The sequence below is a fragment of the Macrotis lagotis genome, chromosome X (genome assembly GCF_037893015.1).
Source record: "Macrotis lagotis isolate mMagLag1 chromosome X, bilby.v1.9.chrom.fasta, whole genome shotgun sequence".
Lineage (NCBI taxonomy): Eukaryota > Metazoa > Chordata > Mammalia > Peramelemorphia > Peramelidae > Macrotis > Macrotis lagotis.
The window spans coordinates 394977918-395049281 of NC_133666.1; the positions used below are offsets into that span (position 1 = coordinate 394977918).

The 71364-nt window shown below is 34.3% G+C and overlaps 1 protein-coding gene across 1 annotated transcript; it reads right to left on the reverse strand.

The window, feature by feature from the left end:
* Positions 1–4704: 4704 nt before the first annotated feature.
* STMN2 (stathmin 2) lies at positions 4705–46738 on the reverse strand. The gene is made up of 4 exons (XM_074200833.1): positions 46648–46738; positions 40432–40604; positions 19330–19521; positions 4705–6063 (listed from the first exon to the last, which is right to left on the reverse strand). The coding sequence occupies exons 1-4, from the start codon at positions 46727–46729 to the stop codon at positions 6004–6006; spliced, it is 507 nt and encodes a 168-aa protein (XP_074056934.1). The 5' UTR covers positions 46730–46738; the 3' UTR covers positions 4705–6003.
* Between the last annotated feature and the right edge of the window lie 24626 nt (positions 46739–71364).

Below are 71364 nucleotides of genomic sequence, written 5' to 3' on the forward strand. Positions count from 1 at the left end.
CCCAGTACATTTCTTTCTCCCCCATTAACTCCATCCTTTTAATATTTTATTACCGTAAAATTCCCTCCTGTGCTTTATCTACATATGCCCTTTCTAATTGCCCTAATAAATGAGAAGTTTCATACGAGTTATCAGTATCATCTTTCCATGCAGAAATTCAGGAAGTTCAGCATCATTAAATTCCTCATAATTTTCCCTTCCCATTCACCCTCTCTATGCTTTACCTTAGTCCTATATTTGAAGATCAAACTTTCTGTTAAACTCTGGTTGTTTTATCAGGAAAGTATAAAAGTCCCCTTTTTCATTTAATGTACATATTTTCCCCCTGAAAGAGTATGTTCAGTTTTGCTAGGTAGTTGATTCTTGTTTGTAATTCAAGCTCTTTGGTCTTCCAGAATATCATATTCCAAGCCCTATGAGCCCTTAATGTAGAAGAGCTTGCTAAATCTTATCTCCATGATATTTGAATTGTTTCTTGACTTGCAAGTTCGGAAATTTGGTTATAATATTCCTGGAAGTTTTCATTTTGAGATATCTTTCAGGAGGTGATTGGTGGATTCTTTTAAGTTCTATTTTACTCTCTGCTTCTAGGATATAAGGCCAGTTTTCCTGGATAATTTCTTGGAAAATGAGGTCTAAGTTCTTTTTTTTTGGTTATGACTTTCAAGTAGTACAATAATTTTAAAATGATCTCGTCAGGATCTATTGTCCAGGTCAGTTGTTTTCCCCAATGAGATAGTTCACCTTTTCTTCTAGTTTTTATTGTTTTGGTTTTGTTTCATTGTTTCTTAATTTCTCACAAATCATCAGGTTCTCTTAGCTCCATTCTACATTTGAAGTTATTTTCTTCAGAAAACTTTTTTATCTCCTTTTCCATCTGTTCAGTTCTACTTTTTAAGGCATTCTTCTCATTTGGACTGCTTGTTTAATTTGAACCAAACTGTTTTTTTTTTTTTTTAATTTGTACAAGGTGATTGTCCAAGGTCACATAGCTAAGTAATTATTAAGTGTCTGGGGTCACATCTGAACTCAATTCCTCCTGACTTCAGGGCCGTCACTCTATTCATTGTACCACCTAGGTGTCCCCCCAAACTGTTTTTTTTTTTAGGTTTTTGCTAGGCAATGGGGTTAAGTGGCTTGCCCAAGGCCACACAGCTAGGTAATTATTAAGTGTGTGAGGCTGGATTTGAACTCAGGTATTCCTGACTCCAGGTCCGGTGCTCTACCACTGTGCCACCTAGCTGCCCCCAAGTTGGTTTTTAAGATATTATTTTCTTATTATTTTTTTTGGTATCTCCTTCACCAAACTACTGACTCAGTTTTCATGATTTTTCTGCATTGCTCTCATTTTCTCTTCCCAATTTTTCCTCTACTTCCATTACTTGATTTTCAAAATATTTTTTGAGCTCTTTCATAGCCTGAGACAAATTCATATTTTTCATGGAGGCTTTGAATACAGGAACTTTGACTATGTTATCTTTTTTTTATTAAGTTATTTTTTGCAAGGCAAATGGAGTTAAGTGGCTTGCCCAAGGCCACACAGCTAGTTAATTATTAAGTGTTTGAGGTCAGATTTGAACTCGGGTACTCTTGACTCCAGGGCTGGTGCTTTATCCACTGTGCCACCTAGCCTCCCCTTTGACTATGTTATCGTCTAAGTGTATTTTGATCCTTTGTGGGACCAAAGTAATTGTCTATGGTCAGATTTTTTCCCCCCCTTCTGTTTGATGATTTCTCCAGATTCTGACTTGACTTTTAAATCTTTGTAAGGTGGGGCTTTGCTTCTAGGGTAGAAGGATACATCTCAAATTTTGAGGAGTTTTGCAGTTATTTTCAGGAATACTCCCCAGGGATTTGCAAATTCTCAAATCCTCCAAGGTCTTCTAAGAGGCTATGACTGTTCTCCTGGTCTGTGCTCTGGTCCGTGGAAGAGTTCTGTAGCCTATGCCCTGGAACCGTGAGGAAGGTCCATGCTCTGCTATGCTTCTTCTCCTTTTCATTAAAAGTCCCAGACTGAGGCCTGGATCTGAGTATAGGCCAAACAACGGAGTTGTGCCTCAGGGAGAGCAAAGACACCTCTGCAGTCTCCCCTAACTCCCCCCTACTATCTGAGGGCTGAGCACACTGGAAGCAGCTGCCAGGTGGTTCTCCAGACCTGCTCCTAGTCCCCTGGGGTCAGGTCTGCACTGAGCCCTCTGCTGGACTGTGTTCATTTCTCAATCTGGTGAGGCTGAGTTTTCCTGCTGACCTTTCCAATTGCCCTTGGCAATCCCAAGCTGTCCTATGGGCCCTTTCCAACTTGCTGTAACAGACCCTTCCTATGCATCTTCCAAGTTGTCTTGGACTGGAAAATTGTTTCACTCAGTCTTTTTTGTGGGTTCTGCCACTCTAGAATTTGGTTATAATTATTATTATTTAAAGATGTTTGGAGTGGCTTGAGGGAGAGCTCATGGGAGTCCCTGCTGTTATTCCACTGCCACTCTGTCCATGAATTTAGGTAGAAAAATTACACCTTTAGTTTTCCAGGGTCTAACTGAATTTAGCATTTCAATCAACCAGGAATGTAGGCAACAGATATTATTCTGAGTGGGTTTTAGAGATTTTACCAGAGTGGGATCCAGGGTACAAAAAAGTTTAATAGTCCTTGGACTAGATTATCTCTAGTGTCTCTTATAGATCTACAAATCTGTGATGATTGAAAGTTTTGTAAAACTAGTATTGTGAAGTCTAAGGAGAATCATCTCTCTGCTTATTTAGGTCATTAAACAAATTAATAATATTTAGTGGATATCCTTTTCTCCACTGAGTTCCTTCATCCTCTTCCCAACTTAGTGTAGAAATAACTGAGTGCATAAAGGTCATGCTAGTTATTAAGAGAATGACTTGCAATTGTTCCAATCTTCTTGCATATTTGGACTCTCCTCCTGAGCTATGGTTTTCTTCATCTGTTCCTTTTCTTTTCTGATTCTCCCCCACCCCCAATCCTTTTATAGTTTTGGGAATGAACACACTTTTTCATGTGCTATCTATATTATTCAAAATGGGAAAAACTTTCAGTGTAGTCCCAAAAGATTGGTCATTAAGGGATGATTCTTTTCTATTTAACTTATAGAGAATGGAAATAGGAAGTAATGATGAAATTTCAGGTCTTTTGAAGTTGAAGAATTTCATCCTTTTAAATTGTTACTGAAGCATTCAAAGGACATCCCAGTATAACTTCTGAAAATCTATATTTGATCTTTTTTCCTAAAACCTTTAATTCTTCATAAACTAATTAATGTTGATGATGATGGTTGTACTGGGATTCATGTAATTGTGAAAGTTGAAAAAGGGGAAGGGTTTGGGGGAAGAGGAGAGTTTCTGGAGTTTGAGGTTAAGTTATAGATTCATTGTTCTTTAGGATTCTGATTTACTTTCATGGCTTCCAGAAGCCATACTGAATAAGGGTTAAACTTCAGTGGCTTATATTATTCTCATATCACAAAGTGGAGAACACAGTAGGAGCTCAGAAAAGCCTTATGGGTTAATTGATGGATCATGTGTCTCTTAAATTCACAAGTATGGTGTTTTTTTCCCTTTTTCTCTGAGAAGCTCTATAGATGAAGTAGGGGCTGGTATTTACTGGCAGTGTGATCATGGACAAAAAAGAGCCTCTAATCTTAGCTGTAAAATGGATATGACAATGGATGAACTTAATTATTCATATTTTTATGATGTTTAGTTATTTATACTTTTCTATATATTTCTTTAGCTCTCAAGATCTATGATTAGCCAGAATTCTGCTAGGTTGTCTATATGCCTGTTACAAGGATGTAGGTAAGGCAATACTCTACTGTGGTGCTGATATGCAAAAATAAGAAGTTTTGGGAAGACTTGAAAAATCTGGCCTTGGTTTAGATGAATTTTCGTTCTCTGGATATTTGAACCTACAGCATCTAGAACAGTTTCTGGCACAAAGAGAAATTCAAATAGCAGTGAAAGGAGTGCTGGGTTTTGAGAAGGAAGGTCTAATTTCAGATCCTGTCATGTGACTTTGGGTAACTCACTTGACCCCTCAGTTATTGTTTCATAATCTATAAGATGGAGATAAATAATAGCACCTATCCCACATGGTTGTTGTGAGGGTTAAATGAGATAATAGGTAATATTATCTATAATATAACTCCTATTAATATAACTAATAATTACCTATTAATAGAAATATTGACTATTACTATAACTAATATTACCTGTTAATAAAACATTAATATATCAGTTATATTAATTATGACATATGTAATTAGTATATAATTGATATAAGCAATATTAATATGTTAATAAGATAAATAGATAAAATACTTTCCAAACTTTAAATTGCTATATAAATATTAGTTATCATTAGAAAGTGCTTGATCAATTCTTGTTTATTGATTGATGTAATGAGATTCTCATGTGAGATCTGAAAAGGGCTGACCCTCTTCAGAGTCATGGGTCTGAATTCTGGTGGATCTCATTCAGTTCTTTACTATTTTTAGACTGAGGACCAAACATCAAGGTTTCCTTTAAGGGGGCTTCTAGGAGAGACCTTAAATACAAATATGCTTCTGGCTGGGTTGGAATGGGACTCAGTCAATGGGGCTTCCATTTCCTCATTGGCTATCCTTTGGAAATGTAATATTTGATTATCATAACTGAAGCAGCGAGAGAACAGACCAGACCTTTTTCAGTTCACAGAACCCCAATTCTTTATTAATCACAGCTTGCTCACAATGACATACAGGAAAATAGCACTAATGAAGAGGAGAATATGCAGGCAGCAACCTTGAGAGGAGGGGTTTAGGGGAAACAACTTCAAAACTGCGAATGTTTTTGAGTGGGTGTGTTTGGTGAGTCCCGTAGTTGGCAACGAGTGCCTGTCTAGCCCTATAACTGTTACAGCCCTCATGATTAGAGATATCTTTTTAATGAGGCAGGGTCCCCTAACACTGATGGAAAGGCCAGCTTTGAATGGAAGTCAGCAGTGTGTAGGAGTGTATATGTAAGTGTGAATATGACTTAAATGCAACAACCAGCTCACAGGTTCCAAGTTGAAAAATATTCAGTAGCATCATATACTTGTACTATATGTAATAGCATAAAAATGAACATCATCAATCATGGCATCCACAAATAAGCCACCTGACACATTAATTAATTCATTCCATCAAAAGAACTTAAACTAGAGAATTAAACCCACTTTTATGAAGAGTGTTTTATGGCTGTATTTGTACCATTTAGACTTTGCCATGTTCAGCACTTTATAGCATTCAGCTTTTTGCTTCTACTCAGATCAATCTCAACTATCTTTCCAACCATCCTTTATCTAAATTTGAAGTCACATTTGTTGCCCATAACCCAATGAAAGCAGCAATGAATGCAAAGATTATCAATTTGTCTGTCTTAGAATTTTTCTGTTGTCTCTAGGCTGTTAAATAGATTATGAGCATACAAATGTCAAAGAGCTATTTATTTGGATGGTTTTCAGGTGGAATCACAACTCCTGTGATCTAGTTATTGTCTTAACCAAGCTCAGAGATTATGAAGCATTCTATAGGCATGATTGGTCTCTAGCACCATAACCTACTACTGACCTCATTGTTCTGTTGGAATGAAAAGTGCTGGGAATGGAGTTGGACGTGGGGAGCTTCCAAAAGAACAGACCTAGCAAATTCAATTGAGTGGAAAGAGACAACATCAAAAGCCTGTTACAGGACATGTAAGATTATGAAATAACTTGCATAATGCAATACTTGTATTTTTTAACAAAAATGTAAGTATTTACAAAATAAGATCCAAGGTTTTTTAAACATCAAGCAAATCATTCTGCAAAGAGACTGCATTGTTTTTATTTTTGTTTGTTTTTATAATGAGTTCTTTTTTTTTAAACCATGTCATACATTTTCCCATACTGATATCGCGTGATCCATTATAATATAGGCAGGGGAGTTTACTAGAGATGGGGATATGTTATGTCCACCATTATCTTCAGCCAGACAGTTCCACCTGGAGCTCCTTGTTCCTACGGACCTCTGCAGCATGCCTCTCCTGGAAAAAAGAAAAGAGAGAAATGCCATAAGGGGATAGCATGGTGTAGCAGAAATAATATTGACCTGAGATTCAAGAGATCTGGCTTCTATGCCCATTTCTAACAACTGACCAGCCTAGGACCCTATGGTCAAGTTGCTTTATCTTTTGAGCCTTAATTTCATCAAATGTAAAATGAAAGGTAGTTGTATCTCTGAGGTTCCTTTCTACACTAACATTCTATGCTTAGAAATTCTCTAAGAACATGATTACGTGGATAGAGCAAGGGTTTTTAACCTTGCTTTAAGTAACTTATTTGTAATTCTACATATTTTATTTTTATTTTTATGAATGTAAAAATATTATTCTGGGGGTTGGGTGGGTGATGGCATAGTCTTTACCAGTATGCTGCAGGGTCTATGACAATCAAAAACTAAGAACCCCTGGTCTAGATTTCCCTATACATTCTTCCAGTTCTATGATTCTATGAATTGATATTCTTTGAGATTCTCTCCAGTTTTTTATCCTACAATGTTACAAGGCATAGTGTTTGACCCCAGGAGGATTCACTATCTACTTTTTTGGTACATTTTAAACTTCAATTATTTGAAAATATGGAAATAACATACTACTTTTAATCCAAGTATCTGTCCCATTTATCTAGCCAGTTTCAGAAGAAATGAAAATTTGGGTCTAATGAAATCTCATAGCAAGCAAGCTCTCTTAGGAGGAAGAGCACTGGATTTGTAGTTAAAGGAACTGAATTCAAATTCTAATTCCAACTTAAAACTTATGAGTCCTTGGGTAAGTCCCTTTACCTCTCTAGGTCTCAGATTTCTTATCTATTAAGTGGCAGACATGGCCTAGAAAATCTCCAAGGTCCCTTTCAGTCTAAATTTATAAAAGATACTATATTCCTGCATTCTCATAACACTTAGGAACTGTATATTGAATATATTTCATGGATTAAGTAAGGAAGAAGCTGAGAAATAACCCAATTAATGCAACCTTTAGGGAAAACTTTTAGATGTTGTGTCTTATACCATTTGCATGTGCCATAACTATTATTGAGTGAACTGTTATTTCTCCTTATGTGTCCCTTGCACAAGTTATTTATCTAATATCATTGAACTTCAGTTTCCATTTTTAAAAATGAGAGAATGGCACAGCATGATCTCTAAGGTCATTCTAGTTCTAAATCCTTTGATCCTGTTATCAATATAAATGACAAGGGATTTTATAGATTCATTCTTTTGTGACTGAACACTCATGAACACATCTGAGCCCATCTGTTATATCAGATTTTTTCATTTAATTACATTTTTGTAGCTGTAAAACGAAAGGACTATTACTTTAATGAGCTATTTCCTAGGCTATAGAAACAACCTCCATATTAGAGCCAGCTGTCATAATGATATCTATTATAGACAATATTCCTGTATCATGTTCTACTTCTCCAATCTCTGTGTCTTCTGGACACCTGGAATGGCTTCAATCACAGCTTTCCATTGAGGTCTTTCTCTTTCTTTAGAATTCATCATGCTTCCCTTTATTTTTACCTCCTCTCTAATACTGCTTAAGTTGAAAGTAAATACTCCTTTTCATAAAACTCTCATTTTTCTCTAGGGAACTTCTCTTAGGCACTTATTATATCTCTGAAAGTTATTTGCATGCAAATCTTATCTTATTGAAGCCTAAGGTCAAGAACTGTGTTCACTGCTTGTAAGAAGGGCTTTAATGAATGGAAGCTGAATGAAAATGTTGAATCATAGTTTGCAAGAAAGTGAAACTGAAGTAGATAACGTTTTATTAATAGAAGTCAGGGATGATTTCTACAATGACCTAGGCAGGATGGTACAAGTTTTTACTGCCTGTTACCAATGAGGCTAAGGCTGGGGGGATTACTTGAGCTCAGTTGTTCTGAGCTATCAAGGAATGTCTGCACCAATTCTAGTCATATCAAGATTCTTCCTAAGGAGAAGTAACAGAGTTCAGGTTGGAAATGGAATAGGTCTTATGTTGATCAGGCCTGGAAGAGACCACTGTATTTTCAGCTTGGTGAAATAAGGAAATCAAAAAGAAAGCAAGAAAGCAAGAGAGAAAGCAAGCAAGCAAGCAAGCAAGCAAGCAAGAAAGAAAGAAAGAAAAAGAAACAAAGAAGCAAAGAAACAAAGAGAAAGAAACAAAGAAAGCAAGAAAGCAAGAGAGCAAGCAAGAAAGAAAAAGAAACAAAGAAAGAAACAAAGAAAGGAGACAGAAACAGAAATCAAGAGAGCAAGCAAGCAAGAAAGAAAAACACAGAAAGAGAAACAAAGAAAGAAATAAACACAGAAAGAGAAAGAAACAAAGAAAAAACAAAGAAAGAAAAAAGAAATGAAAAATAAGGGAAGAGAGAGGTAGAGAGGAAGGAAGGAAGGGGAAAAAGAAAGGAAAGAAGAAATCAAGAAAATTACTATGAATCAGGGTAACTCCCAAGAGAAGGTATGATCTACAGAAAGGAATCCTGGCGAAGGTCACAGAGAATTTGAGTTCAAATTTGCTTCTGAGAGTTTTTTAGTAATGTGATTTGGGACAAATAATTGAATTTTTAAGATTGGAAAAGATCTTAGAGATCATGCATTTCAACCCCTCCTTTTGATGATGAGGTTAAGTGATTTGCTTAGGTAGTAGAGCTATAATTAGAACTTTGAGTCTCATTTTCCTCTGAGTCTCATTCCTCAATATCTTCTTTCTTTATAGTGCAGGATTCTTGTGAGCTCAAATGACATAAAATATGCCAGGAAGATTTTAAAACTGCATAATGTAGGATGATGGTAATGCATACGCATATATATATATATATATATATATATATATATATGTATACACACATACATATAACCATCATTTTAAAGATTTTTCTTTTTCTTTTTGCAAGACAATGGGGTTAAGTGAATTGCCCAAGGTCACATAGGTAATTATTAAGTGACTGAAGTTAGATTTGAGCTCAGGTCCTCCTGACTCCAGATCTGGTGCTCTATCCACTGTACCATCTAGTTGCTTCTTATCACTATCATTTTAAAGAAATAAAAATCCACGTGAAACAGTGTGACAGAGGAGCAATTTATATATATACATCACTGTGGGGAAAGGACTATGGTAGAAAGATATCAAAGCTGAGATCTTTTATTTTACAATTAATAAAAGAACCCCTTTATTAATTTTTTGAGTACTCCAACTTTAAGATGACAACAATGGTACTGATTTTAGTTCAGAATCATATTGCCTTCAATTTTTAAAGAAAGCCTACATTTAGCTTATTTTCAGCTTCATAGATTTTAATAGTGCTTTGACTGAAGGGGTAAGGCACAAAATTGCATCTAGGCATCTGGATCTTTAACAATATTGCTCTAAATTGTCATATTTAAATATTGACAAAAATGTTAGTGATTAATAGTTATGCTTTGTTGTATTTTTGTAAGAAGACACAGTTGACATGATTTGACTACAATCATCTATTTTTGTGACTCTCTCTAATTTATTCTATTTATCACTTGTTTGTTCATAGTTGTTTGTATATTGTCTCCTACATTAGACAATGGACTTGAGAGCAACGACTGGTTTTTCTCAGATGTTGTTTTCTGGGCTTTTTTTCTTTGCCTTTTTTTTGTATCCTTAACACTTAGCACAGTGCCTGGAACATCACAGGTGATGTTGATTTTACTTGTTCTTCAAGTCTGGAGAAAGTCTGGCTAGTAGATCCATATTACCACAGTAAGGTACCATTGTTTTCTTGTAGGCAGCTATGCCAACTGTGGACATAGCTTTCAGAAAGAAATAGTATTTGAAAGACATCAAAAGGCACAATATTCATAATTATTCTACTAAGAAAACAGCTTGCATGATTCAGATAATTTTTGAAAAGTTCCCCCCTACAAAGTTGTAAATTAACTGAAGGAGGAAAACTCTTATTTGCCACAGGAATGAACACATATGGTCTGTGAGCTAGAAACTCAGCAGGAAAAAGGTAAATACCTCTCTCTATGTAAGTACATCTGAGGTTCTGGCAGTTTTTACTTTTTTCTTCAGATACTTCATGGCTCCTTTGGTGGTAAATTCTTGACCAGACCTCTCTTTAGAGCTGAATCCTGAACTATCTTTTATTTCTATACTCATGAAATCATGAATTCAAATAGAGCAGAGTTTCCTCTTCTCCCCCATTCTATGAAACCAGTAGGGAATTATAAAGCAGCATTATCTTCTCTATTAATCTTTGATTCTACTAAAATATTTGATATGATGAGTAGATCCCATAAGATGTTAGCTTCATGATAATAGGGATAGTTTCATTCTTTGTCTGTATATCCTGCACCTCCCTCCCTCTTTCACCTTCCATCCCTTTCCCTCTAATACACACACACACACATACATACACACATATGTGTGTGTGTGTATATATATATATATATATATATATGGCATTTAATAAATGTTTGTTGATCAGTTAGTAAGGAAATTTGACTACTAGAAGAAAGCTCATCAAAGCTCATAGTTAATGTTATCTTTTTTACATTCATTTCCCATCGTCACTGGAATGAAAGAGGGTGGTACAATGCAGCTAGTTTTGCTTATACTTTGCTCAGTCTGAACCCAGGGATATAAGAAAGGAAATGAATTACATTGAACTTCTGTGCTGATGAGAATGCTTAATATAAGGGGAAAAACATTGTTTTTAAGAATCAGAAAAACAGTATTCTAGTTTTTGGGTCAAACATCAATGAATTGTGTGACCTTGAATATGTCACAGACCATTTCCTGGTCTCAGTTAATTCATTTGTAAGATAATGAGGCTGAAATTAATGACCTTTAAAGTGATTTTCAGCTCATAACATTACATGATTCTATTTCAACTCAATATTTCAACTCTATCAACAGAAGTCTTGTAACATCCACTTACAAGGTTCTTCATGCTATTGATTGTATGATTGAATTACAAACTCAAGATGATACATAAGTCATTATGGATTGCTCAGCCAAGATCACATATCCTGAAGAGGACACTAGTTGGTATCATGGATGATTATAAACTGAACTGTATCAGGAATAATGAGTATAAGACACTTTGCAAACTGAAAACACTGTATAACTGTGAACCATTATTATACATTTTATTACCTATATACAGCTACAAAAATGAAAATTATCAGGCTAGTTTACTTTTTTTCAGGCTTCTTACTTTAGAATGATGAATACGAAAAAACTCAACTCTGAAAGGGTTGAACTTGAATCACTCATAAAAACAATATATGAAATATTGGATAGAGACAAAAAGACATAGTGAGTTGGCATCAAGCTGCCTCTGACACAAACTAGTTGTGTGACCTTGAGCCAATTACTTAAGCTATCAGTGTCCTTGGCAACTCTTTGGAGAAGGTGCAGCTCTGCATGGGTATGCATTTTATCACCCAGGAATCCTTTACATCATGAAGTTACAGTTCTAATTCCTATCTCTGTCTCTATTTGGATATTGGCTACCACTGTTATTTGTTTTTGAGAAGTTTCATCAGTCACTCATGACTTATTCAATGACACTGATGGGGTAGTTCTACTTTCTAATTAAGATTTTGAAATAAAAATAACAAGGGAAAGAAAAGACCAATATGTACACAGCAAATGTAAGTAGGTTACAGCTAATGGAACTTGATGGTGGCAGGTTATTTTATTTTATTTTTTTTTGCCTTTCTTTGTATCTTTAAACACTTAGCACAGTACTAGCCATATACCAGATATCAATAAATCCTTGCTGATTTGACTTTTGTTTTTTTCAAGCTTGGAAAATGTCTAGCTGTTACTACAGTAAATTACCACCATTTACCTGCCTTGTATAGAGCACAACCCTTGGAATCAGGATGCCTAGACTTGAGGTCCAGCTTTTGCTCTCGATTAATTGCTATATGACACTAAATAAGCTACTTTACTTCTATCTGCTTTTGTTTTCTTATCACTGCAATGATCACACTGACATTTTTTTTATTTTACAGGATTATTGTGAGACTCAGAGGAGATAATATATGTAAAGTACTATTCAAATTAAGCTATTATTGTTGTTTTTGTTATTAACGTGGATATGTGATTATGAGTAGAAAATAGAGGTAACTGGATGGTGCTCGAAGTTGTCTCTTGGGGGAAAATATGGCTGAATTTTATTCTCTCTCAGAAAATATTTAGTTTTATTATTGCTACTATATTATAATATACGATGCTATTAACACTATAACAGCAGCTATAATGTTCTCTATTTAGAAGTGCTACATTATTAGAGGTGTAATGAACAATCACAAGTAAATAGTTTGTTTTATTTTGCATTTAATTTATGCAAACATTTAATTTTTAACATTTTCATGGGACACCTAAATGTGATTACTTAGATTGAGAGTCCTTTGGCTATGAATGGAAAGAAGTAGTCTTGATGAACCTGCTCAGTGCTTATATTAAAGCTGCCAGGATACCTTGTTCTCACTACTGTAGATAAGATTGTTTTTTGTCTCATAAATCAGAGATGGTTCATCCTGAAAGTCCTTAGACTTGATGAATTCAGGAAGAACAACATGTCCCTCAACTTTGCCTGGACTCTAAATAGTATGTTCAACAAGACCTCAATTCTTAATAATAAGATTAATAATGGGGGCAGCTAGGTGGTGCAGTGGATTGTGCATCAACCCTGGAGTCAGGAGGACCTGAATTCAAATCTAACCTCAGACACTTAATAATTATCTAGCTGTGTAACCTTGAGCAAGTCACTTAACCCCATTACCTTGCAAAAAACAAAAATATATAATAATAATAATAATAATAATAATAATGCTAGCAGTTATTTACATAGTTTTCAAAGATTTGCAAAATGCTTTGCAAATATCTCATTTTATCTTCACAACAATCTGGAAGGTTGGTGCTATTATTTTCCTCATTTTTATAGATGAAGAGACTGAGGCAGTCAAAGTGACTTTCCCAGGGTCCCACAGCTAAATGTCTCAGGTTGAATTTGAACTCAGGTGTTCCTGAATCCACTGTGTTATCTAGCCCCACCACCTCCTCCTCTCCTCCTTTCCTGGGGCTGCTATTGTCTTTTTTAATTCTACTCCTTACTATAATGCTGAGGAAATGGTGAGAAATTTAATCTAGGTCCACTGAAGCAAGTAACTTTAGTACATGACCAACATGTATTATTCCCATTACTAAAAGGGTTTTGAGTTAAAATTGGTGCAATGTACTAAATACCTTTTAAAAGAACTGAAATATTATCTCATTTGATCCTCACAGTTTGATGCCATTATTATTCTCATATTGTAGTTGAGGAAAGTGAGGAAAATAGAGGTGAAGTGATTTGCCCAGGGTTGTCATATACTAGCCACCAACTTTGAAGAGGAAATTTAGGTGTAGTCTGCAAAGTGATTCAAACTCCCTTCTCTCCCTCACCTTCACTAAGATATCACTATAAATTCATTTACATTGCTAAGAGTAGAAATTGTGACAGGTGACTTCATTTATCTGAACATCTCTTTGGAGTTCTTTCTTTGTGCTAAAACTGGAGCAGTCAACAAATTCTTTCTTTACCTTGCTGATAATTCCATCTTTCAGAAAACAAGTTAAGTGATGAGAAGAACTTCTATTTTGGTTCTTATTCTTACTAATAAGGAAGAACTGATCGGTAAAACAAATGATGGAAATCAAGGAGGATTGATTACTATCTTAGAATTTATTACTTAACTACCTTAGAATTTATGATTCACAAGCTGGGAATTTCTGGGCCTAATGTGATATGTATTTTAAATTTTTGGATTTGAATATTAAAGATTTCAGAAAACCAGTGATTGCGATCCTAAAGCCTGAAAATATAAAATGAAAATTAGCACAAGAGGGATGAAAGTTTCTTGAGAGTGGAATTTTGATGTCATGGCAACAATGAATTAAAATGAATAGAATAAGTTAAAGATTTCTGAAGAGACCTGTATGGTGATTTTGGGAAATCAGTGACCATTCACTATTTAAAAGGCCATGTACAGAATTCTGAAGCAAGGATAGGTTCTGAGGACTTTTTTTTCTTTTTTAGGTTTTTGCAAGGCAAATGGGGTTAAGTGGCTTGCCCAAGGCCACACAGCTAGGTAATTATTGTCTGAGGTCACATTTAAACTCAGGTCCTCCTGACTCCAGGGTTGGTGCTCTATCCACTACACCACCTAGCTGCTCTAGTTCTGAGGACTTCTACAGAAGATCTGCAAACCACAATATGAGATAACAGGTAGAAGTTAGTATAAATTGAAGCTTTTAATAAATGCCTAAAAAAACAAAAAGTTTATTTTAAAAAATTCTATGTTGGGGATTAATGAAGGGTCAGGGAGGTATAAGTCCCTTTCTTGGTGTAGACTGATCATTTTTCTCTACAAGAGAAATCTTCAAACTGTCAAGAAAAATGGCCAGAAAAGAATGGAGACCCAGGATAAGTCAGATCGATAGGAAGACATTTCATTGCATGTGATGAACTCAAGTCATGTTAGCCTGTGTGAATGAAAACTAAGAGGACAGAAAGAACTTGAATATATGATTGATGAATTACTGCTCATGATTGTGAAGGAACTATGACATGTGGAAGAAATGCCATAGAACTGGAGAAGAAAAGAAAGGGAATTCAAGGCTTCTAGAATTCAACATACCTCAAATTTTCTCTAAAATACTTCCCTCTAACTTTCTTAAGATAACACCATTCTTCGAGTTATTCAGAGTGATTCTCTTCTCTCTTTTATACGTTTTACAATTATTTGCTAAATCTTCTAAATTTTATCTCCACATTTGCTTCATTTGTTTTCTTTTGATACTTTTATCATAATTTAGCTCCTTCTCACCTCTTTGCAACAGCCTCTTAATTGATCTTCCAGCCTCAAGGTATTTCCCCTATGCAATTCAACCATAATATAACTGCTAAATTGATATTTCTGAAGCAAAGTTTGATCATGTCATTCCCCCGATTCATGAAGTTCCAAATGGCCTGACAACTTGCTAATTGCTAGTCATCTATGTGGAAATCATTTTGTATTTTCTTCCCTGCATACATATTATAACTTCAATAAATGTAAGCTATTTGAGGGTTTTGTTTTTTGTCTTTATTTCCACAGTGACTGTTGCAAAGGTGGGTATGTAGTAGGTGGTTAATAAATGCTGAATGAACAAATCCTTTAAGGTATAGGCTTGAGGGTTTGACTTGATAACCTGTAAAATTTTTAGAATGAATTATTTTTAAAAATTTTACTTTTTTAAGACAATAGGATTAAGTGACTTGCCCAAGGTCACACAGCGGGGCAATTATTAAGTGTCTGTGACTGGATTTGAACTCAGGTCCTCCTGACTCCAGGGCTGGTGCTCTATCCACTGGTCCACCTAGGTGCCCCTTAGAATGAATTATTTAAAGGACAACCTATAAACATTTAGAAAAGGGGTAAGTGATTGCTACGAATCAAGAGGGATTTATGAAAAACAAATCATGCAAGTCTGATTTCATTTTCTTTTTTGAGATAGTTACAAGTGGTCCAAGTAGATAAAGAATATCTCATAATTATAATTTGTTAGTGTGGATCAAAAAAGAGAAGACTTTTGGTGGTGATAGGATGACTGTCAAATATTTAAAGAGTTATCTTGGGAAGTGGTATTAAATTTGTTGATAGATAGCAAGGAGAGAAATAGGACCAATGGATGAAAATTATAGGGGAAGAGATTTTAACTTATCATAAGAAAAAAAACTTAAAAATTTTTGTTTTATAAAAGTAGAATTGGATTCCTTGATATACTATCAGCTATTCATCAAAGAAAATCTTCAAGCAGAGAGACTCAGGATGTAGATAAGATTTGGGTAGGGATGGACTATGGTTTCCTCTAACAATTTATGAAATTAATTTTTCAAGATTCCAAGAACAGTAATATATTTTAATTTAGCCAAGTAGAATATCCATGAACTAATTTTGACTTTATTAATTACAGTTTTGAACTCTGAGTACAACAATTTAGCTCCTTCTATTTACGTGATTGAAGTAGATCAGCCTAATGAAGAAATATTTGTGCTATAGTTTTTATAAATAAGTTCTTTTCATCTACTTTCTTCCAGGAATTGAACTTTGAAATGAATGGCGATATGACTTAGAGAGATGAAGTAAAAGGGCATATCACATTTTCCTTCTGAGGTAGAAAGAGAAATGACTACAAAACTAATGGATATTACAACATAATTTGTGACCACTAAAAAGAGAGAATGCTTAATCTGCTGAGAAGGCCTTTTTGATAGTTACATGTTCCTTTAGTTGATATTCTGAAAGTTCCTTTAGTGGATATTCTGAAAGATTTCTGGGTTTTTGTCAATCAATAATATGAATTGTATATCCAGTCACAGTTAGAGCACTATTATCAGACATCAGCCTGGGACTTGTAATTCAATTCATAGAATCATTGATTTAAGGTTTAAAGTGACCTCAAATGTTATCCAGTTCAGTGATGTCAAACTCAAAAAGAAACAGATCATTGAAGGTTGCATATTGGTTTAGAAAACCAGAAATTAACATTATTTGTTTTATCTTGTATTTTTATTTATTTTGTAAAAAGATTACACAATTACATTTTAATCTGATGCTAGCTGGGTACTCTCCTGCTTGGGAAACAGGGGCTGATGCTTTTTGACATATATATAGTTATATAGAATAGTTAAAATTGTTAAATGCCATGAAAAATATTGTAAATCAGGTACTCCAAACTCTCTGAAAGTGTCTCCTTTTTTCATGCATTAATTTTGTGTTCAAGGAGGAAAGAGGTACAAAGTGCTAATTAGATAAAAATTCAATTGAGTTCTTATTCTAAGGTTTTTTTGGTCATATTTAGTTCTTTATGACCCCATTTGAGGTTTTCTTGGTAGAGATAATAGACCAGTTTTCCATTTCCTTCTCCAGCTCATTTTCTAGGTGAGGAAACTGAAGCAAACAGGGTTAAGAGAATTGACCAAGGTCACAAAGCTATTTGGGATCTGAAGTGAGATTTGAACTCAGGCAGATGAGTCTTCCTGACTCTTGACCTGGCACTCTATCTACTGTGCCACTTAGCATTGACAGGGCATCTAGAAATTCATTAAAGAGAAATTTATGAGATAGTTGATGAAAACTGAGAAAGGGAAAATTTTATCATTCCCATCTGGGCATGTCGTTGCCCTTGACAATGATTAAATATACTATTAGATGCGGCTGATGCATGTTGGGCTACGGAATACTAGCATGACTGTAACTATAGCTCATGTGGGCAAAACCATTAATCCTAGCACAAAAATCTTGCTTTTTAAGATTTATAACAGGAATGGCCATAAGCATTAACTTGGCTAAGTGATGATAATAACTCCACTGTCACATCTTCCTTGTTGGAAGATGTCAAATCTTCCAGTTCCTCTTTATGACATATAATTAAAGGTTGGTGTGGGTGAAAATTCACAATGAACTCACAATAAACTATTTTTCAAGGAGATAGGACTGAGAATGAGATTTAAACAATAATCATGGAAATAACTAACATGTGAAATTTTTTATTTTAATCTTGAAAAGGCATATTTCCCCTCCCCCACCCTCAATAGAATCTCTGCTTTTGGCCTCTGGTATAAAAATCATGATGTATGATCCATGTATTTCTAGGAGTGCTGTTTTATTCACCCAAGTGCATCATCATTTGTTCAAGCCTCAAATTTGTCCTTTGTTCAGAGGAGACCTGCTACTTGATGCTAGACAGTTATGGTAAAGTTGCTTCAGGAAGATCATTGGTGCATGAATATTCCTGCCTGGAGAAAATCACATTAGCTGAGATTATCTGAGGGTCTGTGTTGTGAGATGAAGTCCAAAAACTAGCATATAGTCCACAATCAGGAGTCTACTCCAGAAGGCAGAGTGATGTAGTAATTGGGGGGCTATTAAAGGGAGGTTATAATGGAAAAAAATCTGGTAAGGGAGTGGAGGGGTATTGAGGTGGGAAAGGAATTACATATAGGGATTGGGAAAAGATTTGTATTTTGCCAAGACAATTTGCCTCACCACTCTTTGGAAATATGGATCAAAAATACAGGCAGAAGAGGATAAATTATTTTGCAAATGGAACAAGAACTCTCTCTCTCTCTCTCTCTCTCTCTGTGATTTTACAACTATTACCATTCCCAAGGTGTCACTAATATAGAGTCTTCATTATGGCAGGATAGTTTGAGGACTCTTGGATTAAAGAAAAGCTCATTCAATTACCATTCCGGTTGCAAACTTTTACCTTTGGGCAGAGAACTAGTACATATAAGGAAATCCTAGTTGCCTTTTGTTGTTGTTGTTTCGATTCAGAAAGGGAAATGGAGGGGCAGAAGGAATGGCATGTTCTTTCTAAAGAAAGTCTACAATGACTACTCTGTTTCTCTCTTTCTTGCAGTTCTACCAGAATGAGCCTTGAGGTTTCCTGACCTCTCATCCAGTGTTATCAGCCACTGAACTAAACAAAATAGAAGGAAAGTGGCCAGCTCAAGGTTGCCCAGCAACCTACTTGGTGAAGGAGAGAGAGATTTTTCTCCTGTCTTATTGCTTGATGGTTCCAGAGCTGTCAAAAAGTGCATTCCACTGAATAATAAATTTTATTTTTTATTTTTAAATAACTAGGCATAAGATGGAGATAGGAACTGAACTTGTATTTTTCATGGTATAATTAATTTCAAGGGAAGACACTCTCTTTCAATGCAGATTAGCACCTCATTTCTGCATCTCATTATCTTAGAGAATTACAGAGATCACTGAGAGGTTAAATGATTAGCCAACCTGTATGTGTTAGAGAGGGGACTTGAATCCAGATCTTTTTGGCTTTAAGGCCAACTCTCTACCTACTGTGCAATATAGTCTCAAATAGGCATGGTAAAAGTAAATTTAAATGTTTTCATCATCCTAATTTTTAGTCTTTTCCCTGCATCATTATGATGATGAACCTCTTAATTTTCCTCTTCCCTGTTCTCTCCAATTTGATTCAGGTAATGGTGGGGTTCTACAGTTTCTATATTCTAAGGCCACATATACATCTTCCAGCAGCAAAAGCACCAAGAATTTCTTCTACAAGGATCCATTGACAAAAACACAGAAAAAGAGACAGAATTTATTCTAGCTCTTTTAGGCCTGCTGTCTCATTTGTTTTGGAGTTGAGATTTCTCCTATAGGATGTCAACAGCTGGAATTACTAGCTTCCTATTTCTCACAAGAATAATGTCCCACTTACCTTCTCTTGAAGGCGTTCAATAAGAGCAGCTAAATTAGCTTCACGGTTCTCTTTAATCTGTTCCATTTTCAGTATCAGTTTTTCCTCTGCCATTTTGCTGAAGTTGTTGTTCTCTTCCAAAGCCTTCTGAAGGACTTCTCTCTCATGCTCTCGCTTTTCTGCCAATTGTTTCAGCACCTGGGCTTCCTGAAACTGAGGGAGAAAAACACATTCCATTGACAATCCTCCAAATGCAAACCTGTCAGAAGAATGTGCTATTGACTTGGGGTGGAGAGAGCTTTATGAGAAATAATATCCCTCTATTCCTTCATCAATGTTGTTCAGTGAGGCATTGCTCAGAGTTTTTGCTAGCACACGGTTAGCTGGAGAAAGAATATTTTCAGCTGTGGATTTTTGCTTTGTGCAAGCTATCTTAAAAGAAGCAGAATTTAAACTATGCTGACTAGGTTTTAGACATAGCTGACAAGCATTTATACAACATAAAGTGCTTTAATTAATCATTGGATGCCAACATTCCATTTAGGTCAAAGAAGAATGGATGAGGCTGGGGAGAGTTCCGGCCTGTTTCCTGCTGCATTGTTCTTTGGCCAGCTGTAACTCCTTGCGGTGTGAACCTTTTAACTCTTACCAATCGGAATAGGGAAACTGACAGTCTTTTTTTTATAGTTCCTCCCTTTTTTATGAGCCTAATGTTCCCCTTTGAGTTCAGGATGGACAAGGTCTATTGGAGCACTCACAGACAAAGGCTTTCCTTTTAATGTCTCTCTTGGATGATTTGAAGGTCCTTGAAGACTCAATGGTCCCGGAGTAGGTGAGTGGTTGGAGTACAATCTCTTCCACCCCCCCCCCCCAAGGTTACCACTTACTAGGATTATGTGGTCTAACGAATGTGTTAGTGGGATAAGGTCCATTCAATTCAATAATCCATAGACTATCATAGGATTATAGATTTACAACTGGAAGGTACTATAGAGGCTATTTAATATGACCCTTTTATTTTAAAGATGAGAAAATGGCTCAGAAAGGGAAATGACTTGCCTAAGATCATATAGCAAGGAATAGCATAGCTGGGCCACAAATTCAAGTCCTTTGATTTTGGAATATTGCACACTTTCCCCAATTTAATACCACAAACATTAAATACCTATTACATGCAAAGTCTTAGGTTCTAGGGCTTCAAAGATGGAAAAATGACATAATCATGGCTCTTGGATGTACAGAAATAGGGTTTGAGGTTAAGACCGAGGAACTGTTTAGAATTATCCACCTCCTCCCTTTCCTCTCTGTCTAAATCCTTCCCAGCTGCTTAGGGCCATCTAAATCCAACCTCTTCTGAGAAGTCTTTTCTGGGGGGGGGGGTGGGGTTAGGTGGCTTAGTGGATAAAACACCTGCCTTGGAGTCAGGAGTACCTGGGTTCAAATGCTGTCTCAGACACTTAATAATTACCTAGCTGTGTGGCCTTGGGCAAGCCACTTAACCCCATTTGCCTTGCAAAAACCTAAAAAACAAACAAAAAAAGAATTCTTTTCTGGACTCCCCTCTAGACACGATCTCCTTCTTTACTGAAAATGTTAAAAAGAAATTTTACAAAGTAGAAAGTGATTACGTTAGTAGAAAGCCTCCAACAGAGACCTGGGAGATTCCTAAAGAGAGAGTGTCTATTTGAAAGAGGTGGCATTTGAGCTAGACTTTGAAGGAAGAGAAGACTTTCCATAGACTGAGAGAATAATGGAGGATGGAGTCTGTTCTAGGAAAAGGCAGTTATATGGAAAATGTCTAGGTGGCCAAGATCAGAGAACAGTCATTCTACTCATTCTACTCAAGCACATACATCAGACTCATAGCTACACTCCTGTCATTTCTTCACCCAGAACTGTCTCACCTCCACTCCTATTTCTGCTGGTCCAAAGGCTTGCTCTTAAGGAGCTCATATACTTGGTCTGACCATCCAATAAACTAATATAAGAGTATGAGAGGGAAGTGATGGGGCTTTCACCAGGGTGGTGGCAGGACTTCAGTTTGGATCCTGGTTCTGTCACTTCTTACTACCTGCATAACTGGCACATCACCCCTCTAAACTACAGTTTTGTTATCTTTAATATGACAAGGGATATATTACTACTAAGGTCCTTCTGACTCTACTCTTGTGATTTTGATTCATTTTTACCTTTTATATGTTATTAGTCACTCTCCAGAGGTGAAGAGTTTTCATCTTCCTATATCAAGTCTCATCTGCTCCTTGAAGTCTTGAGATTGGATTTGAGGATCTAGGTAAGTACAGTGGTTAGAACCTGGCCTTTTAATTAGGAAGACTTGGATTCAAATTCAACCCCATATTCTTACTAGTAGTGTGACCCTGGGCAAATTATTTAAACCATCATTTGCCTCAGTTTCCTCAAGTGTAAAATGGGATGTTGTGAAGAAAAAAATGAGATAATATTTGTTAAGTATTTTAATATTGTACCTGGTACATAGTAAATACTTAATAAATAAATGCCTATTCCCTTCTCATTCCCTCCTCCTTCCCTCCATTTGACTCTCTGAATGCCACAGGAACTCATCTTCCCTTTCTATAAACTCTATAAATCATTTCTTATTATCTGAGCCTCATAGTTTGGTAGTTAATGGGATTGGTTTTTCCCATAGTAGATTATAGAATCAGTCTTTTTGGAGCATTGTCATGTCTGATACATTTATATAATATTTTTGTATTAATCTTGAACCCTGCAGGTCAGAGATCATTTTTATATACCTATATATAAGGTCCATAGTATTGAGCATATTCAATAACTAAATACTGGTTTATCTAAGGAGTGGTTAGGGGACAGAAGAAAGAAGATCAATCTGGGGTTCTATGAGGGTTTTAAATTGAGCCTATCATGATGAGAAAGCAGAATCAATCAACCAATCAATCAAAAAGTATTTATTAAGTATCTAGTATGTACCAGACCCTGTGTTGGGCACTGGATATAAAGGAAAAAAAGCACAGATCATAAAATGTAGTCTCTGAAATTACACATATTTCTTTTAGATGGGGAAGGCAGATATTTCCTGATTCCCTGGGTGTCATCTAGATACTTGGAAAGATCTTTAAAGGCATTTTCCTACTAGCAAGAAGAAGTTAGTGAGCTTTGGAAAGATATAAATTATATCCAATGAATAGATAATTCATCAAGAGGGATCTGACTCATTGGTATATTTTTCCCTCATATCTGAAGCCCATTATCTCATGATTGCACTAAACAAGACAATAAGATGTGATAATTTAAAAATATGTAGGGAAATTCATGGAAATAACTAGTCTTATTTTTTGTTAACAATTCCACTAGATCAAAGTGAGGGAAAAGTCATATGTGATTCTGACACCCATCTTTAATGCTAGACTAGCATTGTATTTTCTGGGCAATCTCTTAGGCTTGGATTATGCTCTAGGATCAGTCTTCAAAAGGAATCCTTGTTAAAGGCAGTGTTGGACAATATATGATATTAATTTAGACAATTTTTGGCCTTTAAAAGTTAAAGCAGTGAGTGTTGTTGAAAGCCCTAATGGAGAACATTCTCTAACTGTGAGAAAAAAAAATCCAGTGAATTTTTTTTCACACTTCAGATAGTTTTCTAAACAGAGCATTTGATACCAAAACAACATTGAAATAGTGCAATCATTTGATCCCAGGCATTTGATACCCAAACATCATTGAAATAGTGAAGTCATTTGCGTCAGTGCATTCCACTGCTATTTTAAGATGAAATCTGTTCACCTCTGGAAAGGGTCTAAATAACATAATAAAGGTTAAAATGAATAACAGAACAGTAGCTATATAGTTAATCCCCCTTATTTTAAAGATGAAGAAACTGAAACTCAAAGTGGTGAAGTGATTTGTCCAGATTTGGCAGTAAGAAGTGAAAGGAAGCAAACTGAAGTCCTACCATCACCCTGGTGAAGGTTTATCACCTCTCTCTCTCTCTCTCTCTCTCTCTCTCTCTCTCTCTCTCTCTCTCTCTCTCTCTCTCTCTCTCTCTCTCTCTTTCTCTCTCTCTGGTTCTCTTGCAATAGCTAGTTGGTTGGTTGAATTAAGCATCTGAGCTTCTTGAGGGCAGAGAATATCTTCTGCCTTTCTTTGGATCTTGAGCTCTTAGAATAGATCCTGGTCCATGGTAGATATTTAATAAATGTATATTGATTGATTGACTGAAAAATATAGAATGCTTCCCACTGTACCATGCTGGAAGGAAAAAACAGGGAAAAGAGACAGGGTATCATTTCTCCTGCTGTTTGTCATCTCTGTACTCTCTATCAAAGGAATATCTATGTTCTTGGGGGGGGAGGGGGATCATGGTCAGATTCTCTTTGGCAAAATGGTGAAATCTATGGACTCAGAAAATGTTTTTATATACATCAAATAAAATACAGTATATTATAAGGAAACCAATTGTATAGAAATACTGTGAGCAATTTATATATATATATATAATGTTTATACATATATATACATACACATATATGTTTATATACATATACATATAAAATATATATCTGTACATATATATATATATATATATATATATATACATATACACACACAACAAGAATGTATTTGTATATGATATATTCCAGTATATGAGGCCACAATTCTTTGACTTAGAATTTTGACACTCAAAACTATTCTGATTTTTCTAATATTTTTCAATCAATGATAATACTAGGGGCAGCTAAGTGGCATAGTGGATACAGCACTGGCCTTGGAGTCAGGAACACCTGAGTTCAAATCCAGCCTCAGGCACTTAATAATTACCCAACTGTATGACCTTGGGCAAGTCACTTAACCCCACTACCTTGCCAAAACAAAAAATGATAATACTAAAATTAATTTTTTTTGCTTTTATATTTGTGATGACAATTTTTTCCTTCAAAAAGTCAAATAGTGAGTATACAAAAGTACACAAGAGACATAATCATGAGAAGAAAAATGAAAAGGTATTCTATAGATATATAGAATACGGCAGGTTGGTGGTGGGATAGATTTTTCAGATTTCTAGCCTTGTGGAGTCAAATTGAGTCTTTGAACATGAAGATATAGCTCTCACTATGAAATGGTCAGAGTGTAGAATTTGGCTCTATTCATGGGTTTGGTACCTTTAAAGTCATTCAGAATTAAATCAGGATCCAAGGTTTTCTGAACTGTACTTATTTAGTTCTTGCTAACAGTAGAATGGAAGACAGTGAAGAATGTGACTGTTTTCACTTGCCAACAGCCACGAAAAGTAGGGCAGGTCACTCCTCCCTGGGCACTGTTTATGTATTTGGATTACTTATATTACCTCTCTTACATACAAGAAAATGTCTATATCCACATTTGTGTTCACTGTCTATTATATATGGCTGTGACTACAATCTCTGCAGTGAAGTATAGAATGGGAGGTGTTTTAAGAGAAAAAAATTTCCATTCTTTCTCAATATTAGGATATATTTGTTTAATAACTTTTTCCTCCTAAGGGGAAGCTAGATGAGGTATTGGGTAGAGCAACAGCTCTCAAGTCAGGAGGACATAAGTTCAAATATGACCTCAGACATTTACTAAGTAAGCTATGCGATTTGGTCAAGTCACAACCCTGATTGCCTCACATCCAGGGTCATCTTCAGTTATCCTGATTTATATCTGGTCACTGAACCCAGATGGGTCTGAGGGAGGAAGTGAGACCAGTGACTTAGTATAATACTCCCTCACTCAAATACAATTCAATGTGCTTGTCATGGGCATCACCTCCCTGATGTCATAGTCTTCTTTGAAAATGAAGGAAAAGGGGCAGCTAGGTGGCACAGTGGATAAAGCACCGGCCCTGGAGTCAGGAGTACCTGGGTTCAAATCTGGTGTCAGACACTTAGTAGTTACCTAGCTGTGTGGCCTTCGGTAAGCCACTTAATCTCTTTGCCTTGTAAAAACCTTAAAAAAAAGAAAGAAAGAAAAATGAAGGAAAACATTACTTTTCTCCTAAACCAGTGGTTCTTAATCTCTTCTTTTTCTATCATAGTCCAGTTTGATGAAGCTCATGAATTCCTTTTCATAATAACATTGTGAAATACATAAAATGACATCAAAGATTTACAAAAGAAACCAATTGAAATACAATTATGGCAAATATAAAAAAAAACAAATTCATGGACAAAGGTTAAGAACTCCTATCCTAAAAGAAGGCTCTTAAATTCTATCCATATTCTGGTCTTTTTTTAAAAACAAATCTTAAGTACCTTCTCAATAACTCTGCAGGGAGAAAAAGTTATCATCATCTCAAATTTTTCATAGTTCCAACAGTAACCCAAAGATTGGGCAGTCTCATCAATTATATTCAGAAATTAACTGCTAGGGTAGAATTTGTCTCTGTTACTTTCTGAATGCAGTACTCCAGTTTCAAATTGTTTTAAATTTGGGGAAATTGTTTTAACTTTTGCTACCTCTGTTACCCTTAAATGTTGAGTTGAAATGAGACATGATTCAACATGAGGATATGGAACCAAAATTCATTTTAATTAGAGAAGTATCCATTTTGGGGGAGGCAAAATGCTCTAACTTAAAGCTCTGAGCTAAGCATCTGAGGGCCTATTTGCAAAAGGGAAATATTTGATGACTTGGATGATTTAGACTTAATCCACAGGAAAAATTTGCTGAGGGTTGTTAAAATGAGCTCATTTAGAGAAAAATTCTTTAACCTTGGAGCATATCAGAATGGCATTGATCTAAGATGGAAGGTCAGCAGGATGGAATAATAGGGCAAGATAATGGACCACTGATGTAATGCCAATGGCAGGAGTATAATATTTATAGAAAATAAATGTTAACTATGACATTCTGGAAGATAAATGTCCTCTTTACACTTTCTCTTAAATAAAGATGTTACTATAGAATGTTTTGTCTTTACATAAATCCTTTACCAGCTCCATGTCAGATATAATTTTTTCTCTAGTGTATGTGGGGAAGAAAATCATAAGACATAGAGGAAGAGTTATTGTACATTTTAGTAGTTCTGATATGTTCCAAAGTCATTCACTATCATTAGTTACAGTACTGGTTATAGGAGTCAATTACTGCAGAAATAAAATGGAAGATAAATTTGCGTAAAGTGGTATTTAAAACTCGATTACACTCTACATATATATGAGTTAGAAGGGATATGAAGGTTTATATTTTAGTTATAACCAGTTTGCTTTTCTTTTTTCAGTTAATTTATCTTCTATCATTTCATTTTCTTATTTAATTTCTATCATTCATGAATAGATTACTTGCTATAAAGCAAGTATTATATTTATCTCAGAGTCTCATTTGCACTCCTTGGTAAGTGAATTAGGGTACTTAAAACATCATTAATGATTTAACTTTTAACAATAAAAAGTTGTGTTGTTAACCCAATTACAGTTTTAAAAAAAGAATAGACACATCTAAATTAATCTAACTGTGCCTTGTTAAGAAATGTCACTGAGATATAATTATAGAAGAAAAACTCTGTTAAATGAATTCTATGGTGAAGAGCCAGATGTATTTAAAAAAATTATAGTCAATTCTAAAACCTTTGGAATGACCTCTCCAGAAAGAGCAAACAAAAAGTTGATTGTGCTGAAAGGCTAAAAGAGAATCACTGTGTTACTCTTTTATTATGTAACTATGCAAATCAAGATTCTATGATTCCACAGTTCATGTGACATCTTCTTTACAAAGTGAAATACTTTCTAAATGTTTAACTCAGATCAGTCCTAGGTAGTGTGTTACTATCTCCAAATCATTTCATAAATGTCTATATGTATGTTTATATATATATATATATATATATATATATATATATATATATATATATATATATATCCATCCATCCATCTATCTGTCTATCTGAGGGAAAGTTTAATGTAGTGTAAAGAGTATTGGATATAGGAATGAGGCAATCTGGATTAAGGTTTCTAGCAACTTAGTTTTCCCATATGTAAAATGTGGATAAATAATACCTGCTTTGTCTGTCTTAAAGAACTGTCATAAGGCTGTTTTTTACAAGGCCTATTACAAAGTTCTTTGTGAACATTATTTGCTTATTATATTTAGATTAAAATTATTATTGAAAAGACCCCATGGTATGAAAAGAGAGTGTCAAGAATTGTGATTAAGGGCTAAATTTAATTATACGTGCACATATGAACACATATATACACACACAAACAAACATACATGTGTATACAAACATGTATGTATATATAAATATATAAACACACATATATGCATGTATATATATATATATATATATATGTTTTATGTCTATACATATAGACATAAAGCATATATAAATTAACAAGAATGAAATCTCTCTCTGTCCAGTAAAGGAGTTAGAAGTGATAGCTGAATTAGGGCATGACAATTTGGATATAATTAAATTTATGTTTACATTTTAAAAAATATATTCCTTTTACAAAAACTATCCATTGTAGTTGGACCAGTAGGCATAGTTCTCTTGCCTTATTTCCTTGCAAATCACATCTTAAATACACAAAATATGAAACTTGTAAAGAAGCATTTTTACTTTTCCCTTTTTGAGAATTTTATCTAAAAAAATGAATCTAATCAGTTTCTATGCAGTCAGTTATAGGAGAGGAACTGTGATTTGGAGATCTGGGCTGGAGTTACTCCATTATTTCCTGATTCAGAAACAACAGGTGTCTCATGGAAGTGACCATTTGTTTTCTTAAACAAGGACAGGGACTGGGGAGAGACAATGACTTGTCAACCTTCAAAATAACTTCCCCTAACATTTATTTTTGGTCCAGTCAATCAGTGGAGCAGCATTAATTCCAGTCCCAAATGTGCCCAAAGCAGTATGTTCCCACCTTGCAGCCAGATGGCTAGTGCTGAGATGCTGTTGACAGATGGAGAAGAGAGCTACCCAGAATCAGCAGGTGCAGAGCACCAAGGTAAATTCTGGTCCATGCTGTGACATATCACTGGAAGCCCTTCATCAACTACAAAAAAGTCCCTGGTTCATAGTCAAGGTGGCACTTTTGTGTTTTGAGCCTGGTTCCTGGCTTGTAGCAGATTCATTCTCTTCACACACATGTGGCAATTCTGATTTTCTTTTTTCTTGGCACACAGAAAGGTAAATCATCCAAGGCTAATACTGTGATCTTTTCTATTTAAAACTAGGATGCTTGTGAAACTGTGATTCTCATTTAGTGCAATTGCGGAAGATCTGCTCATTTGGCTTTGTTTCAACATAGGAAACTGAACCTCAAATCAAGGTTATGTATTATCTTGAAACTCTAAAATTGCCCCAATTTTGCCAAAAATCATTTGGCTAATAGAAAGCAAATCTTGGGAAAATATGTACCAACAAGTACAAAATCCTGAATAATGATTCAATGAGAAATTTTCTCCCCACTCATTTAGGACTGGCTTCTTCATTTTCCTGTCTCTCTTCCTTAAAATGTATATCTATATGTATGTTTCTTCTTTCTTTCATCCTTGATTCAGAAGAGATACCTCTCCTTTCCAAGATTAATTTTTTTTTTTTTTGGCAAGGCAATAGGGTTAAGTGGCTTGGCCAAGGCCACACAGCTAGGTAATTATTAAGTGTCTGAGACCGGATATGAACTCAGGTACTCCTGACTCCAGGGCCGGCGCTCTATCCACTGCGCCACCTAGCTGCTCCCCCAAGATTAATTCTTCATTCTGTGTTTTCTTTCATTGTCTCATATGTTTTCCAATACCCATACCTTTCCATATTTCCTGGAAACTGGCTCCCTCATTCATTTGTCCATTTAGCAAATATTTATTCAGTGCCTATTGTACCTAAGATTATGTCCAAGCCTTGCATGAGTGTCTTGTCCATAGGTGCTGCTTCATAGATGTTTGTTGAGGGGTGGCTAGGTGGTATAGTGGATAGAGCACCGGCCCTGAAGTCAGGAGTACTTGAGTTCAAATCTGACCTCAGACACTTAATAATTACCTAGCTGTGTGGCCTTGGGCAAGCCACTTAACCCTATTTGCCTTGCAAAAGCCTAAAAAAAATAGTTGTTGAATTGAAAAGATGTTTTTCTGGGTCCTTTGAGATATACTAACACTAAGACAAAGCCCCTGCCCTTAGCAAGTCCAGTCCCTTACTCTGTATTTCTTATTAGTGATGGACAGATATGTACATCTAACATATCCTATTTTGGAAAGATCTGCTCAAATATCTTGAAATGATTTTGATGTCAATTGAAGGGGATATTATTGGTAACCTTCCTTTCACTATTACCTTCTCTAAAGGGTGATCTGTAGATACTACTTCCACTTTCTTATCACCTATTTACTTCTTAATTCTTTATACTCTTACTCCTACCACTAGGATTTTATGAAAACTATTTTTGAGAAGCATTTTGATTCAATCTATCATTTATATTTCATAGACATGAAGTGGGAAGAAACTTCAGAGGTCATTTGGCCTCATTTCCCAGAAGCTAAATAACTTCTCTGATGTCACACAGGCAATAAGAATCAGAGAGGTAGTATTTGAACACAAGTTTTCTGTTTCCAAAACCAAGGCTCAGGCCACTGTATTATTTATTAAACATTTATTATGTACAAGGTACTAATCATTCAAAAGACCTTGTCTCTGTCCTCAGCAACCTGACAATTTATTGGAGGGTATAAGATGCATACAAAAATATGTTTGATAAAAGGTAGAACTTGATAAGAGCAAAGAAAAATTAGATGAGAATTGAATGATAAAGAGATTACCTAGAGGAGAGATCCAAAGAGTAACTTCATAAATGTTTGATGTTAATTTGGAAATAAGTCACCAAGGATCTGTCCTTGATCCTAAGCTTTTAAAATTGTTTATGAATGACTTGGATAAAGGCACAAATAGCATTATTATCAAATCTGAAGATGGCATAAAAGGAATTAGAATTGGGAAGGAAGAGACAAAACTCTCATTCTTTTGCAGATGACATGATGGTATTCCTAGAAAATCCCAAAAAATCATCTAAAAAAACCTACTAGAAATAATTAGCAACTTTAGCAAAGTCACATGATATAAAATAAACCCTCATAAATCCTCCACATTTATACACACACACACACACACACACACACACACACACAGACACATATATGACTAGCAAGTTGCAGCAGAAAGAGCTAGAAAGAGACATCTCACTCAAAGTAACCTCAGACAAATATAAAATACCTGGGATTCTATTTGCCAAAGTAGACTCAAAAACTTTTTGAAAACAATTATAAAATACTTCTTACACAAATAAAATCAGATTTAAATAGCTGGGCAAACATGAACTGCTCATGGATAGGTTGAGCTAATACAATAAAAATGACAATTCTACCAAAACTAAACTACCTGTTTAGTGCCCTACCAATCAAAATTCCAAAAAAAATTACTTTAATGAGTTACAAAAAGTTGTGAGTAAATTCATACAGAGAAATAAAAAGTCAAGAATTTCGAGGGAGTCAATGAAAGAAGTACGAAAGAAGGTGGCTTAGCCTTACCAGATCTAAAGTTTTATTATAAAGCGTCAGTCATCAAAACTGTCTGGTATTGGCTAAGAAATAAAGTGGTGGGTCAGTGGAATAGGTGCAATAGCAGGAAATGATTATAGTAATCTGTTGTTTCATAAACTCAAAGAGGCCAGCTATTGGGATAAAAACTCTCTCTTTCAGTAAATCTGTTGGGAAAATTGGAAGTTAGTATGGAAGAAACTTAGATTAGACCAAGATAAGATCAAAATGAATACAGGATTTAGACAAAAAAATATAAGCAAACTAGAAGATCAAGGAGTAGTTTACCTGTCATATCTATGGAAAGGGAAGCATTTTTATGACCAAGGAAGAGATGGATAATATCATTAAAACCAAACTAGATAATTTTGATTATGTTAAATTAAAAAGCTTTTGCACAGGCAAAATGACTGTAGCTAAGATCAAAAGAAATGTAAATTGGGAAACAATTTTTACAATTAGTATTTTTGACAAAGGACTCATTTCTAAAATATACAGAGACCTGAGTCAAATTTTCTAAAAAACAAGTCATTTTCCCAATTGCAAAATAGTCAAAGGATATGCAAAGGCAATTTATAGATGAGGAAATCAAAGTGATCCACAGTCATATGAAAAATTGCTCTAAATCATTACTTATTAGAGACATGAAAGTTAAAGCATCTCTGAGGTACCACCTCACACCTCTCAGACTGGCCAATATGACCAGAAAGGACAATGGTCAATGTTGGAAGGAATTTGAAAAATCTGGGACACTGATGCGGTGTTGGTGGAGCTGTGAACTCAGACAACCTTTCTGGAGAGTAATTTGGAATTATGCTGAAAGGGCAATAAAATGTGCATACCCTTTGATCCAGCAATACCACTCCTGGGTCTATATCCTGAAGAAATAATGAAAAAGGGTAAAAACATCACTTGTACAAAAATATTCATAGCAGCCCTGTTTGTGGTGGCAAAGAATTGGAAATTAAGTGAATATCCTTCAATTGGGGAATGGCTTAACAAACTGTGGTATATGTATGTCATGGAACACTATTGTTCTATTAGAAACGAGGAGGGATGGGAATTCAGGGAAACCTGGAAAGATTTGCATGAACTGATGCTGAGTGAGATGAGCAGAAGCAGAAAACATTGTACAAGCTAACAGCAATGTGGGGGTGATGATCAACTTTGATGGACTTTCCCATTCCATCAGTGCAACAATCAGGGACAATTTGGGGGCTATCTGTGATAGAGGATACCATCTGTATCCAGAGAAAGAATTGTGGAGTTTGAACAAAGACCAGACTATTACCTTTAATTTAGAAAAAAAAAAAACCCTGTTATCTTATGTAATTATGCTTTCTCTTATACTTTATTTTTCTCTCATCACATTTAACTTAGATCAATGTATACATGGAAACAATGTAAAGACTAACAGAATTCCTTCTGTGGGGGGTTGGCAGAGGGAAGCAAGAATGGGGGGAAAATTGTAAAACTCAAAATAAATAAAATCTTTTTTTTTTGTTTTTTGCAAGGCAAATGAGGTTAAGTGGCTTGCCCAAGGCCACACATTAGGTTAATTATTAAATGTCTGAGGCTAGATTTGAACTGAGGTATTCCTTACTCCAGGGCTGGTGCTCTATCCACTGTGGCACTTAACTGCCCCCTAAATAAAATCTTTCTAAAAAAAAAGATGGCACAAAGTGGAAAGAAAGATCTAGCACAGAGTTAAAATTCCCAATGATCTAGACAAGCTGGAGCATAGGTTGACTTTAATAAGGTAAAATTTAATGGGGATAAATGCAAAGTTTTACATGGGTTCAATAAATCAATTTCCCTAGTATGATATGGAAAAACCATGATTAGACAGTAATTACCTTAAAATATGGGTTTTAAACTATAATATATGAGTTAACAGAATAATATAGTAACTGAAAACCAAAACAAAACCAAAGAATTCAAGTGAAGTGATCTTAGGCTGCATTGAGAGATCCCTAATGCCTAGTACATGCTACCCTACCCAGGTAAGACCACAAATGGATTGCATTTACTATCTTATCAGTTAAATTTACATTATTATTTAAAGACAGACCCTTCTTTTTCTTTTTCCTTATCCTAATTCTCCATCTAGAATGGGGGCACTGATTGTTCAGTTTTGTTGACTCTCAGGGTGTTGAAAGGGAAGCAGAGTTGATCAATGACTTCCCATTCATCTGATTAAAACAAAATGTTAGTATTGGAAGAAATCTTAAAGATCAACTAATACAAACCTACCATGTCACATAAATTTAAAACAGGACCCAGAGATATTGTGACTTCACTAAAACCACACAGTTAGCAATAGAGTTGGGAAAAGAACCAAGATTTCTCACATCCCAATTTGGTTCTAATCTATGCTATTTATCTACCTTCTCCTTTATCCCTGCAATATTTGACACTGTTGATCATTCTTCTTTTGGAGCTCTCCTTTACTCATTTTTGTGACATTCAACCATTTTTGCTCTCCTTTGACACATTTTCTTGGTCTCTTTTGCCATCTCCTATTTGTTATTCTCTCAATGGAAGCACACTTTAGATCTCTGTCCTTAATCCTCTGCTCTTCTCTGTTGCTGCTTTCTTCTTCCCTTTTCATGGCTTTAGCTATTTTCTCTCTGTGTGGGATGGGGGCAAGGTTACCCTCTTTAGTCTTGGCTGAATTTCTCCTAAGCAATAATATTACATCTTTTGTTACTTGTTGAAAATTTCTACTTGACAAAAATAAAATCAGAAGGGACATCAGAGGTCTTAAATTCATAGAATGTAACAGCTGGAAGACATGGGTCATTTAGTCCAGATTGTCCTGGAGAGTAGTCCCCATTATATCATACCCTACAATTGGTCATGCAACTCCTTTTTCATAACCTCCACTGACAGGGAACTTCCTTCTGGGTAGCCTGTTTCATTTTGGGTTGCTCAAATCATTAGGAATATTTCTTAAAATTGAGCCAAGCTTTTTCTCTTTCACATCTTGCTCCTTAATTGTTTCAACATAAGTGCTTTGCAAACATTAAAATGTTTTATAAATGATAACAGTTATTGTGATGATACATCAAACCATCATTCCAAACTAGTGTGGTCTCTTTCCTGATTTTATAACACTTTATAATGGAAGTCTCATGGTTTCATATATCAGTTCAGCTATTAAGTTGTATCTATTCTTTCTTTTCTGTGTTTCTTACAGAAATATCTTTCTTTTTTTTCTACAACTACTATCCTAGTTAAGGCTTTTCCCACTTTATACACTGACTATTGCAAAGGGCTCTTTATTAGCCTTTCTGTAGTATCTACTCTCTTTTGCTTCCTCCAAATTCCACTCACTCCTACACACTCTGACCAGGTGAGATATAACATAGAACCTTGCACATTCTTGCCAAACAAAATAAAACAAAACCATAACCCTTCAAACATACTATCCATGGTCTATAAGATAAAATTCAAACACATATTCAGGGTTCTGTACAATTTGGCATCAAACCATCTTTCCATTCTTATCTACCATATCTTCTCTCCAGAAACATTTTGCTTCAGATAGAATGTCTTGTTTCTGTATTATCTGCAGGTTCCCTAGTTTAGATTCTTTTCCCCACTGGTTTGTTTCTGCAGATGTACCCTTCCTGTAAGGTCTACTTCTGTTAAGTCCCCAGAACCTAACCATACTAGGGGTCTAAAATTAAAATGCTGCCTTATATTAAGTTTAATTAAATTTTTATATGGGCAAATCTTTGCTTTTCAACTAGAAGGCAATTTCATGTGGGCAGTGTCTGTAATTGTTACTTCTTTGTTTCATCCTACCCTCATGGTGACTAAAAAAATGGTGCTTACTAGAGTTTTATTTTTTGGTCATTGATAAATAATCATTTCACTTTAATTATGTCTGATTTCTATATGCAGGATTCTACTTCAGTATATTAGACATATCTATTTTTGGAATTTAATTTTACTTCCATCTGGAATGTCATCCATGAAATTAGTGTTATAAGCAATTGGCTTCAGAATTGTGGAAATTGTTTATATTGTAATAGGGATCTTGTTTGGTTTAGAAAACTAATACATTTAGAAGAAAATAGAAGTTTCCTCTCCTGCTTTTTTGGAATATCTGAATTAGAAAGAAATTTCTGAGTGGAAGCATGAGTTTGAACTGGTTCAAACTCTCACTTAAGGAGGCAACACACGGGTTGCTGAGTGGGGGCAAATCAGAAGACGCTATCCTTCTGCAGCCTGGGAGTGCATAAGACTGTCAAGTCCTGGCTGTGTTTGACTAATGTTGATTAAGGGTGAAGAGGTATTCTGGTGCCCCCTAGGGGATGCCGGTTTATCGCTCCCTATCAGGAGACTGGGTCTGTGGTAGTCACTCTCATTGATTCACAGAACAAGTAGTCATACAGGTAAAATGGTAAAATAGGAGAACTCATTATCTCATGTCCAGTTCATTGCACTTTTGGATGGTTTTAGATGCTATGAGGTTTTCCCCTAGTATTAAGCTAATATTTGCTTCTCTGCATTTCCATTTACCTTTGAATATTCTGTCATTAGAGATTTAGTTCAATGTTGTCATTTTATAGATGAGGAAACTGAGGCTCAGAGAGTGGAAATGACTTCCCCCCAATTCCATTGCCTTACCTCTTCTACCCATGTCTTTACAGAAAATGACTATATGTGTAGAAGACAACATAAGTCAGACTTTTTTTTGATATTGGTTAGTTTTGCTGAGTTGAATTTTTCGCCTTTATAATTCTGTTACAAAGAATGATTTTTCTGGCAGAGTAAGGAAGAGGAATGAATATATTAGGAAATGTGGGTGATGAAAAAAACAAAAGAGATCAATAAAAATCTATTTAAAAAGCCAACAGCACATTACCTCTCTAGTATTCAAGGACATAATTAACCTACTCTGTCAAGAGGGAAATGTGATTTTCAGAAGTTTATGTGCCCTTTCTATGGAGCAAAGAGACTCTCCCTAACCTTTCCTCTTGAGATTTAGTCTCCTTTATCTAATTGCTTTTTGGATATTTCTAACCTGCATCATATGTACACTCATAATCTTTCCTCTTCCAAATATCCACTCTGCACAAGCTAGATCCTTTCTCGGTCCCACATACAGTCAGCTGTCAAATTATATTAGTCCTTCCTTGCATTGTAATTCTTTCATCTGCCTCTCTTTCAATTCTTTAGGTCTTTAGGACTGAAAGAGACTTTTGATTCAACTCTTTCATTTTACAGTTGAGAACACTGCAGTTCTGCTCAATAAAGTTACTTGTTCTAGATTGCACTGGGTAAGTAGGAGAACCTGCCATATCTAGGATGTCAAAATTACTGTTTCTTTGCATTGCATCTTGCTGTCCATCCTAAGTCTGGTCTGGCTCTTCATCGTATTTCAGCTGAGGTATTTTACTAGCCTTCTGAGAAATCTCCCTATGTTTAATCTCCCCCCCCCCCCATTTGCCACTAACAAATCATGTCCTGAAAACATTTGCTGTGTAATTGTCTTTTTTTTTGCTAAAAAGACAAAACTTTAAAGGTTCTTTAAAGGTTCCTTATTGTCTTCATCAAAAAAATCTAAACTCCCCAGACTATCTTTTAAATACTCCTACATCTCTACTAATTTCCCACTAATCTTTATTTTTCATAAGCACATCCTGTCCTCTTTCCCCCTCTTCATTCAAACTAGCGCATCTATGATTCCTTAAATAAAATATAAATTCTTTTCTTCCTATATTGTGGAAAAAATGTACCAAGTCATTTAACCTCTCTCAAGTCTCAATTTCTTCATCTGTATAATGAGAATAATAGCCTTTACCCCTCCATAGTTAATATTTATCAAGTAATTTGCAGTTCTTAAAGTGCTACTTATTATTATGATTGTTGTTATTCTTCCTTTCTTTTAGAAAAATACCACAGATCTTATTGGCATAAGAAATTTCGAGTACTTAGAAAATGCTTCTTACTGATGCAAACCTGCAAGTACTCAGCAAGGGATAATCTTTATATATATATATATATATATATATATATATATATATATATATATAGCTTTAGGTTTATTGTTATGCATCTTATATTTGATAACTCTCTATTATATTCAACAGCTCAAGACCCCACAAACTTTTTTCTGTAACTAACATAAAGAAAAATTATGGAATTAAATTAGTGCAGAAAATACAGCACTGCAGAAAATAATATTCACTAAACTTAAGCCTGCAAGAAGACTATTCCTGATAGTGACTCTCCATTCAATTAGTAACTGAAGATCTTCTTGATTTTTTATTGCAATGGAGATGATGGTATTTTATTTACTTTCAGAATTTGCATAATTTAGAATAAATCTAAATCTCTTTGTATCTTTGTTGGAATCAAGGTTTAGGGTGTCATTTCCCAAGAAAAGTGGTCAAAGAGGAATTAGAATAAAATGTGTTTATATAACTTACTATGTTCTCCTTTAATTATCAATATTGTATTTTTTTTTTTAGTTTTTTTTGCAATGCAAAGGGGCTTGCCCAAGGCCACAAAGCTAGGTAATTATTAAGTGTCTGAGACCGGATTTGAACCCAGGTACTCCTGACTCCAGGCCGGTGCTTTATCTACTGTGCCACCTAGCCGCCCCCAACATTGTATTTCTTAGGTAGGATTTTTTTTTTTGACAAGTTATAATCTTAGACCGCTTGCTAGGATGTATTGAGAGAGGCTCAGTGATATGCCCAGGGTCACATAGGCATTATATGATAGAGGGAGGACTTGTAACCTGACCTCACTGACTCTTAGGCTATAGCATCTGCTCTCCATGGCATTACTTTTAAAGTAATGGGCTCAATGCAAAAGGTCAATCTGAGCAATGCAAGCATAAAGCCCCCTCTTTCCTAAGGCATATTAAAAATAACCTGAAACATTGAATAACTCACATAATTTGCCTTAATTATCTTCTTCAGTTCTGAATAGAGAAAAACCACAAAATCATTCCATTGAATGGAACTGGGAGGCAGAAGAAGCAACCTCAAAGATGAGTATCTCTGAACCCCAAATCTGAATTCTAATTTCTTTGGAAAGGAGGAAGAAGAATACAGCTTTTCCAAAAACAGAAGCCCAGCTGTAGTCTCTTTAATGAGAATTTAATGCTTCCCCCCCCCAAGAACACTAATCTAATTAACTCAGTGTAATCTAAGAGTGAAAAAAATCAATTAATGATTTTAAGAAGGATAGCATTTCCTATTAATTAGCTGAACTTTCTGCTAATTAAAACTTTGCCATGAGGATATAATCTATAGTGACTTTTTCCTAATAAATAATTCAGACAGGTGGGAGAAAATGAAATGAACATAAAGATTTTATAGGATTCTATAATGAGTTATTCATTGGCACCATCATTCCAGTTGATGAGACATTTTGAGCCAAATTGTAAATTTCCAGTCCAATTAAATTGCTCATATTGATATGACTGCTGGGGTGGAGAGAATGTTCCAGAACCTATCATTTATTCACTTAGAACTAGCTGCTAGGGGACTTCTTACAAGAGTATCCAAACCATTTTACATTGACTTCATTGATTTGGTGCTCCCCCCCCCCCCATATTTTGATGCCTTGCAGAAATCAAATGGAGGCAACAGCAACCATAAGAACTCTGGGTCTAGAATGTGTAGATTAAAAATATGAAAGTGGTTTGTATCTTCAAAGCACCAACCATATGAGTAAAGTATTTGGGGGAATGGTAAAAAGGCAGTGGGAAGATTGTGGACTTGGTGTTGGAAGACCAAATTTTGTGTAACTCCTATTCATACCACCTGTTAGCCATGTGACCTGTGACTGAATTTTTTAATCTGTAAAATGAGAATAATATAAATCTGAGAGTTGCAAAAACTATCAAATAAGATAGTTTTTGTAAAAATGATATATAACTATTAATTATGATAAACTATTGCTTTGATTTCCTATGCTTCAGGTCTGTTCCTGATTTCCCTCTACTTTAGTTTACTTACCTGTAGATACCAATGGGCACCAAAGGTGATATTCTGTAATGTTGATCAAAAAAATCAACAGTTTTCACAGTTTAACCCAGCAGTTTTCAAAGTGTGGACATATAGAAGCACCTGTGATGCTTTTCTGGGGATATAAAAGGTCAAGGCCATTTTTTTATAATAATACTAAGAAATTTTAGTTTTTGTGATAAATAAATGAAAATTATGTGGGCATGCTCAAATCATTTAAAAAAGTTTAAAGGGGGTTTGAGAACAAAAAATTAGAGAATTTTTGGTTTAAGCTCAGTGAATCTTTAATAAATCTGAATTCACAATGAACTCGAATTATGATTTGCACTCCACTTTTAGGAGGAAGATAGAAAAGACAACAAAATGAACAACATAAATTAATTGACCAAAATACATTGCCATGGAGTTTCCTTGGTTTAGTGTAGATTCAGGCTCATTGCTACACTAACACCACAAAGTCATCATTGGTTTTAGATTTGTGATCTTGGAGTCAATATGAGAACTTCAGGTCCCAATAATAGATAAAATGGTATACAAGAGTATAATTGATGAAGTAAGGAAGAAGCCTGATTTTTTAAGAAAATTTTCAGCAACAGAAGAATTTGTTGGTTAAGAAATCTCAAATAGCCAGAAAACTCTAATCTGTGGATTCTCCACTTAGTTTTGGTTTCAGTGTATTCATTTCTATTTATTTATTTGTTTATTTATTTGTGCATATTTGTATTTGACTTTTCTCCTTTAAGCAAAAGTAGAGCAGGGATATTGCTTCTTGTTCCTTTTAAAGCTATTTATTAGTTCTTAGCTCACAGTTGAGCACACAATAGGTTCTTTTTTTTTAGATTTTTTTTTTAAGGCAATGGGGTTAAGTGGCTTGCCCAAGGCTATACGGCTAGGTAATTATTAAGCATCTGAGGTCAGATTTGAACCTAGGTACTCCTGACTCCAAGGCCAGTTCTCTATCCACTGCGCCACCTAGCGGCCCCCTACACAATAGGTTCTTAATAAATGCTACAGTGAATCTTACCAGTTAATGGCTAAAGGAGGCACTTGGAAGAGGAAAATGTTTAAGGACTCTTCCAGCTCTAAATATGTGAGCCTGTATGATCCCATGGTGTGTGCATAGATTATCAGTGTTCAAACTAGCATGAAGTCATCAAATCATTGCCCCTGGGCAGTTTCTTGTTGTACACATCTCCCCACCTGCCAATTTTTCTCCATTTTCCTTAAGAGGTCAATGGCTATATCTTGACTCCACCCTTTTATACTTCCCCCTTTCCCTCCCCATCAAAGTAGCCTTCAGTAACAGAAAACTCATAATGACCCCCTGTCCTTGAGTGCAACGGCCATGCCTCAAGTGACTTTGAATGCTATGATTTAAGGAAAAACACTCATAATGGAATGAAATGTTACTTTTCTTAAGTGAAACAAATCGCCAATTAAGATCTGGAGTTCACTAGCCCAAGGCACAACCATTTACCCCCATTAGTCTTTGAGAAGATTATCTGAAAATCTCAAAATGAATTGCAGTAGGAGCCAGTAGGATGTGTGGAGGAAAATAATGGGTGTTTAAAATGTTTAAATATACCTTTCTTCTTTCCTCTGCAGCTTCCAGCTTCTTCTGGATCTCCTCCAGAGACACATCTTTCTTCTTAGGAGATGCTAAAGTTCGTGGAGCTTCTGACACTGGAGATGGTGGCTTTAGGATCAGCTCAAAGGCCTGGCCAGAAGCTCGTTTGTTAATCTGCTTCACTTCCATATCTGAGAAATGAATGTAGAGCAGAAAATTTTGAGGATGTATAGCAGGAAAAAGAAAATAATTTTGATGATTATGATAGCATTAATAATAATAATTCACATTCATCTAGCACTTTATCTTTATGTAAAGTTTATGCTTTATAAAAAATCTGACCTACAAAGGGCAAATGGGGACATTTGAATTTGAACTGGAACAGAAGGGGCCCTGAGATTTTCTATGTGATGTTCTAGAAATATAAATCCACATGGCATAATTATGAATCCATTTGACCAAGATAAATATTTATAGCTTTACAGAAAGATGACAGGATTTAAGGGGAGTAGGTTAGTAGGAGGCCCACTTAGAAGAAAGCCCTGTTCTTACATGGTGTTTAATTTTGTTTATTTGCCTAAGGAATAAATATGAGCCACTTCATGAAGATGAAGTAGCATAAATTTGCTCTTTGGTAATTGTCATGACTGGAAACATCTTAAGACCACTTCTTAAATAAAATTAATTAGGCATTCTAATATGCAGAGTCTGGGAATTACAAGCATATTTATTGGAACCAGAGAGCAAGTCACTTGACCTCCCTAGTCCTTGACCTCCCTAGTCCTCAGATTTTTCATCTTATTCTGCTTTTTAAAGTGTCTTTTCCCTCACTCCATTATTTGTATTAACCTGAACTTTCATTTACTGCAGCAATTTATTCTTATTCCTTAATACCTTACCTTCTTAAGTACCAATCATCTTCATCAATTAATCAATCAAGGGATATAATAGAGGGATATGTGCTTATTACATTAATAAAATACTAAGATTCAAATCAATTTTATAATTTCCAAATAATATTCAATTATATATTTATATCTGTATTTGTATATGGAATTCAGACGTGATTTCATCAGAATTAAGTACTGCCATTGAGTCAAATCTTGTCAGACAGCTGGATGACACTGCTCTGGATCTGGAGTTGGAAAGACTTGACTTCAAATGTGACCTGAGATCTGTCTAGATAACCCTGGACAAGTTACTTAACCTCTGTCTGCCTCAGTTTACTCATTTATAAAATGAGGACAACAGTACAGCCTACTTCATTTGTGATGAAGGTCAATTGGGATCATTCCTCACCACCAATGTAAATTAGTGATTTCTTGGTAACTTAGGACATTGAAATCATAGATGGGGAACTGGACAGGATTTTAAGTCATAAGTACAATTCCTTCATTTTAACAGATTAAATATCTGAGACTGAGTAGTCTTAGAAGATCAGTGCTTGGGGCTCTGAGAGCTTAATTTCCTATGGTCATGGAACTAATACATGTCTGAGGCAGGATTTAAGCCAAAATCTTTTTGATTATAATTAGGATAAATAATGACTTTTACCATATCTCTAAGAGGCAGTAATTCAGTTTCTGATCAAATATTTTTGGGAAACAAGACCTCAATCCTTTATGAGGCAATTCATTGCTTTTTTTTAAAGATATACTTCATACACATCCCAAATAAACCACACTGACTCTCATCTCATTCTATTATATAGAATGTGAATATATTTTGTATTTAATTGTATAACTTATGCTATATTATAATTTGTTCATTTATTTAACATCTGTCTTCCTACTTATTCATTCATTTATTTATTTATTTGGATTGATTACATCTTGAGGGAATTTATTCTATTTTTTGATATTTTTGATATTTTTCTCACTTATTTAGTGGTATAAGAGAGACATGGGATCTCAAAAGTCACCCAGCCCAAATTTCTTATTAATTAATTCAACTTCTTATTGAATACTTCTACTGATAAAGAAACTCAATCCTTTAAGCATCAATTCAATCTTTTTGGGGAAGTTTTGGGAAGTTCTGCCTCATATTCTACTCTAAATATATTTCCTTGAAACTTTCATTTGGTTCTGCAGTCTGGGAAAGACTCTATTTGTTCCCTTTTTTACACGATAGTCCCTCAAATAATTGAAGATGGCTTTGACATCATCTCAAATACTTCTCTTTTCAGGGCTAAATAGCTTCATTGTTGTTATGCATTCCTCATATGAAATGGTTTATATTCTCTCCTGATTGCCCTCCTTTGGACACTTTGGTTTGCCAGTCTACTCTTAAATGATAGTGTCCAGAACTATACCCTTCACTTGGTTATTTCTAACTAGGATAGTTCATAAAACCATTACTGCCTTTCATTTGGTTACTATGAATCTATCAATGCTTCCTGAGATTGAATTAACTCCCTATCACACAGTTATGCATCTTATGACTTCTTTCACATGACCTGCTGTGAAACTGTGTCTAATTTTAAATTTATGCAAATAAATTTATATAAGTACAAAATTTTACATTTATCACTGTTAAACTTCACAGTGTTGATTTTAGTCTATCATTCTTTCCTTTGTGAATGAAAACTTCTCCAAATTATTTGTATCTGTGATTACATAGGTCTGACTTTATTGACATAACCTATGATTCATAATAAACACTTTGTTAGGGTGTGTTTAGTAATTGGACATTTTACACTTTGACAGAACAATGATCTACTATGTTCATAGTGATGACTAGAGATATGTGATATTTTATGACCAATGTCTTCTGAATTTTCAATGAAAAATTAAATTAAAAGGTTCTATAAGATTTTTAGTGCTGAATGGATCTGATTACATCCTAATTCTTCAAAAAACTGGAAATCTATGTATAGTAACTTTTTGTTAATTTATCAGTCAACACAAACTTAAGTAGCTACTACATGCCAGGCATTTTACAAATATGATTTCATTCTCACAACAACCCTGTATGGTAGGTATTATCATCTTCTCTATATTATAGCTGAGAAAAATAGAGGTTAAGTAACTTGTGTGATGTTGTGTAACAGATTACTGTCTGAGATCAAATTTGAACTCAGATCTTCCTGAGCTACCTCTCTTAACATTCAGGTGCTCTGGGGTTATAAATAAAAAGAATAAAATTATCCCCACTCTACAGGATCTCAAATTCTAATGAGTGAGACAAGTATGAATAATGTATGTGGTATAAATATAAATTGAATAAAAACAGCTTTATACAAAGTAATGTTGGAGCGAGGTGTTTGTGTTTGTGTGTGTGTGTGTTTGTGCATGTGTGTATTTGTGCATAGTTATCAGGAAAACCTTCAAGAAGAAAATGATACTTTAACTGCTTCTTTTTTTTTAATTTTTAAAAATTTTTTAAAGTCCTTTCTTATTTTATTTTTTAGGTTTTTGCAAGGCAAATGGGGTTAAGTGGCTTGCCCAAGGCCAAACAGCTAGTGTCTGAGACCGGATACTTTAACTGTTTCTTAAAGGAAAGAGGGACTCCAACGTAGAATAAAGGAGAAAGTACATGTCAGGCTTGTGAGATGGACTGTTAATCAGTCTCATGATGCTAATAACTTGAAAATTAATACCTATAGTGTTTCAAAACAGTTCAATTTCAAGTTTAAGTTTAATTTAGTTTTAAGCTTAAAACTGCACTATAGGACTTTTTGGAAACCATGTTTGTATGTGTATATACTATTTATATGAAAGTTTATGAATGTTATTTCATAAGTTTAAGTATATATATATATATATATATATATATATATATATCTTAGTTAACTGATGCCTAAAACAGAGAAAAATTAGTACAAAATATTCATGTATTAGGGGAATTAGTTACATTTTGATAAGGAAGGATTGATATTTGTTAATTCTTCACAATAATGGAAAAGTCCTTATGTAAAATGAAGTTCCTTTCTTATGCATCATATACATTTACATATTGCTATAAATTGTATCTTTTATTCCAGTCCCCTGAGATTTTTCCTCCTTGTTATTGTGCTCATTTCTTAACCTTTGCATGCCATATTTAGCAATGTTTGTTAATATCCCTGTTTACTTTAAAATTATCCAAGAGCAGTCTCCTTGAAAGGCTAGTAAGAATTCCTTCTTAAGAGATGACTAGATCCTCCTTAAGTGTGTCCACTGGAAGAGTTCCCTACATAAACCGTTAGAAATAAATACTGTGTTCTAATATCCAATGAGGATCGAACTCTGGTATTTTGATTAGGGTAGGGGTTAGTTCTTAAGCCTCCTGTTTCAGCAGTTGTTACTAAATTAAAGCATCTGCAAATGAACTGATGAATGGCTCTAATTCTTAATGTCCTTGTGTTGGCTGAATAGTAGATATACAAATAACTTGCAATTCTGGAAGAATTTTTTAATGTGCCACAAGAGATTTTGTGCCATGCATCAAGGATGTCAAATATTTAGAAGCCTCATGGACAAATACAATAAGAAATCTTATAAATTAATTAAGTTAACAATTAAGTTCCCTCCCCCTAAAATTAAGAGAATATTCTCCTATTTTTATTTAGGGAATGTTGACTAGGAGTAATGATGAGGTTTCAAGTTCTTTTTGAAAATATGAAGTTTTCACTGAAAAACTTATCTATGTCTCTGTCTATAGCTATTTTAGATAGGAAGGAATAAATTAACACACATTTACATAAAAATAAAATTCTTCTTGACTATTTGATGAAAGTGAAGGTATAGTTGTGGAAGTGGCATGGGGAAGTTAATGTACTATATAGGATTAGGACTCATAATCAGGAGATTTTTTTTCCCATTAGTACCTAGCATTGTCCCTTACACATAGTAGATTTTTATTTTTTTGTTGAATAAATAAATGAAACCCCAATCCTTGTTCTAGCTTTGTTATCACCTTGAAGTTGGGCATTAGGTAAGTCAGGATCCCTCTCTAAGCTTTAGTTTTCTCATTTATAAAATGAAGTAAAATGATTTCTCAGGTTCCTTCTATCTTTAAAATTCTGTTTCAAAATAGATTTGAAACAGATATGTGTTCTTAACTTAGATGTTATTTCCAAACAAAGCAGCTAGTTAGCACTTATTATGAATGTTCTACCATTGATAGAATTCTCAACAGGATAATGAATAATGTGATAGATGAAGAAAAAAGTCGGCCCCAATATTAAGTTTTAAAAAAACAAGGGAGAGTAGTAATATAGGATGTGGGCCTCTTTACCTTCACTTAAGATGTCTATGTTTTAGACTAGTTCAAGCAATCTGGTTGAATAGATTATTTTGAATTTCATGACTATTGAGGTGAGATTAAGCAATGCATTTGCAATTAAAGAATTAAAACCTATTGATGGTTGGGTTTCCTCCAACTCTCTTTATTTGGGTAACTCTCTGGATTGGTGAGTCCTTTGGCAGTCTGCTGAAATCCTTTTTTGACTGCTTCCTGGAATAATGATTTTAGGTACAAAAAATAAAGTATGTATAATTATAGAGGAAGCAATTTTATTGAAATAAAGAAGTATTTTTCCATCCAAATTCCTGAGTCTCTTCATCCCATAAAGTTTCTCTGGGCTGCTTGGGGATCCATGGACCCCAAATATGAACTCCTGTTTAAATGAAACTAATTTTCTTGTGGGTCCCTACCAGCTTTCTGCACTAATAATCAAAATATATTTGAGCATTTTTCAAAGACTAAATAGTTTTTACTGAGGATTTCCTCATTTTGCATTTGCAGTGAAAAGTTTGTTCTTGAACATGGGGGTCACTCTAATTATGGATTAATAAACTACTTAGAACAAATAATTAATAAAAGGATGAATGGTTAGAGTGATAGAGACAAATAGAGACAGATAGAAATAGGGACAAATAGATGACAAAGAGATAAACTTAGACAGATGGAGATGGAGCTATAGAGAGATAGATAGACTGACATTAAAAAGTGGGAGCATTCCTTGATGCTATTCAGATAGGATTATTGTGGTTAATTTAGCCGGAGCAGTTGCTAGTAACAATGCAGTTCTGCTTCTGATGAGGCTTTAATGTGATATTATTAGAACCAAACACAAAATGCAACAAGCTATAGGCAATCAATAAGTGCTAATAGCCTAGAAACAGTAAATCAATTTTGAGATTTATAGAGTATTGATTTAATTATAGTTGAAAATGGGACAAAGAAATGAATGATTTCCCAGGCTTCTCAATGATCTAGGAAGCAGAGTAACTTTTGCCATAGGCTACTCACCATCATATGTATAGATGTTGATGTTGCGAGGTTCAGGATAAAAACAAGAGCAGATCAGTGACAGCATGGACAGCTCCTTCATTTTTTCCTTGTAGGCTGAAATTAAAAAAAAAACAACAAAAATGGTGTGAATGAATTTTCATTTTCAAATTCTCTGTCTTTAAAAGTCTACTTGTTAATTTATTTGTAGAATGATTCCTGGCACATCAAACTGCTATCTTTCAGATAGCCAGTCAGTAAACAAGCCATTTTATAGTACGTTCTTCTATGTGTTACGCTTAGACTGTGCTAACTATTAGGATGATAAAGAAAAGGGAAAAAAAACCCCTGCTCTCTAGGAGCTCACAGTCTAAGCCCAAGGAAATATGGAAACAACTAGGAATTTTAAGGATATGTAGATGATAAATTGAGGGTAATCTAAGAGGGAAAGCTCTAGCATTAAGAGAGAACAGGGAAGAGTTCTTATAAAAGGTTAGATTGGTCTGAGACTTGAAAACTGGGAGGCTAAGCTGTAAGGACACCAGTGCCACTGGATGGCAGAGTATGTTCTGTTCTGGAAGGAATAAGAAATATGGCAATATGAGAATATAATGAATTCATGTCTTTCTAATACATTTTGTGGGAAACTAACAGCAGTAAACTGCTATCCCTAGTAGATTATGGCTAAATCCTCATAAAACAGAAGGCTATTGCTACATTCCTCTTTTTATTAATTTATTCAATTGAAAAAAAATGGTTCCAATTTTATCAGTAGAGTGTAAGTTCCTTGAGGACACAGACTATTTTTGTGTTTCTATTAACAGTGCTTTTCACAATGCCTTGCATCCTGGAGGCATTTAATAAATGTTTACACTAGATTTAAGCAGCAGCAACTTGCCTGTTTATCCAAGCTTGGATAAATAAGCTGTGATGAATGAAAGAAGTGTTATGGAGAGTGATGTGGGTAGTCTAGATAGATAGATGGACAACAGGAGAGGCTGGATATTATAGACCAGCTGCAATGGTTCAGGTCGAAAATGGTCAGTCTGATTGAGGGAATGAGAATAGCAGCAAAGGAGAAAGGAAAGGAAGGAATGCAATACATAGCAAAAAAGAACTTGTTGATTCTAACTTCATGAAGGAGGTGAAGAAAGAGGGAAAAATAAGACTACTTCAAAATGTCACACTTATATAATGAGCTACCGCATTAGCTCCAAAGAAATCATTGGTGTAGTTTTGGAAGGCATCCCTGGAGAAAAGGGACATGAGATGGGTCTTAAATAAGATTCAAATAATCTGGTTTGGGGGCAAGAGGATAGGCATAAACAATGAAAAGCATTTTTTAAGAAAAATGCAAAGCCCAAAAAGACAAAACAAATATAGTTATGTAGTAGGAAATAATGGTGCTAATAAGTTTTAACTGTCAATAGTGCAATTCCAAGTGTTGAGTGAATGACAATGCTCCTTAAAAAGTTAGGTTAATAGAATATCCACATTCCTTTCAAAATATCCTAGCATAAAGTGGAGTAGGGAGCTTTCTTGAAACTTCTGGGAGATGATAAGTAATTTCATATAATCTTTTCCACAGTTGATTGCTCTTGATATTAGCTATTAATATTTGAGAAAAAATTTCTTACTGCAGTGAATTAACTTCATATTTGGCTCACATGAAGAATATTGATACTGGAGCAGTATCTACTTAGCCAAATGACATAGGAATGTGAATTTTTTTCCTCCATTCTTCCAAATCGTTATCATTAACCATGCCCATTTTATCCTGGTTTTCAAGCAGATCTTCATTGCTTAACCATTATTGAACAAGAAAGTAATGTTTTATTGATTTTAATAATAAAGAAACTGAGTCTTACATAGTCTAGTTCTAAAACCTGTGATTCTAAGATGCATTTTTCCTCCTGTATTGTTTTTGCAACTTATATTTTAGATAAATATCACTAGGAGACCATAGTCCTGTTCCTTGTCCCAGGCCCAGGGATAGAAAGAGAGGGTACCATGATAAAGAGCTGCAAATTTGAGGCGGGAAGAAAGACTGGAAGAAAATGGGATGGGGGAAGCTTTGATGAGTTTTTGGTTCACTTCTCTTTCCCATTTGTTAAAGGAATTTACAGAATATTTATTGAATATTATAGAATATTTCTAGTGACTAGAAAATTCTCAGATCAGAATTATTTGTGCTAAGGGAAATTTAGGATAAGAAAACTTTTTTGTCTAAGCTATTTGGGCATTTTAAGAATAAGCATTTTTTTTGACCTAAGTGATCCTCTATTATTCTATTTCATTATCCTATGTACATTAATATATTTTATTCTAAAATTTTTAATTTACAGCTTGTTTGTTGACATAAAAAAACCAAGTATACCAAAACAGTGGATCCCTAATTTTGTATTGAAAGCAGTAAGTTTCTATAACACTAAACAAATCAGTCTTTCTCTTTCTTCCACTTTTCTACTCTCCTTTTCATTTTTTTTTCTCTCTCATTCTGATTGTCTCTTAAAGGAGAAAGTATTTGTGGAAGGAAGGTAACCATAATTTACATCTGACATATGTGTGTGTGTGTGTATATGTATATGAAATATTAAAATTGCAATCAATTACAGTTAATTGAGTCAGTGATAGATTTAAAAGCCCAGAAAACAATAATGATAACAATATAAGATTTTTATCTATATAGAGTAGATAGAGCATTGACCCTGGAATTCAAATGTGACCTCAGACCCTGACGTGTCTGTGTGTGTGTGCGTGTGTGTGTGTGTGTGTGTGTGTGTGTGACTGTGTGGCCCATGGAAAGTAATTAAACTGTCCTTTCCTCAGTTTCCTCAACAGTAAAATAAAATAAAGAAGGAAATGGAAAATCATTCTAGTAACTTTGCTGAGAAAAGCCCAAAATGAGGTCAAAGAGTTGGACACAACTGAAATGATTGAAAAAAATTTGTAATAATAATAATAATAATAATAATAATAATAATAGCATTTATATAGTGCTTTAAAGTTTGCAAAGAGCTTTACAAATGTTATCTCACTTGATTCTCATAAGAATCCCCATTTTAGGGGTGGCTAGGTGGTGCAGTGGATAGAGCACCAGCCCTGGAGTCAGGAGTACCTGAGTTCAAATCCAGCCTCAAACACATAATAATTACCTAGCTGTGTGGTCTTGAGCAAGCCACTTAACCCCACTTGCCTTGCAAAAACTAAAAAGAAAAAAAGAATCGCCATTTTATAGAAGAGGTAACTGAGGCAGACAGGCTAAATGATTCACCCAAAGTTACATAGTTGGTATGTGTTTGAGGCTAGATTTAAATTCAGCAAGAATAGCATTTATGCATCGAAGTGAAACTGAAAATTGGGGCTTTTGACCACTAATTCAGGGTAAATTCTCACGATAAAAAATGATGCAGATAATGGAAATTACATATTTTTATTGGAACTATTTGAATTATTTCTTCAACTATCCATTTTAATTGGTTTGAGTAAATGTAACCATAGATATGGGTTTTTACTCTTACACTCGCTCTAATAATCTCTATAATTCTAAATCCTCAGGTTTTATATCTCCTTAAATTACTCAAGATCGCCCAGCATGAAAAAGGTAATATTAACACTGTGGCCTACTTTTTCTGCCCTCAGTGGTGTTTTTCCTATATAAGTTGACTAGACTGATAGTATGGCTAAGTAGAGAGAGCATTGGCCTTGTAAATTTACTGTGTCACCTTGGGTAAATCAGTTAATTTCTCCCTGCCTCAGTTTCCTTATCTGCAAGAAAGGGACTAATAAAACTGATTATTACTGATTACACATGGCTGGAGTGGCGAAATAAATGAGATAAAAACAAGCAAAGCATACTTTACAAACCTATACAAGATGTCCACAGACTTAGTGAAGTTAATAAGTTTAAACTACTCTAAACCTTTTGGGACACTGTATAAATGTCAAGTATTATTATTATGTAGCAGCCTTTTAGTTTCATAGTCATTGGGTTATAGAAATATCAATGTTTCCTATGTAGAAAGTGTTACTTCTTTTACGGTTGTCTAGTTATTTTGAGTGTAATACATAGCAATTGCTATCAGCTCTGTTTACTAAAATATGAAAGGTCAAGGAGAAATATTCTAGAAAATTCTGAATTTCAAAATTCACAGATATACTATTCATAGTCAGATGAAACTGAGGTGCCATGATTTAGTCAAAAGGGTACAAATTAAAAGTGGATATTGGAACGGAAACCTGAGATCTGAGTTTGACACCGGGTTCTAACATTTACTAGCTCTGGGAATCTTGGGCAATGAATTTCATCATTCAATATTATTAGTAAGAGTGCTCTGCAAATCTGAAAATACTATGTAAAGTGGAACTCACCTTCTATTTTCAGAAATCTTGGCTATCTTAATAATAAACTTACTTGATTGACTGATAGTATATTGGAATTTATGTTTCCCCTTCAACTCTTCCCTCTTAATTACTTGTGTCCATTTTAGTAATATGTTTTCTTGATAAGTTCTAGTCATTGAACTTGAATCCAATTTTGCTTCTTTTCTTTGGAAGGACTTCTAGATAAACTCACCTTATAAAGAATAAGATTAGATAAAAAGGACAATGCAAGGTACAATGGGATTGGCTGTGAACTGTAACTCTATTTACAATGGCCTCTGAAGAGATTTCATTGGAAAAGATTTCATTGTTGAGTTGTGGAGATAAATCTTTGTTTATATTGATTTTGGTTGTTAGGTCTCTTCTGTTACAAAAGAAATTTTGTCCTAAAAGACAGTTATCTCTAGAGTCAGCATTTTAGTAATTGCAGGAGGTTCCATAGTGTGGTAAAGGTCCCCTGCTGCTAATGATTGGACAGGGAGAGGAGGCAGAGGCTAAGTGCTAAGTGGTGTCACAGAAACCCTGTATACAAACATACATAATCAAATTTCAATCATGATTCATACATATTAATAGTTGAGATATATACATATAGATTGGATGTATAGGTACCTATGGATTTATATATGTATTCATTTTTCTCAGCCATAATTTTCCATGATCCTAACCGCCTTACCATTTTAATCATCAGTATCTTTTTTTGTAATCTTCAGATTTGTCCTTGATAATGGTTTTAATCTGATTTTTATCTATTGATAGGAGAATATTGTGAGATTGGGGTAATCAAAAGAAAGAAAAACTGTGCTACATATTCACTGTAACCCTCAGAGTCAAGTAATAATAATAACAATAACAGTAACAATAATAATAATAATGAATAAAAATAAACTAGAATTTATATAGTGCTCTGGGGCTTGCAAAGATCCTCACAACCATAGGAGGTAAAGGCTATTATCATTCCCATTTTATGGATGAAAAAAACAGCAGAGAAAGAGGTTTCTTAATTGGGCTAATACTGCTGGCAAATGTCTGAAGTAGGATTTAAATTCATCTTCCTTATCCCAGATTCAATCCTTTCCCAAGAGCCAGTATTCTCCACACCAGAACACAGAACAGCCTCTAGACCAGATCTTTGGGCAGAGGCAGTTAGGAAGTTCAGGCCTGGTGTTAGGAAGATTTTGCTTCAAATCTGACCTCAGACAGGAGTTATATGCCTCTGGGTAAGTCTTCCTCATCTGTACAATGGAATAATAATACCAACTACCTTACAGAGTTGTTGTGAGTCTCAGATGAAATATCTAACAGCTTTTAGTACAATGTCTGACCTATATAGGTAAAGATTTTCCCTCTTTCTCTTCAAGGTCAACTCTTTTAGCTCCTTGTGAACAGATCATGCTTTAATAAATTATGAGTCATTGTAATTTCATTCTTATATGCTTGAACAGATTAGGCCCTGTAATTTTAAGTTAAAAACAACAACAACAACAACATTTCTAGACCACTATGGATTCTAATTGGAGATTGTCTGATTTATTGGGTGATTGGGCAGGGGAGAACTGTGATATAAGAAACTCATCATTTAAGTAAAAAAATAAGTTAATTTTAAATGAATTATTTGAACATTATAGACAGTTGCTGTTCTAGCTGGTCTTGTTCCAGTTGTTTCTGTTCTGTATGATATAATGGTACATTGTTGGATATGAAAATGTGAGTTTTATGTTCAGTTCCAAGCCCCCCGCCAGTAAGAATTATGGCTCCTGAAGTGCAATTTTCAAGGCCATTTTTGAAGGATTAATACTTAATTAATATAAGTACTATACCTTTCATGTGGGGACAGATAGCAAATCAAATAAAGGTCAAAGTGGAGCAACCTAGCACTGGTTTTACAGAAACATATGAGGCACTAAAATTCTATAATTCTCCATTCTTAGAACAGAAAATGTGACCAGGTAAATAAATTGAATGACATGAAACAGTCCTTGTGATCAAAATCATAAATGAGAATAGTAAATTGTACCAATGATGGACCTAACCCTGCTTTGATTCCCATTTAAAGTTCCCATTCATTTTAATCAATATCCTACTCTATGATGTGGAATACCATCAATTTTTTACCCCGATAAAGGAAAATTGACTGCCTTTAGGGAGGCCTTGCTAGGCTATTGTTTATAGAAATAATAGAAACAATCTGTTTGCAGTCAATGTTTTCTCACTTAGCTCAATTCTACTTTAGACTCAGGGAATCATTCTTTTGTCTTAATCTGGCATTCAAAGTTGGTCAGAGAGCTACCTGTCAGCACCCGACTTGTGTATGGCTAGGCTGCCCAACCCCTTAGATTATTCATAAATATATTCAGATGGGAATGAGGAGATGATTAATCCCTAAACTTCAATATTTCTCTCTTCAATGTGTTTGCATTCGCTCTGTAAAGACAGACTAGTGTGAATGAAACGAGCATTGAATTTTACAATCAAAACAGTCTGAGGTTCTGATTGCTTTTGTGATACTTTCTACCTTGGATAGAAAGTGTAGTGGATAGAATACTGGCTTCAGAGTATGGAAGACCTAAATTTAAAGCCAGTCTTGGGCACTTACTGTGTGATCTTGAGCAAGTCATTTCACTTCTGTTTGCCTCATTTTGCACCTACCATATAGAGTTATTGTGAGGATCAAATGAGATAAGATTTATAAAGCACTTAACACAGTGTCTGGCACATTAGTAGGTGCTATAAAGTTTCATTTCCTTAATTTATTTCTTCTCTTTGACAAGACAACCTTGATGCATCTTAGTTTTCCCGTTTACAAAATGAGGGCAATGGACTAGATGACCTCTATGGCCTCTTCTAAGACGAACTTGGAAGCTGTTATAAAAATCTTGGAATCAGAAAATCTAGATTCAAATTCTGACTCTTTCATTTACTAGCTATTGGGACAATGATTGAGTCTCTCTGAGTATTGGTTCCTTCATTTGTAAAGTGGAAATTCTTGTATTTACACTTACTTGCCTCATATGATTATGGGAAAATTTTGTTATGGGAAAACACTTTGTCAATCTTACAGTAATGTATAAATGTAAGCTGCTATGGAGGCCATAATGGCATTCTCTACAGACATTTTCAAAGTACTTGATGTATTCTTTCTTTCTAAATGGTTTAATTTCAGGTGGACCATAGAAGTTCATACAATGGACATTCCTAATTTTGGCTACATTATCCCACTCATTCTTTCATTCATTCATTTGTGATGTATTAAACCCTTATTATGTTTAAGTACTGAACAGACCATGCACAATTAGCTTTTCATTTGTCACTTATTAATATGATTTTATATTCAGAAAATTAATCATTTTCTAGACTCAGAAATGTTTTGTTTACCATGACAAGGAAAATAGACTATTTATATGCCCTTTTGCCATCCCATTGTTGAGATGTTTGAGGAATCTTCAGAAAACCCCCCTTTACTATTTCCCATTTAAATGTGACTCCAGGTTTCTAAAAGGGGTGAATGTCAATACAAACATGAAATACCAATTATACCATGGAATGCATTTGATGGCAGCAAAAATTTACAAAAATAGAAACTGTAAAGAGAGAATTCTTTGCAAAGGCTATTGAGAATATGAAGTTAAAATTATTTTTACCAAATAGAAATCAATCACTAAATCACTGACATTACCTGGCTGCTATCAAAGGGAAACTACATTTTCCCATGTTTAATGAAGGATCTTTGTGACAGATAATTTCATTTTTCCCCTTTGTATTCTCAGAGCCTATCATGGCACCTGGAACAAATCAGATGCTTGATAAATGTTCATTGTTTGATATAAAAAATAACTATGGCATGTTCTTTAAGTTTTCATATAATTCATGGTATCCCCTTTGAAAGCTACTCTATATGTACCACATTGGTGATATATGTGTATGTTTATCCTTAATGTTTTAGTCTTTTTAGGAGAGCTTTCATAATTTCTGGACCAAAGAAAGCAGGGTTGCAAAAATTATGAATTTATACTGATTCCCCTACCATTATTAAGAAGTCAGTACTTTTAGAGTATTCAGTACTTCATCAGCACAACTATCACTGTCACTACTTCTAGTGACTTCTAGATTGTAACCCCTCTACACCTTTGGGGATATCTCTGAGTTTTGGGGTCAGATAACAAACTTCTTAGACTAACCAGGATGGAATCTACTGCTACACCTACAATGGAAGTTGTTCCAGATTAGTTGAACCTCTCAGAGCTTGAATAGTCTTGTAATAGAGAAATTTGAGAAATCAGGATTAATCCTCTCCACACCACAGTACATGTATGAGGGCATAGGACTTGATGGTTACTTTAGTGATAAAGAAGCTATTTTTTTCCTCCCTTTATTTCCACTGACTATCATTATTTACATTTCTGAATAGTATTTATCAAGTTTCTTCTGATGAGAGGGATTTTCTGAACAATATATTGACTGTCCTCCTTTAATTCCTCTTGTGCCTAATTGTAGTGTAGAAGTGATCTTGGATTCTTCAACGATGTGCTATCAGACTATAAATCCTACCAAACTGAATATGGGCCAATCATGGACTGAATAGATCTACAGTCTAATTTGAGGAGTAGTTTTTTTGGTTTTTGTTTTTGGTGAAATGGAGGAAAGGTGTTTTTAATTAGGTTGGATAGAGAATGATGAATTTTTTGTCCATAAACCCTAGATTACATGGGATTATGCTTTCTGCTGATTGAAGGATTATCCATATGGAATAGTGGGCCCTCAGTGACCTGGAGGAAGGGTTATACTAAAGAGAAGAGGTAGAAAATATAAGTTAACATTTGAGCTCTGCTTCACCAAGAAAAAAATACCAAGGTTGGATTCAGTGAAATCAAGTTGCAAAATATTTCTTTATGAGTCTCTAGCTTCCAAGTAAATAAATGTCAAATTGAGACCAATAATTAGATAACAGTTTGAAAGCCTGCTGAAACTACCAGTCCTTAAATACCATATTAGAAGCCCACTTGCTTAATTGACAGAAAAAACAAACACCCAAACCTTCTACCTTAGCTTGTCTAGTGTTACATTAAATTTACGCATGCCACTTTGAGATTAATCAGTGTAGGCAGAAACCCAGAATTCAAACAAGATAAGGTACAGGCTAAAATAATATTTAAGGGTGAAAGATAACTGGAGTGACAAAGTGACTCTCAGCAGAGGATGTTGGAGAAAATTCATGATTATCCAGTGTTGTGGTAGTGAAATGACAGGGGTTTTTAATACTTATTGCTATTTACTACCTGTGTGACCTTGGCCAAATCTTCCTGGAACTTTAGGGTCCTTATCTATAAAATGAGGGGGGGGGATACTAAAGGACCTTTGAGGCCTCTTCTAACTCTAAATCTAGTAGTCCATGATCTCCTTGGAATACCACGGTATAGCAGTTAAAATAGCAGAAAACTTTAGATCAAAAAGAACATTTCATGCCACATCACAACACAACAACCACATTCAGTCTCCCAAATGCCCTAATTCACTTCTATTGTGACTCATCTTTTAGCCACTGATTCATTTATTCAATAACAATAAATATTTGAGCTTCTATGACCTTCAATTTATATTCCCATTCCTGCTATTCATTTTTTTTTTTTGGTAAGGCAAGGAGGTTAAGTGGCCTTGCCCAAGGCCACACAGCTAGGTAATTATTAAGTGTCTGAGGTCGGATTTGAACTCAGGTACTCCTGACTCCAGGGCTGGTGCTCTATCCACTGCATCACCTAGCTGTCCCCCTGCTATTCATTCTTACTTTGAATGTTTCTTCAGAGAAAGCAAGAAATAAAAAAAAATCTTCTACGTTAAAATAAAATTTTTTGATGTTCAAAATAATATTTCAACCAAACTTGCAGTAATTTTGTTTTTGAGTAATTGCAAGACTTATTCATTTAAGTTCATGGTAAATATTTTGCTACTACTCTGGAAGTTTAATTTCCTTCAAAGTCCATTTTAGAGAGAGCTGAAATGATGTGAAAGAAATCCTTCAGGTTAACCTAGATATGTCAGCTAAAATTGCTTGTATGTGTTGGCATTTCAAACACCCCACCTCCTCACAGTTTGCCATGGATGAGCTCATTCTTTTCTGAAATGGGCTTTGTTAAAAGGCAGGCTGGACTTTAATTAGTATAATCTTCTGTCAGTAGCATAGTAATATATTAGCCAAGTAGGGGATGAAATCACAGCATTATTCTGGAAATGATTTGTTTCTTCCCATCACTGCTGATTGAATTAAAATGTGATAAAACTAGAGTGATATAAACCAGACAAATTTGGAGTAAAGAATCCTCTTTCTTTCAGGCTCTATACTTCCTGGGAGATATTTTAAAATAGAATTCATTCCAAGTAAAAGCTGTTTTCAATGGGAAAAAAATTAAAAATTCAATTAAACAGTTTACTAAAACATAAGATGAGGAGGGATTCTTTGGAAAATGTATATGACTTAGAAATAAAATATATTAGTTTTTGAAAAGTATAATGAGTAATCTAGCTAAATGAAAAATCAGACATATCTACATAGAAATATCAGCTTGATTGTTGGCATGTTTGAACTAATGGAGAGGAAAATAATTAAAATTTTAATTTTATTTAATAACAGTAAACAATTTAATGTCAAAATTTTTAAAAATTGGAACATTCTTAAATATAAGAAAAATCTCTAGCATGCAGTGGCTACTATTCATTTGTAACTAATGTCATAAAAAAAGAAAAAATACATAAGATTCTTAGAGTCAATTAAACTCTTAGAGGAGTTTTTAGCATGTTCCTATTATAAGAAGCACTTGATTGATTTGAACATATGAACATTATTGTTTGCAAATGTCCTTTTTTAATAAATTCACAATTTCTGCACAAACTATAAAGTATATTGGTTCATTTCAATTTAACAAATATTTGTTAAATATTGTGTGCGAACTCTCTACTTTTAAAAACTTAATTAGAATTATAGAGTTTTAGAGTAGAGGAGGATGTGAGTCCTCTTCTTCCTGTTCCCTACTGATGGAAAAAAAATCTTTCAATCTTTGATGTTTTCTCTCCTTGTTGAGTGAAGGAAGAATTTCTCCGTCACCTTTCCAAACTCAACATGGCTAAATTTGTTCCCTATTTTTACCATGACCTAATTATAGTCCTTTCAGTCAGTTTCCTGATGATTGGTGTACCAAAATACTCTTTTTCTCCAAAAGCTCTTTTCTGAAATTGCTGAATCTACTTTGGCTCTCCTAAGTACAATGCAATAGCAGTTTTATAATATATGCCTCAAGCTTTTGGAGTTCCCTTTGGAGCTATAAAATATAAACTCCTCTACATTGTAAAATGACAGATTTTTTTAAAATTTTATTTGTGTGCCATGGAAGGATTGGTGCTTACAGAAAGGCATTCGGCATCTATTGGGTCTCCACTTTCTATGACCATAAGTGAAAATATGGAAGCTTGGGGAAGGGAGTAGTTTCTGCCCTATGACTGAGAGGCTGATATTGTGTGTTGATAATGTCTGCTAACTGATTGCAGAACAGGAAAAACCGATTTCTCATGGGTTCTTGAGTGGGTATACAAAAGAGGTGACTTCTTTTCATTGGTCTCTTTTCTTTGAGAGAGGTAGGACTAATTTAAGTTTATACTTAGACTAGAGTAACCCCTCTATCCCACAAATTCTCTACACCTGTCCCTTGTTATCAGTATGCTTTAAGTTTGCTCCACTTAGCTAGGGAACTTATGTGTTCAAAGGGAGAGTATATCCCCAGTGAACTATTCATGCTATAATTTTTTAGTAAATACTTTTGTAAAATGCAGTTAATTCAATCTAGTTATGAATGCTGAAGCCACTACCAGGGATTTGAGTTATAATACTGACAATCCAGTCCTTTAAGGTAACCCCTAGAACCCTGGAAGAAATAGTCTCAGACCCTCTGAGAAATCCATTCTGCTAGTACAAGTGAAAGTATTGGGGAGAGCTAAAGGAATAACTGCCATATTATATAAGTGAACTTTATTAATTTTTCCTGATTTGATGTTGGAGATAATGTAGAAAGAGTTCAATTTAGAGAATGGACTAGATTCCTTTTGAAATCTCTTCCAACTCTGAGATTCTATGGTTTTAACATTGTTTAACAATATTCAAGGACTTCCTTAATCTTTCCTATAATAAAAAGCTTCTACCATTTATATAGAAAAAAAGTATTTTTTAAAATAAATTGCTTTTCATTGTATTGTCAAATACTTTTATTTGATGACTTCTCAGTGTAATCCTTGCCTGTTGTTCATTTTCGCTTTCACTTTTTGAATTATGGTAACAGTACTGTTGATCCCTAATAGTAAAGATGAACAAGCTAGATTCTGGGAAAAAATAAGAGATTGAGAGATGCTAGAGAAAGTGGAAAAGGAACAAATTCAGGATTTATGGTCAATTAACAGGACAAATTCAATTCCTCCAAACACTTCAATTAAAGTTTTAAAATTTGGATAATTCTCTTATGTTTTTTTCCAGAGAAAGTAGTTTGTGAAAAATAAAATTTATTGATAGCAACTAGAAATCTTTGCAGATTCAAAGAGAGGAATAGCATAATGACAATCCTGGTTAAATTGAACCAGAATAAAGTTGAACCTATTCTTGTATTTGTGGGGGACTCCCAATAACACCTAAAAGCCAAGAATGAGAAGGTGTTTTTGTTGTTGAATTTATTTAGACAAATATTCAATTCAACCCAGTAAGTATTTATTAAATCCCTATTATGTGCAAGATGCTGAAGATTTAGTGGAGTTTAATATATTTCATCACTAATAAGAATAATCACTTCTTATTAAAATGTATAGGAACAAGGACTGAAATTCTTTTGGTTTATTTAATGTTAGTCTGAAGCTTTAAATTAGGTATTACATTTAGAAAAAAAAGACTCCTCATTTTGTCTTTTGACTCCCACAATCCTCAAGAGGCACAAGAAGTCACATCTTTGAAACTGAGTTGGGGCAGAGTGATTTACTAGGACATGGTAGGGGTCTGGTATGCATATTTTTACAATAAATTTCTCTTATGCAATGCATAGAATCCCAGAACCCCAGAATTGAAAAGGTTCTTAGATCACATTTGGTCCAATTCCTCGAGGTAAAATCTACATTTCTATAATTCAATAGATCTGCAAAAACAATGATAATACTGTGAGGGATGGTCTTCAGTGAAGTTTCCACATTTAAGGCAAATTCTTATCACTAAGTAAGTAAATACTGTCTGGTTTCCATAGCACCTGTGATTCTTGGAAAATGAGGTAATTTTAAGAAGAATTAGACCCACTCTTTCTGATTGAATGTCTCCAAATTCAGTCAGGGGAAATGTGTAATGAGATTTTGTAAAACATCACTTTTAATAGAGATAGATTAGCTATGAATAATTATGGTAATAATATGGTATAATAAATATGGTAATAAGGGATTGAAAACTATAACTTTCTAATAGGATAGAGATTAGTTATGAATAATTAGGATAATGTGGATTGAATTTGCTTTGCTCTGGTTGGGTAGTATTAGTAAGAAGATTTGAGTTAGTTTTACCAGCCAATGATGGGATAAGATAGAATTTAGAGGTAGGATGATGATGATGATGATGATGAAGATGAAGATGAAGAAAGAGGCCTGCTAGCTTCTCTTTTCAGATACTCCCTGGATGCTGCTGATTTAGCAATGGGGGCTGGCTCTCCTTATCATCAGAAGAAATAAAGACCTTTCCTGCTCTCTGATTCAGATTCCGAACTCTTGTTTCCTGTGGTCATTGTCCCACACATTGCTACTTCTTCACAAGGACAGATTGTAACCTATTTATGTCTGCTCATCCTGTGTAATGCTTGTCTGTACCCTCTCATAATTTGTTCATGGGACATCCACCCAACATGCATAGGAACATTCTTGAATTCTTTTTACATCACAAGGGAACTGATAGAAAACACATGATATCCAATGATTATCCCTCAGTCTTATGATCCAATGATTATCCCTCAGTCTTATTATGTGATCATGATTTTTTCTGTTAATTTTTTTAGTGACAACTATTTACATCTCCTTAAAGATAAAAGAAGATCCCCTAATTTTAGAATCACAAATCTCAAAAGTTGGAAGGGACCTCAGAGGTCATTTTGTTTAGCCCAAGTCTGAAAAAAGCATCTACTCCACAACATATCCTCCAAGTCCTTGCTTGAAAAACTTAAGTGAAGAGACATCCAATAGCCCAAAAGCATCTCATTTCATTTTTTGTATAGCTTTAATTATTGAAAACTTTTTCCTTATGTCAAATCTAAACTAAATCCCCTTCTATAAGTTAGCCTTTTTTCCTATATCCCCAGAGCTGCTTTTAGCCTGGCATACAAGAGAAATTTGAAAATGTTATTGGCTGAAAAAATTGCCATTGCTATAAGAAACTAATTTCTTTTCTTTTACTTACAATTTATTGCTTTCCACTTGTTCTACAAACAGAACAGAGGCTTATTACTGACCCACATCAAGTCGAGTAATTGAAATTCATCTAAACCTGCTGAAAATTTAAAGGTGTAGTTATTATACTTTTTTAGGGAACTTTCAAAATCTCTAATGATGCTGGCAATTTACTGGTTTTTAATAAGTAGGGGATTGAAGACTTGGGAATTAGACTTCTTTCCCAACCTCTAATTTTCTCAGCCTCTAAGCTTCTTCTTCCCTCCTTGTTCCTAAGGACACAGAGGAAGGTCATTATTCAAATAGAAACATTTGATTTGTTTAATAAATAATGTTTTTGGCAGAACATGAAAATGTTCTTTGGAAAACATATATGAAATAGGATTTCTTTACCATCATTAGCATGGTCACTCCTCAAAGTGCTGTAGAGCCACTAAGACCCAAACTATCATCTTTGAATTTGGACATTCATACCATTATGTGATTTAATTAGCTTCTGCCTAGAAAGCACAGACTTGAATGATGTGCATTCATGTTGCACCTGCATAGCCATTGTCCTAATTTGTTTTTTAGGTTTTTTTTGCAAGTCAAATGGGGTTAAATGGCTTTCCCAAGGCCACACAGCTAGTTAATTATTAAGTGTCTGAGACAAGATTTGAACCCAGGTATTCCTGACTCCAAGGCCAGTACTTTATCCACTACGCCACCTAGCCACCCCTGGCCTCATTTCTTAGTCTTAGTTTTTTCATCTGTAAAATAAAGGGAGTTTAACCACTTGACCCCTAGGGTCTCTTCAAATTTTGACCTTCTATGATTCTCAAGTATATAAGACATCTGTGTTTGTAGTATAGGAAATAAAATACTACTTACCTTCCCCATTGCTAACCAGAGTTATTTCTTCCTCTTATTTATTCTTTCATCTCTTGGCAAATCAAACCTAAACCAGTTTTCTTTTTCTTTTGATAGTCTACTATGAGTAAAGTACAACACATGATGACCTCCCCTTAAGGGGTCTGAGATGTAGTCAGCGAAATGTCACAAACATTTCAATAGTAATATAAACTCCTTGAGAGAAGGCACTGTTTTGTTTTTATCCTCATATCCTCCCAATTAACACATAATCTGGCACAGTATATATTTATTGAATGAATGAATGAATGTGAAATGTTAAATAACAATACACAATTTAAGCAATGTTAGAAGAGATGATATCATAAAGAAGTCTGGAGATTGTCAATGTTTAGCACTGTCATTTCTATAACTTGCAACCTTTGGTGATTTACTAGAATCTACCCAATATAAGTGGAGCTTCATAGTTTTTTTAAGTATTTGAGGGAAAATGTTAACTTTCATTTGGCTGTTTCCTAGTATTGTTGACTTCTTTTACAATGTCCTTGGTTTACTGTCAGATGGGTTGCACCCCCCGCCCCCCACCATTTATATAATTCTGAACACACATTGCAAAACTTTAGTATTTTTTCTTAATTGCAATGAATTTTTTTATATTTCCTTCATTTCTAATTCCAGTCTTAAAATGGAATCAGATAACTTTCTTTCTCCCTTTCCCCCCCTCCTATTGGTGAAATAACTATCAAAATCAATTTTTTCTTGGAACAAATGTATCAGTTGAAAAAATACTTGTGCCGAGATGCACATTAGAAAAGCAAGAAGGCTTATCAAATGAACAAAAGCATGAAAATTCTAGAGAAGTCCACCATGTAGCTGACATTTCCTTGGTAAGAAAGCCAAGACAACCAAGCTACATGATTAGCAAAGCAAACATCAGTGACTTTTAATTCAGAAGAGGTAAAAACCTCTTCCCTACTGTGAGTTTACTCTGAGGTAGAATACAAAAACAAGGCAAAGCAAAACTTCTTGGTGGCTGCTGTTTGTTAGATGGTCCATTCTATACTATGTATATTGAAAAGAGGGTGAGATGATGAAACTAGTGAGTTCTCCTTGTGATAGAACAGTGTGGCTGCAGGATTCTGCTCAACCTTTCACTTTCCTTGTTTGTCTCCATATTCCTCTGTGACTATGTGTTATCTCTAGGGATGTTAAATGTGCCAGCAGTGTGTTGCCTGAAATTTACTCATACAAAACTGAGGCACTGGTGATTTTATATTATAAAATCATCATAAGCTACATCCTTGCCATTCCCTTTGAGCCTTTCCATATTCTCTTAGACATACCTATGTCAAAGATGAAGAGACTGAGTATAAATGAGTACTCCAGTGAGTGATACTGCTTTTGGAAATGTATACTTTCTTACCTAGTAAAAAAAAATTAATAAAATAACTATTCTCTTTTCCTCACAAACTAGTCTAACATCTCCTGGCAGAATATGGATAATTAGACTACAGGGAGAATAATATATTCTTTATGCTCTTTTTAAAAAATTTTATTTTATTAGTTAAGGCAATGGGGTTAAGTGACTTGCCCAAGGTCATGCAGCTAGGCAAGTATTAAGTGTTTGAGGTGAGATTTGAACTCAGGTCCTCCTGACTCCAGGGTTGGTGCACTACCCACTACGCCATCTAGCTGCCCCATTATAATCTTTTATTTTACATTTTAAGACCAATTACAAAATATTAGTATATTGTATATTTCAATGTTTTTCTGATCAGACTTAATTTTATGTGTGTGTGTTTTTAGGTCTTTAGATTTCCTCAGAGATATGAGAGGATTAGAATTTTTTTCTAAATTATCTTGGTCAAGATACCTTTTTTTTTTCCTTTGGTGCTAAAAACATGATGAATGAAAAATAATGATAATGATACGTGATAAATGAAAAACAGCTCTGAAACCAATGCCATTTCTTCTGAACTGGTTCCCTAGATAATGAATAGAACAGTGAAAAAATTAAAAATTGAAAACTGCCACAGATCCCAGCTTGATAGGAAGGAATAGTTCAAATGATCAAGTGAATAAGAAATAGAGACACAGAGAGAGACTAGAACAGGGAATGTGCCATGAATTTGTAATGCCATTTTCAAAGCATAATGACTCTGTAGAGTTATGCTAGATGAGAATTTAGTTCTTAATTGAAAAAGTGTTTGTTTTACCCTGATATTTAAATATGTCCTATTTTCCTGCAATAAATAGTGCCACCCTGACATTTTGCCCAATGTTTTTTAGGTGTTTAGAAATTCTATTGCAAAGAATACCAGGATCTGTGTTTCCCATGAACAATTTTACTTTTCATATTTAGTGGTAGAACAGTATTGCAAATCTGGGAGGGGACTGGATTAATACTATGTAGATGAAGTATGAATATAATGCCTTTCTTAGAACTTTCATAGAACTATATAATCTCAATATTGAAAGGACCTCAGAGATCATCTACAACAAGCCCTAATTGGTTAAAAATAGCTCTTGTCCTTAGACCTGAGAAGTGACTATCCAGCCTCTGTTTAAAAGCTGTCAGTGAGAAGCCCATTCCTTCCTGAGACAAGTCATTCTCCTTTTTTGATAGCTAAATTTTAGAAAGTTTTTTCCTGACATCAAGTTTAAATGTATCTCTTTGTAACTTCCCCCTTCACCTCTACTTCTAGTCTTTGGACCAAGGAAGAACAAGTTCAATCATCTTCCATATGACAACTTTTCAAAGACATGAAGGCAGCTCTCTCTACCTTTTCCCATGCAAGTCTTCTCCAGGCTATCTCTTATTTTTTTAATTGTTCCTCAGCTGGCATGACCTCAGTATGTTTTATTCTGTTGACCTCCATCTTCTGGGTACTTTCAGGTTGTCAACATCCTTCTGAAAATGTGACCTATCCTAGAACACTTCCAAGGAGCTCTGAGGGCTTTCATATACATTATCTCCCCTACATTGGGAATATAGCTTAGAGGAAAGTCTATGGCTATTATCACTTTCATTTTATAAATGTAGAAAATATATAATGAATGTTTCAGTTATATCTGCATATGGTGGTCTCCATCAATAATATCTTGTTTGAACATGAAGAATATAAAGAATGACTTTTTCACTTATTGAATTTTTTTTTTCTGGGGAGATAGCAAACATAAAATGTTCATTTGCAATCAGTAGTAATTTTCCCCATCTCCAAATGCATAATTGCTACTTAATTGATCTAATAATTGTGATAGAATGGTACAAATTTTTAAAACATTCAAATAACAGGAATGCTTATTACTCAACATGCTATGGAATAAAATATTACTTTTCCATATCAGAGCTAGGAAGAGGGACAAAAGCACAAAGGAAAAACATCATTGAAAGATTTTTTTCTATTTAGTGATTATAGAAATGTCCTTGGTTTTGAGTTTTGACTTCACTAAGATGGTAAACAATTTAAATTATATCAGAGCATAATTCAAAAAATAGGAATTGTTAAGTAGATGATATAGTATTTATGGGAATGTGATTTTAATTGTGATGTATATAACCCAAAAGCTGGAAGCATTTGGATATTGCTAACTTTCAGTTACAAATAGCTTCAATCAGTTTTGCACATTAGAATTTCAATAAAAATTTCTACAGTTTTTAAAGTAAATACTAAATACTACAGTTTTTAAAGTAAATATTAAAAATATGATATTCTCAGACAATATATTGTCTGCCAATTGAGTTTCCAGTTCACTGACATCTATATTTCTATCTCTCTTTATTACTGTTGGGCTAATATTTGTAGAGTCTTTGGCATAGTGCAAGCCAGGCCCATTTATAAGAGCTTTATAAAGGTTATTATGATATATTAACACACATAATGGGTGCTACATAAATATTATTATAATCATTCCAACTGAATATCAATATACTGCCTTCAAATAGATATAGAATTTCTGCATCCCCATTATGCTGTCCTGAAAATATGTTTTTCTTGGATTTAGAGGATGGTGAAATTCTTGCATGGAAAACCTTTATGCTTTCCTTGAAGCCATCAGTTTGTCATTTGGATGCTCTAATTCAACGAGAGAAGGATCTTGCTAATAATATAAGAAGACAACAAGATGTGTAGTGTATTAGATTTAAAATGCTGCAGTAGAGGATAACGGTGGATGCAGGAAAAAGAGCAGCAACCTTAGTAAATTACTTGAATGTAGACTATAAACTTTGAGGACAGGGATTATTTTTTGTTTTACTTTTGTATCTCCAGTGGCTACCATGGTACCCTGTAGACAGAAGGTGCTTAATTAATGATTGTGGATTAGGATAGATTAGATTAGAAAATAAATTAAACATATAGTATGAACTAGGCCTTGGGCTACTAAGAGATCAAAACTACTGCATTATAAATGAATTGAGTTGTTTGTTATGTGAACACTTAGCTTCAAGTGATAGATGTATTTTCCTAAAATGTTATGAGTAAATCTCTGGTAGAAATTTAATTTAGACCTTAATTAATCTTCTTATCAATATATTTATGGGTTTACTTAATTATGTGTTTTTAAAAATGCAATTAGTCCTCTTAATCTTGATACAAAGACATAGAATTCAAAGAGGATCATCTACATATCATTGATAATATACTTATATACTAGGTATCTCCAAAGGGTAGAATGAGGTGGAAGTTACAAAAAAGGAAATATTTTAAGACTGATATAATAAAGAACTTTCTCTTTCAGAGCTAATAAAAAGTAGCTTGGGCTGCCTTGGAAGTGTGGTCAGGAGGCAGCCCAACACTTTGTTTAGCTCAAGTATTCCTGATACCAAACCCAGTGTTCTATCCATTGTGTCATTGGGTTAAGTAGCAGAAAGACCTGAGTTCAAGGTCAGCTACAGATACTAATACCACTAATTGGATGACCCTGAACAAGTCACTGAATTTCTGTTTGCTTCAATTACCTCAAATGTAAAATGAGGATAATAATAGCACCCACTTCCCAGTGTTGTTGTGAGGATCAAATTTATATAACTATAAACATATATATATATATATATTCAGTTATTTTTGGACATCAAATATTCATATGTTAATATATATCATATCCTGTATTACACCTCATTTATTGCACATATACTGTATTTGCCCTCAGCAGAGTTCTATAAACAATATTTGGATGGCAACATATGAGTTGCAGTAGGAATTCTTGTCCATATGCAGGTTGGATTAAATAGCTGCTTCATTTTATTCTGAGATTCTGTGAGACTGTGAGTGCATGGGGCAATAGAAAATAAGCAAGTTCTTCAGGATGCAGTATAATTATTCTCGACCAGTAACTGTTAAATATGCACTTTCACATGGATCACTTTACAATGTTCATAAAAAATCATTCAGTTATAAAGCATCCACTTCCCCTATGAAAACAGAGAAATGATAATTTATTAAAATTACATGTGAGGACTGTGATAATCTACTTCTTCCTTACAGAAAAAAATGCTATCACAACAATGCTTCAAAGTATCCAAGATTACAACTCTAAAAGTAAACAAAAGTATAAAAGAGAAAAGTCTTAACTGTTTGTATCATAGCTTAACCTTATATAATCTGGTTTCTTCGTGGATAGGCATCTGTATAGTGTGCTAAACATCAACATCAAGAGAGACTGTATTTTTCTATGACTAGGAAAACCACTGTTCAAATGCATTAATTAACCTTTACATTCCCATAAAAGTGGTTTGTGAGAACAAATACATACAAAATGGCTAAATGTTATCTTTAATCATGACTAATAAAATGGGTTATATAAACACAGGTTTTACTACTACAAATGTCTCTTTGACAAATGATGAACTCTGCTTCATTTATTAAAAGATAATTAAAATGTTTCACAGGGGATTCACAGCTTTCTTACAGATCTTTTCTGCATACATTCTTATGAGGTAATAGAGATAAAGAGAGAGGTAAAGTTATTTTAAATGGTAGGAAAGGATGCTAATCCTTGAGTTGACTATATACATATCTTAAGACAAAATCTAAAAATACTTTTTCTTAAAACCAGCATGCCATAAAAATCAACATTCCATTTTATTAGAAAGGTAAAGAATCATTCTGGAATTCATTATTTCCAGGGAGATTCAATAGATATAAGAAAACTATTCTGAGAAATATATGGTCATACTAGAGAGAACATTGGATCTTAACTGTACTTATCTTGACCTTGGAAGAAGCATTAGATAATCATGCATTCCATACCTTGGAAGAGAACACAGCTGGCTCAACAATGTTTCACAGCTTCATTTCCCCTAAAGCTCAAGAACATGCCAAGTATTTGAATAAGCCCAAGGTCAACTGTTAAAACTATACAAATAACTTTTGTGAGTTTGACTTTAGATGACAGTGAAAATTCATGTAAGTTATATAAAATTGAAATATCATAGGAAAGACCTTCAAAATTGGAAAGTTCTTCTGATATTGCATACATGTTAAGGGTAGAAGGTTATCATCACACATGGACAGACTGATATTTGCACCATGACTAGAAAAATGATCCTTTCATTGGAAGAGAGATGAGAACAGCATTTCAAACAACACATGCAGCTAACAATTTAAGAAAAGGGGTCCCTTGGGGGTTCAATCTGTCTCCTATTAATTAAATAAAAATATCTAATTAATTCTGCTGACTTAGGCCAATGTTTTAATATGCTAATACAAAGTATGCATACATTCACTAAACATAGAGGGGGAAAAAATCTCATTTGGAGATATCTACAATCTAAAGATATTTTTATATATGTTATTCATTTTTCTCAAAACCACCAAAGTAAATATAACCTGAAATTCTGTAGTGTATATATGATCCACTTCTTTTTACAGATTTCTTTTGGAGAATTCATGGTATTCTTGGTGTTATTACTAGAAGAAATACTTTTTCTAGGCAGAACTTGCTGGAAAAATTGATCTGCACAGCTAAGTAGGTAATCAAAATGCTGAATCTACTTGAAATGAAAAAGCCTGCACTTCCAAAGCATGGCCAGTTTAAAGATAATAACTACCACAACAACACAGAACAACCCAAAAAACTCTCAAACATAAATTCAAGTTTGAGAGTAGTTCTTTTTTTTTCCCCAAGGTTTTTTCCAGAGATAAAAATGATTATCCAGGACATGGGATTATACTTAAAAAAAAGTCTGAGTAATGTTAAACCTTGGTGATCCTCAACTCTTTGTCTTAATCCTTTTTGGTTTTGAAATGATTTCAATTAATTAATGAAGAAGTTCTGAGGGCTGAGCTCTTTTTGTACATTGTCTATATAATGCATAGTCATCATCATTAAATGATAACTCAGTCCTTTGCACTTATGCTGCCAATTGACAAAACATTCCTTTCATTGCTTCTGGGGTACATGTTGTTAGGCACAAACAGAAAAACAAGATGGGCTATTTTCACTGTCTGTATCATTGAGGGACTTCTAGATATATCTCCTTTAGAAAATCTCCACCTGTGTATGACAATGCAGAAATCTTCTCTCCCCTAAAAGAGATTTCTGTATGTTAATTTATCAATAAGTATTTAAAAATTGATAGGGTAGGACATTTATTAAGACTTAGGAGGGATATAAAAAATGCAATAAAATGAACACCCTGGTAATGTGATCAGGATTAACTTCTTTTTTTTTAAAATAAATTTTCCAATAGTTTATTTTATATAATTTTTAGAATCCTTGACTAATTTAAAAGATTAGCTCAGGTAGTGCCTTCTATTTGGATTATTTCACTTCCACTTATAGTCTTTATCCAACTCAAATTATAATTGTTGTTTTTTATTTTTGCTGATTGTTTACAGATAATTTATTTGGTGGCCTTTGAGTATCCCTCAGACTAATGTAAGATACTTTGACCAGGAATTGTTTTGGTTTTCTTTTGTGTGTATCAGAACTTATGAAAATGCCTTGGACACAGTTGTGTTGTTGTTCTTGAATACAATTGTCATTGTTTTTGGAAATAGTAAGAGCTTATTAAATACTTGTTCAACTGAATTGAATATTTCTTGAATTTGAAAATGGAATCACATGAAATATAAATAAATAAAATACAAATAAAAATGAGGATCAAATGCAAGGAAACATTTTCTATTTCTAAAGTACTTATGATTAAAGCCATTTAACAGTTTATATCATCATAAACTACCTGGTACTATAAAATTATTCTGCAGATAGTTTGATAATATGAAATATGAGCATATTTCTAAGTTAAATGTGAAAAAGTCCTAATTGCATCAAATTTTTTGTTTTCCTCTTTGTTTAAAATCAATTTTGAAATAAAAAATTAAAAAGAATCTAGGAAGTTGCATATTGTAGATACTCAATAAATATTAACCAATTAAGAATCAATTCTCTTGAGAAGTAGCATGATATAAGAAATACAGAACTAACTTTAGAGTCAGGAAACTCTGGGGTCAACTTCAATCATTGATATCTTATCTCTCTCTCTCTCTCTCTCTCTCTCTCTCTCTCTCTGTCTCTCTTTCTCTCTCTCTCTCCCTCTCTCTCTGTGAGTACTCATTGAGTGATGAAGTAGCTCTTATGAAATCAAATTTTAGGACTGGAAAAATTTAATTTTAAATTTCCCAAATAAAATCACATTAAATTTGTGGGGTGAGGCAGATGAAGAAGAAATTTTAATTATAAAATAATATAAATTTTTAATAAGACCAAAATTAATAACATGTTTTGTTGTTCAATTATGTTGTAATTGTTAATGTTAAGTTTAATTTATGCCACCACCAAATATACATAAATATGTATATGATATAAAAATAAATAATCCTATGAACCATATTGGAAAATATTACAATGAAACCAGATTATGCCAGGGCCTAAAGATGTTCTATCATCTTTAAAAATTACATTAACTCTTCTGGTCCTCAAAAGTAATATTTAGAACAGATTGTAGCCCAGATGTTGGAACTGGCAAAGTATTAGAGCCAAAAGGAGTCCTAGGGTTTTTAAATCCATTTAAATCTAAATTTTTTGGATGACATTTTGCATGTGCTCAAACTGAAGCTC

Bases quoted from the DNA above. Each gene is read 5' to 3' on its own strand.
- STMN2 (XM_074200833.1), bottom strand. From the start codon at position 46,729: ATGAAGGAGCTGTCCATGCTGTCACTGATCTGCTCTTGTTTTTATCCT. The intron at 19,522-40,431 runs GTATATTTAAAC...TTTCTCCCTCAG, and splicing joins CTGCAGAGGAAAGAAGAAAG to TTTCAGGAAGCCCAGGTGCT. The intron at 6,064-19,329 runs GTAAGTGGGACA...TCTTTTTTCCAG, and splicing joins TTGAACGCCTTCAAGAGAAG to GAGAGGCATGCTGCAGAGGT.